The following is a 68,065-nucleotide window of genomic DNA, read 5'->3' on the forward strand; positions in this document are numbered from 1 at the left end:
ATTGCAGTTACAGTCATACTAGAAGTTTATAGAAATTTCTAATGTTCAGAGCACAAAACCCAGAACTGCTTGTGAACTTATAAACCTGGTGACAAACCAGAAAAATCTGCATAACTAACACTGTTAGAAGCAGTCATAGGAATCCTAGAGCAAGAGAAATGGAAATTGGATGTTATACTTCTCACTATCTTAAATGTACAAAATATGTAAGTTGCTCTAATATTAGCTGATTTAAATTTTTGCTACACCTTTTAAGACAGTGGTGATATATTTTGCATATTTGCAGTCAGGAAGTTGACACACAGGAAAAAATGACAAAAGCACCCATTCAGTGTCCAATGTAAGGAACCTAAGACCTCACATAGCGAGGTCAGCAAAGGCTCAGCATTTTGTAGCACGTTTTCCAAGTATGCTTTCCATTTATTTAAGCTGCAGTTGTCATTATTCAACATTTTAACAGTGAACTGGGAGAGGTGCCAGAAAAATAAGAGGAAAACACATGACAAGTATAAAAATTTAGTCAATGTAGTTTGCAGAACCTCCATTAAACGCTGTGTAGCACAAGTAGGACTTGACTCTGGTTAACTTAGACGTACTCAGTTGTATTATTTGAGAGAGTTCTTTCTTTTCTTGTAGTGTTCTGACACATTTGCTACATGTATGTACAAAAATGTGTGTATGTGTGTGTATGCAAACATACATCAATACATATGTGCCTGTGTTTGTGCCAAGTGAAAAGAAATAAAATATTAAAGAAATAGGACAATAGACACAATAGTTGATTTGGCTGCACAGCCCTGATTTAATTCAAAATTCAGTTTGCTCAGCAAAAAATGTGATCATGTCATTAAATCTGTTTCCTGCTGAATAATGGGGCCAAAGTAAAGCTGAATTTTGTATTTTGAATATGTGGATCAGTAATCTGGAAGTCTTTATTTTCACATAATTCTTTCCTTCATTGTTAAAAAGTAACTTTGCTATTATTGAGATATGATATTGCAGCTGATATCTTTGAAAGAGCTGTAAGGTTTCCCATCCTTACTCAGGAAACTACTGCTTTTCAGGGGCAGATCACCAGCAGGTAATCACCACTTACCTACTCAGTGCCAGAAGTAAGGGAACTTCCTGAAGTTTCATTTTGTACTGAAGTTCAAGGTGGCTTGGGGAAGGGTCCAGATCTAACCTCAAGTATTTGGATGACGCTTCCCTAGAAGTCCTCCAGATAATTTTCCCCTTTCCATTTCCTCAGGATACATCACCCAGTGCTGCAACCCTGGCACTACAATGCAGGGGCCTGTCCGATTTTCGGCTGTTTGGATGGCCTGGAAAGGCCCGGGGTGGCCTTGAGGCAGCCTGCGTTTCAAAGGACGAGAAGAGGCTTCAGTTCTTTTCTCGGTCTCAGTGTTTATTAATTGTTTATCTAAAAGATTTTCTCTCGGCCCGACAGAGGTCTGCTCAGCAGCCAGCCATGAGCACACTCCCCTGCCCTCCGGGCGGTCACCTATCTTTATACCCAAAGTTACGTGTACAATATTTATCATTTTTCCCCAATACCTTTCACCCTTATTGACCAGTGCACTTTTAGTAATGACCAATCCCAAAGTGCCACCATCACCACAGAAGATGGAGGAGAAGAAGAAGAAGAAGAAGAAGGACAGGACACGCCCCAATTCCTCCATCTTACTTCTCTAAACCCCCCTGTACAGAAATCCTAAACCCTGTGTTTCACTCTCTAATTAACTTATCCCTTCACCATTCACTCCGGTGAAATCCTCCTATCCTCATACAAGTGTCGTCTCCTGTGTAGGATCAAAGTCCAGCCACCAGACACTTCTGGCAACATTCCAGGACTCCCGAGCCCCCCAAGGGTGGTCTCGGTGACTCGGCACCTCAGTCCTGAGGTGCTGAGATCCCACAGGGGCCCATCACATTGACCTCTGGTCCTGTTGTCTTGATATGGGGCACCATTGCCTTAAAGAGGCTCAATCACCTCAGCCTGGGGCACCATTCACTCTGCCTGGGTCCCCCTCCAGTCGGTCCCCCTCCAGTCCTTATGGGCTGCCAGCACATCAAACAGGAATGCCATTATCCCAACCCAAGGCACTACCATCACAATCTGGGGCACCATCAACTTGATATGGGACACTGTTATCCCAACATGGGAAATTGTCACCTCAGCATGGAGCTTCATTGCCTTAATCTGGGGCACTATAACTTCAACCTGTGATTCTGTCTCCTCACCCTGGAACCTCATGATCAAAATCTAGGGGCAATCACCTCAACTAAGGGCATTATTTCTTCATCTTGGGGACCCACTGCATCTCAGTCTGGAGACCACGACTTAAATTAGGAGCACCATCACCTTGGGGGCCCATTGCTTCCACTCAGCATACCATTGTCTCAACCCAGAACCCCACTGCCTCAGCCTGAGGCACAATCACCTGAGCAAACAGATCCATCACCCCAGTCCAGAGCAACTTCGCTGCAACCTGGGGATCATCACCCCAACTTGAGGCACAGTCACCTCATCTTGGGGCCTCATGGACTTAGTAAGAGTCCCAGCTCTCTGCCTCATTCCCACGGAACAAATAAGGGCAGGAGGGGACTGATGTCTGTATCAGAAATATCTGATACAGACATCCTGGCCAGCAGGACTAGGAAAGGAATTCTTCCCCTGTGCTTGGCACTGGTAAGGCCACTACCTGAGAACTGTGTCCAGTTCTGGACCTCTCAATTCAGGTAGGACATGAACCACCACCAGGGGCAAGTTCAGAGAAGGGAAAATGAAGCTGGTGAAAGGTCTGGAGCACTGGTTTTAAGAGGAAGAGCTGAGGCAGCTGGGGTTGTTTAGCCTGGAAAAGAGGAGGTTCCAGAGAGACCTTATGTCTCCCTAGAACTCCCTGAAAGGCGGCTGTACCCAGGTGGGGATCGGCCTCTTCCCCCAGGCAGCCAGTGAGGACACAGTCTTAAACTGCACCAGGGAACTCTTAGGTTGGACATGAGGAGGAATTTCTTCACATAAAGGGTGATCAGACACTGGAATAGGCTGGTCAGGGAGGTGGTAGACCCACGGACCCTGGAGGTGTTTCAGGAAAGACTCGACGTGTCACTTAGTGCAGTGGTGGTCTGGTTGACACGGTGGTGCTCGGGCAGAGGTTGGAGGTTCACAGATCCCCTTCATTCTCCCGGTTTCTGTGATTCTGTGGAGAGCCCGCGCCTGAGGGGCCCCTCCCCCAGGAGGTCCCGGCGCCCGGCTCCTTCCCGCCCCGCTGAGGCGCCGCCTCTCCCCGCCCCGCGGCGCGCGGGCCCGGCCGGCGCTGCGCAGGAGCGGGGCGGCAGCGAGGGAGCGGCCTGGGCGCTGCGCAGCTCCCGCCTCCCCGGCTCGCTCCTCGCTCTCTCTTCCCGTGCCTGTGAGTATCTGCCCGGCTGCCTGCGCGGTTACCACAACAAAGCCGGGAGCAAGAGGCCAAGGGAGACACGGCAGCGGCCGCTGCTGCTGCTTCCTCCCGGGGGTGCCGGCCGGGTGGTGGGGCCTGCGGTGCCTCCTCGCCACGGAAGGTGCCGGGAGGGCGGTTGGGGGCGGTTGGGCACGACGGGCATGTTCCTTCCCCGTCTGCGGTAATTTTTTTCCCCAGACAAGGTGGGAGACATGTTTTGTTCGTGTGTACATATGCATTATTTTTAACCATTCTATAATTTTAAAAATAATTTTGTTTTAATTAGCTGTCTTGCTGCTCGCGCCCCTGCCCGAGCGAGGCGCACGTAGGTGTCCCCCGAGCGCGTCGTGCGCGCTGCCTGTGCGGGGCTGGGCTGGCGTTGAGCTGCCGGAGTTTGGCCGTGCCGCCCTCAGACGCGCGCCCCGCCCCACCGGTGCCGTGCCTGCCCGCTGTGCTCCTCGGGGAGATCGGAAAAGAGGTGGGAGACTCCGTTCTGACACACCGGGTGCCCTCGTTGTCGCCTCAGTTGTCGGCTTTGGGAGAGAGTTACGGTGTCTGTGCGCTGCCCTTCAAGTTACCGGACTTTGGGAGACGCGTTGCAGTGATGCCCAGATAGAGTTCAGAGGGGTGTTTTGGTTGGGCTTAATTGGTGGGAATTAAGTCATTTGGAATGATTATTGCAAACAGCTTGCCTCGAGCGTGTTAATCATCGCCAGAGCCACGTTTCCACATTTTCCTCAGAGCTCACGTGTAGCTCCCCCTGCCCAGCACAGCGCTGTGTTCTGCAGTAATGGCTCCCAAAGTGGGGCTGGCGTTTGGAAAGGTAACTAGCCACCAAATCTCTTGGCCCCTCTGGATTAGGTTGGAAATCACAAATAAGGTAGTTCTCAAACCTGGGCTTCTGCAGCAGAGCGGAGTACTGAATTAATCTGAAAGAGTCAGTGAGATGCTACCACAAAATGCAATATATGTTGTCTTTGTCAAACATTGGACATTTCTGGGGTTTTCATGGCATTTTAAAATGTAGTTCAGCAAGGCATATGGCACAACTTAATTTATAACATATGATCTTTAGCATATAATATTTATGCCTGGTGGAAGTTTTTCCTTTCCAAACAGTTTTTTGAAAACTGGTTTAATTATAGTATGCAAAAACCTGCACTTTTATAGTCTTACTATATAATAGAAATAAAAAAAAATCTAGTATTTGCATTTGGACGTGTACATATTTTTAAATTGCGTGGTTGAAATTTCTATGCAGCATTCATAAAAACACCAGGACAAAAATGTGGGATGGAATGAATGTAATAGCAATAGCAGTGCTAGATTTCTTTTGTATCCCTGCTTTTGTCTGTAGTGAGGTGCTCAATATAGTGAATAGAATGCATTGTACACACATTTTTGCTTCTTTGAAAAAGTAGTTAATCTCTCTTCTTTTGGATAGAAAGTAATTGCTGGAATTGTCAGTTGAGAGAGAACAAAGTTCTACAAAGTTAAATTGTTCAGTGGAGTTAATTGAAGACTAAAATGAAGTTGTTGCTAAAAAACAAGTAAGCTTAAGAATGGGTTTGTGAAATAATTGGCATTTAAAAATATAGATGTCAGAGCTTTGGACTCTGCTTCTGGAATGCTTCAAGTTCTTCCAACACTTCTTCCTGCTTTTTTTGTTTTTTTTCTGTAGTGCATATGTTGTTGTTCTGGTTTTCTAAACCTAGATAACACTCTAATGGTTTAGGATAGCAACCAGAGAAAAGGACAAGTAATTTGGGGACATTCTATTCCTTTTTTTGGAACTTAAAGCTGTTATGACCTACTGGGACTTTTGTTCTGGTTTTGTGCTTGCCTGCTTTTAGAATGGCATTCAGAAGGTCCTGTGTTTGTTCATAAGACTTACATGGGCTCAGAGGGCCATCAGGACTGCTAAGCCCACTGAGACTTGGAATGCAGTTGGCTGATTGGAAGGCTCAACCCAGGAACACCTACAAGTGCAAGTTTTGTAGGATGGGTGGCATGTGGTCATCTGTGGCATAGGTGACAGGATCATCTACAAGCTTTTTAATATCTGCCTTTCAGATGACTCAATGTTACACCTGAAGCTTAGATGTAAGAATCCAAAAGCCAGGTGAATCCTAGGTGAGCCTAGGTGCTGCCTAAAGTCATGGGAGATAGTCAGACTGTTACCTTACTGCTTCCACCAGAGCTGTTTCTTACAGCTGTTTCATTCTTTGCTTCCTGATGTTATGTTTGACCAAGACATGGTCTAAAACATGATCTGTATTCCTTGGCTGAGTTATTTTCCATGCAACAATTTCAACTGATGTTTAAGCCACAATTCAGTAATGAGTATTTCTGATTCTTGAGGTGTTTCATTGTAATAATAAACACTGGAATTCCAGGAAACCCATATTATGTTGAATTTAATAGAGCCCTCTGTTTCAACATCTTACCTGCTTTTCCATTCTTGATATTTTCTCATCTGAAGAAAGGAGCAAGTCACAAAAATATAATGCAAGAGATTATCTCAAGAGGCTTTTACCTCATTTGCCTCTTACATGCATTCTGAGGAAACAGAAGTATATTTAGACCCTTCCCAAGTGATATTTTTTGAAGCTGCTCTTTCTATACTGATTTAGTGACTGAATTTCTATGTTTTCTCCTGCTTATCTGTACCAGGCAGTGCTTGTTCCTCTTATATAGGAATATATTCACTGAAAATTAAAAATTGCATCTTATTTTCAGTGGTTGTTGAGAATGTAATTGTTACATCTATAAAACTGGAAATGTGTGTTTTAAACTGTGATAATAAGCACATCTTGTGATGGAGTGCCTAAGGAAGGAAATTCTTCCAGAAACTCAGGTTTGTTTGATGTGTGTTGAAGCACATCTATGCAAACAGTTAAAGGAAATGCTAATGACACTCCTGTTTGTCTAGTCAGGTCACTTAGCACACTAAATTAATAATGTTAGAAGCATAAAAAGCATTTGTAGTTTAATGGGCATTTCTGTTGTGGGACACAGTTCTCATGTTGTTCCACTTGGTAGAGATGGCCTGGCATTCAGAAATATGCAGTGGTTTATCTGCTGTGGTTTACCTCCATCAGTAGTTTGTGGTATACTCGATTCCTTTATGGTCCTGCCATCTGTTTCAGGACTGGCAAATGTAACTCCAGCCCTTACGTGGCAGGTATGCTGAAGCTTTGCTTTAATAGGAGCAGTTGTTTTCCTTTTTCTTGCATGCAGTTTTGAACTGCTGTGCCAGACTCGTCCCCTTCAGTTGTGGATATCCTGGTTGAGTACGTGTTGCCCCCAAATTTAAATCTTGATATCAGACAGAAATACTCTTCATAGATATGTACCAGTATAGAAGGAGTGGGAAAACAAAGCTGGACCCTTACTTTGCTCTTCACCATTGATACCTGGCAGTAGAGTCTGTCCTTTTCTGGGCTTTTTGTACCTGTTCTCTATTATCAATTATCTCTATTATCTATATATTATGGGTCGCTTTTGGGAAAGATCAATACCAATGACCAGTTTTCCCCAGCAGCTTGCTGCCTTCTGGTCTTTGAGGTAGCTGGAGTTGGGACTCTTGTAGGTGGTGAGAAATTGTATGGCAGCAGCCCCAAGAGACTTCAGTGTGGGTGGTGTCACTTGTGCTTGTAGAAGTGGAAGACCTTCTAGAAGCTATTGCTACTTTTATCAACCAACATATGATTTGTTGTCTTTATTTTTGATTGTAATTGTAAGCTACTTCTTTTCTGCCTGGGTTTAGAGGGTGTGCAAGTAATTTTCTTGGGATTCTCCGCAATGAGTGAGTAACCATGGTCTGTTTGGACAGACCTGGTGGCCATCATCACTCTCATCATTTAACTTGAGTGTTCTCTGACCCAGCCTTTCTGCTCAAGAGGTGAAAAGGTGACCTTTGCTGAAGAGCAAATATTTAATGTGTTTCTATGAGCGAAGTCCTGGAGCTACAGATACACACCTCTCCACATTATTGCAGCTTCTCACAGTAGGGGAATGGCTTATTTCTGGCTCAAGAGGAAATATTTTTTATTTCCCCCCCCCCCCCCCGCCATTTATGCCTGTTCTCTCTCCTCCTTGCCTTGTACATTAACTTGAAAGGATTTGCCCAGCAGCTATCTGGGGCTCCTTCGTGGTCATGTGCTTGTGTGCTTTCATTTGCTCTAACCATGGTGGCAATTGACTGTGGAAGATTTAGTGGATAACTTCAATGTTTAAATGTGTTTAAAATACCTCAAATCTTTCACTGGGTACTTAATGCACTTTGTAAGTGTTAATTTCTGACATTGAAAAATGTTTTCAAAAGGCAGGATATGTTGAAACACAAACCCACATCTAAGTCTGTATCCTCAATTCATGACTTTTCATGTACCATCCCACCTTTGTAGAAGAGACTTCAAATTGCAGTCATGCCTAATGGGCTGCTCTTAGGCATTGCCTACAAATATATTTCAGGTAGTGCTGTAGTTGGCAGGTTTGCAGCTGGAGGGGGAAAACACTCAATATGCTTTATGTGATTAGGATCTTGGTTTTTTTTTTGAGATGGAGGAGGATGTCAAAATGCTGCTTGTTCTTTGGGTAGTGCAGAGCACTGACCTGTGCAGGAGCTGTGTGGTCTTTGTTCTCACTGGGGAGGGTGTGGATGTGCTCTCGGTAGGCAGTCAGACTCAGTGTGTCAGTATCTGGTGGGAAAGTGTGAGTCTCTAAAGCCCTGAAAGTCAGACTGCACATTCACCTTGGCTGCTTAGCCACTGCTTTCTGATCTTAAATGGGTCAAGCTTGAAGGGATTAAAAAGTGATATAAGCTAGTTCTTCCTAAACTAGGAAGAGCTGCAGTCAGGAAGAGACAAAGACAAAAGGGTGCGCTTGGCTGTGGTAATGAGTGATTGTTACTGTTGCAAGGGAAATGGGTGAGAGGTAGAGAATTACATGGGGAGAAGAAATATTACAGTAAAAAAAATCTGGCAAATATTTAATGGCCAGGCTGCTCTTTGGAGTTGATCATGCTTTTGTTGGAGGGTTTCATGGCAGAAAGCCACAAAAAGCATGTGCTTTTTTTGTAAATAAACACAGCGGTCAGTAAAATTAGCAGTTAATGGTAAGTATTTGACTGTAATGGCAGCTTTTTTGGGATTCCAGAGTATCACTTTTTGACTCTGTGTTTTAAAAACAGGCAACATAGCAGAACTCTGTATTTCTCACTGAAGTAAAATTACACTCTGTGTTATATATAAATGTGAAATTGTAAACAGAACCAATTTATTGATTTAAGTAGCTTTATCAGCAAAGTTACCTCTTCTGTATTGCATCACCTTGGCAAATTCCAGCTCTGTTGCAGACACTCTCGATGCAGGAGTGAAATAGGATCTAAGAATACCATCTCTTTGTTTATTTCATCTTGTTTGTTTTTATTTCAAATTAAGCAATTAAATTAATTAAAAAATTAATTAATCTTAAGTTTGTGAATGATTGACAGTGAGCGACATGTCATGTTGGTTTTCCATTAAGATGAAGGCTAAAGTTGTGAGGGACTTGTACCAGAGGAGTGGAATATGCATTTGTCAGTGGAATGACTGCTGCTCCTTGGGCAGGGCCAGACTGCTGAACGATCTCTCCTGCCCTGGTGGTTGCTGTCTGCAAAGCAGTTGTGTCTCAGCCTTCCTAGGAAACAGCCCACTGGCAGGTGGGCTGCTCCTGAGTCATGTGGAGTGGGAAGATGTGCGCTCCCTGGCTGGCATTAATAGAAAGGAATGTACAAGCTGGTTGCTATCTTTTATCACCTTTTGCCAGCTCTACACTGCCCTTTTGTCTTGAGTTAAATCCCATCCTCATGTCAGAGACTGTGTTCAAAAGAGTCATCTGAGAAGTGGTGTGACTAGGCATTATAGCTGATGAGATACTGTGTGTTCAGTCTCCTTTGCAGGCATAGCATTACATGAACTAAAAATACATGGATGTGGTTGCATCTCAGCAAAATGTTGTATTTTAGGCTATACTAAAGTTTTCAGCTATATTAAGTTATCCTAGTTTGTCTGCACCCACCTGCAAACCTTTTTGCCTTGGCCCCTTATGCCCTTATGTATACAACAGTACCAACATTATCTCAAATTTGTGTTTGAGACACGTGAAGTACACCACATGCCTGCTTTTACCAATCAGTCATAATATTTCTAGTTATGAGCTGGAGAGATGCTAGTTCCTTAAGTAATAGAAGCCTTTCTATTTTATTTTTAAACTCTGCTTCCTAATTTTCTTCATAGACTTGGTTAATTTTCTTCATAGAATACTTGCTAAATAAATATTTGTGGCCTATACTTAACATGTTGTGTTCCCTTCTGGTTTAGATTACATGAGGTAGAAAATTAAATTTAAATAATGTGTTACTCTTCTGATGTTTTTTTATTTTTCTATTGTGCATATTTTTATATATTAGCATGTATTATCCTTTTAGGAAGCTGCTTGAGAAAAACTTTCAGGAATTCACACGGTAGTTGCACATTGCAGACTATACAAGCTGCCTGAAGCCAGGTGTCACAAGAAGTGACACCAAGGATGGAACCAATAGCCCAGCTGTAGTGCATCTGCACCAGTGCACACAGGATGGGTAAAAGCCAGGAGGAGCCAGAAGCTGTGGGAAAACCATGACGTGGTTGCCATCAGGAAACGTGGTGGGCTGATTGTCACGGCTGCAGTGGTGCAATGGATGCTTGTAAGCTCCTCAGGAGGGACATGCAGGGAAGGAGAGGTGCTGGGGTGACCCTCTGCGTTAGGGGGTGTGCCAGCTGTGTAGAGCTCGAGGACAGTGATGGTGTGGCTGAGGGCCTGTGAGTGAGACCCAGGGCCAGTAAGGCAGTCGGTGCCAGGGGTGTCGGTAATGGAGCACCCTGCCAGGAGGGAGAGGCAGATGAAGTGTTCTGTAAGCAGCAGGATGGTGTTTCATGGTGGCTTGTCACAGACATTTTTTCATAGAAATCCTTTCTTTCACATTTGTCCATCTTCTGGGAAGCAGAGCCCCAGAAGAAGAATGTAAACAATTGTTATCAGCTGCTGTGAAATGTAGCAGGTGCCCCTGTGATTGGCTCATCTTCCATGTGTACCATTAAAGGCCAATCACAGGAGCAGCTCAGGGACAGATTCCCTGCACACAGAACTTTGTTATTCATTCCTTCTATTCTATTCTTAGCTGAGCAGCTCTCTGCAACTTCTCTTCTTTTTCTTTTTAGTATAGTTATAATGTATTATATATCATATATCAATAAATCAAGCCTTCTGATCAAGAAACAAGATTCTCGTCCTTCTCTCACCACAGTGACCGTCTAAGGTCGCTGTAATAGTGGCTAGTGCCTGTTTTTGTGTGAGACTTTAACTTGCTGGGTATCTGCATTCCCAGAAGTGTTTTATTCCTTTTTGTTGCTCTTTGAAGAGTAAGGTGCTTTAGAGAGTTATCTTTGTGGTCCTGAAAATTGATCTCTGCTTCTGTTGCCTAATAGTGTTTTCAGTTTTATGCAACATCTAACTATAATAAGTCTCTTTTCAGTTCTTTGGCTTTGTGATTCTTAAAACCATAGGAGATTGCAGACTTTTTGGTTTTATGTTGTGATTTGAGGAGCATATTTTCAATTCCTCTAAACCAGTATTATTTGAGAAGTGGCAAAATATCTGTGTGACCTTTAAAAACTCTGTATTTTGAGGTCATTTTAGCTAGAACCTTTCCTGGAAATTCCTTTTTTCCACCTTTGTTTGCCATGGCAACAAACTATATGTGGTTTAAGGGAGACCATCCATCCTGTAAAATATTCTGGTTCTCTGGCCTTGCATGGTTGCTTCCACTGTCTTCATGCTTGATTTCTTGGGTCTAAAGAATGTTACATATTTATTGATTGTAGCTTACTAAATTATTTCAACAGTGAAATCTGTTGTAAAGAGTAGGAGAAAAGTGCCTCTGGCTCGATGGGACTGGTGGTCTTTGATACTGTCTGATTCTGTTTTGTTGTGGGGTGTTGAGATTTTTTTATTTTAACTCTATATGTATACTACTAATGAGTGGAAACTTTTGTATCCTCCTGCCACTGCCATGTGCATAAGATCACACACCATAAAATTCTGTAAGAAGTAGGACATAACAGGAGCAGATTTGTAGAACACAATGGTTAACACTGAGGTCCTGATGTCTGCAATATTATGTATTTGGACTAGCCATGATCTGGTCCCATGGCCTGAATGGTAACTTCTGTTTTAAAAGCACTGGTTTCATGCCTGGATCACACTTTTAAAAGTCTAGGTTCATTTGGAAGAATTAAGTTTCCCTACTGTACTGTGGAGTGTGAGTTACAGCAAAGCAAGCTCCTTGTCCAAACTAAAACATGAACACTGACACACCCACAATCTGTCAATTTAACCTTGGAGCCATGGATCTTTCAATGTAAATTGAAATTTCTCCTAATTTTAAGTACTGAACGTCTGCAGTGTGTATGGCTGTGTCAGCCAAGATGGTGACATACTAACAAGGTTTATAATATAAAATTCCAACTAATGATAGCTCATTAAGTGGCTCCAGCTTCAAATGGCTCTACCTTAAAGGGAAAAAATAGGACATGTTAATTGCTTGTTTGTAATAGTTAAGGTTTTTTAGCCACTAAGGGTGTTTGACAAATTTGCTTAGAAGTAATAGTTTGGAAATTGTGATGGGTTGGCTAAAGTAAAGCTGTCTGGTCTAACATATAAGCTGTGTGCAATAAGGTGGCACTAAATTTTTTCACTGAGCTCACTATGAAATTGTCTTTAGCAACTTCATGAAATAAATTGCAGAATTATAGATTACTAGAGCTAAAAGAGTGAAGAGCAAATCTCTTATACTAAAAGTGTATTTGGGTCTGTTTTTGCACAAATAATTGGAAATGTTTTCTGATGCTTGCAGGTGACACTTCATATTTTGTTATGGACCGTTTTGAAGACATATCAGATGGTGAAGTGGATCATGCCTTCTTTGACAGCGACTTTGAGGAAGAGAAAAAGAAAGCTGAAGAAAATGGTGAACATGTAGAGAAAGGAAGTACAAAGGCAGCTCTTGCAGACACTGATTTGGTTTCTAATTCAAAGGATGAAAAGTGCTGTGAGGAGGAAAGTGAAGAAAAGCAGATAGATTTACAAAGGGATCAGTCCCCAGAAAATAGCAAAGGTCCTAGTGAAGAAGCTCCCTCTTTGACAGTTTCTCCAGTTGCAGAGAATGCAGGTACATCTGGAGCAACGCCTGCAGCAAATAGAGGAGCAGAGGAGATTGTTCCTGCTGGAATTCCTAAAATAGTTAAAGAAGGTGAAGAAGATTATTATACAGATGAAGAAGACAGTAGTGATGACGGCAAAAAACAGGTTAGACCAAAGTCAGCTAAGCAACCAAACACAAAAAAGGCTAGCAAAAAATATGGTATCAGCTCCTCCTCCTCTTCCTCCTCCTCCTCGTCCTCGTCATCATCATCCTCAAGCTCAGATACAGATGGTTCTGACACAGATTCTGATAGCTGTTTATCAGATTTATCTCATTCTTCCCCAAAAAGGAATGCTTGTAGAAATGCTCTTCTGTCTCCAAAACAAAAATTCAAGTCAGCAATGAAATTAGCAGAAGGAAAACCAAAGCTTGGTGATGACCTGGAGGAGTCTGAAGACACAGTGACTGACGTAACACCTCTGTCAACTCCAGACATCAGTCCTATCCAGTCCTTTGAATTTGTAGCATCAAATGATAAGAAACTAAAAGTAAAGAGACAGGAAAATGTGAACCAAGAATTATATGGTAATTTGGAGAGTTTAAGTACTACACTAAATGTGCAAAACCTATGGGGCTGGGAAATTCAATCTTATATCTGTATTTTTTTCATTAGATTCCGAGTTTGATCGCAGATATAGTCGAAAAGTATTGCATGATGCCATGGACCTGAATCAGCTTCTGAAAGGTGATTTTTAAATTTTCTTTTTACAAAATACAGCATCTGCCACTTGTTGAGAACAGCTGGGTTCTAATACAGAGAGAGAGTGGGATTCTCATACACCATGTGTATTTTTAAAACTGATTGCTGTTTAAGTGGTGTTGATCTAATTCTTGGAATTCTTCTCTGTGTAGTAGTACTGATTCTGCAGTAGAGAAAAGAACCATGCATTGGTTTGCATATACCTGGAAGTAAGATACACAGGGTGAATCTAAAAAAGATCTGATATATTAATAAATTGGGCAATGAAACTGCATATGGATCTTAAGGTGTACTGGACTATGGCACAATTTAATATCTAAATTAAAGCATCAACCTTTCTGTTGAAAGGCTGGATTATCAACCTCCAAGACTGAAAGACAATAAAAATTTCATTGCATTATAAATGATATTCGTATACTTAAACTTCTAGTACCTTTTTGATAATTAAACAGGAGTATTTGAAGTTCTTTTCTGAGCTAGGTGTCTGACTTCTAAAATACCATAGGGTGAGTAAAGGTGTTTTAAAAAGAAAAATAGCAGATAATCTTTACTAAAACTCGAGTGGTTGCTTCTGACTAATAGACTTTAAAAATCTTAATAATGAAGCCTAAGAAAATTTGCAATCTCTTTGCCTGCACTCATTGCAAACCTTTATTATATGGGTTAAGAATGCTATGGATGATCTCAGGTGCACATTTTAAGGTCTACATGGTGCTTTTGCATTTGTTTTCATGCCCCAGAGTTTTCAGTACTAAAATCTGTGGAATAAAAAAGGCTTGAATCAAGAAATCTGATGATCTCAAGTGAGGAAGGCCTCTTGCAGTTTAAGTCTGGTACATTCCAAGCCAGGTTTGCTGTGTTGAAGTAAGCCTGGCACGACTAAAACTGCATGTGTTGTGTTTCTTCACTTTGCACCTTGCCTGACTGAGCTTCAAATGAAGAAGGATTTAGAATGTATTGTACACGTAGTTTAACTTGCCTATAAGTTAGAACTGAGGATTTTGCTTGTATGGAAATTCTTCTGATGATAAGAAAAGCAACACTAGCAATCAAGAAAGGTAGAGCTTTTTCTCATCCCTGACAGTCCTTGTGCTTCATTCTTTCATACTAGAAACAATTCTAACCAGTTGTCAAAACATAACGTCAGAAGAATTGTTCCTGGGCAATTGAAATTATGATGTCCTATGTCCTTATTTGTTCCCCATTAGCAAGAAGCTATTTAATAACCAGTGACTACCAATGGATTCATCTCATCCCTGAAACAAATGGATATTATTGCTCAGAGTAGGTATTCTCAGAGATGGATCTCTGTTGGGGAGAGTAACAGAGTTTTCAGTTTTTTATCAAAACTGAAAACCAGTTCTAAATAGCAATAATAAAGATAGAGTAATGAGGAGTAGAACTCATATGGTCTAGCAGCTAATGTTCCTGATTAATGTGTATATTACTCCCAAGTGCCTCTCTAAATCAGCAAGCACAACATAGCTTAATTAGTTTGGGCATTTTGAAGTTTAAATGGGGCAGAATTATTAATGGTGGAAGGTAACTAGTCTGGGAAAATAGGAGCTAATCTTATTCTGAGTTATTGCTTGCAGATTTTTTTGTACACATTAGGGGAGAAAAAAGTGCAAATAATTTTCTCCCGCCCACCAGTCTCCATTAAATGTTCATCAGAACTGCATAGGCATAAATGTTGCTTCAAGTGAGAACACTGCAAGCCCAGACCTGAGTGCATGAAAAAAACTTAAATAATCCTTATTTGGTTTTAAAGCATAATATTCTTCCAGTACTTTATACTGATGAAGCATTTTATTTAATTTTTTTTCAAATATTTTTGTAATATAGCTGGACACAAGCATTTACAGCAGTTATACAAGTTTAATTTCCCAAAGTGCCCAGACACTTGGAAAAATTTCCATGTGATCTGTTACTATGCTGTTTCTATGGGGCACGCAGTAATTAATTTTGTATGATTATTCACATCACCAGTGCATACATTTGGGAGCACTGGAATCTCTTATTAAAAAAAGAATTGCAAGAACAAAAATTTTGTTTCTTTGAACAAATTTCTTTATGCAAGAAAGAAATTTGTTCAAAGAACAAGTTTTGGACTAGCACAAGAGTCTGGTTATTAGAGGCAGCAAGGTGGTTTGTGTATCTTAAAGCAGAATTAATTTGAAGTGTTTAGAAACTGTTGCAGTTAAATTTAAAAGTAATTGAAAAAGTTTTTGCTTTAGATGTCCTTTACCTACTTGTTTTTGTATTGAAAATTATTCATTTGTAAGCATTTAAAAAATTATATTAGACAAATATTTATCATGTCTTTACAACTCCTAAAACTATGCTTGTTCTTGATAAAAGCCAAATTTTCTATTACGCATTTCTTAATAAGGTGAAATCTCACAACACAATTCTAGTTGGAAATCTCATCGTTTCCCTGCTCTTTATTGCACTTTGATTGGTTTTAGGTGGGTAGTGCTGATAGCAGGTGTGATTATAAATTTTCAGGTAGAAATACAGTTTTTCTGTTGTTTCATGATGTTATATAGATCTTTGTATGCAATTGTTTTGTGATTCCATGATGTTTCCATTTTGCTATAAACCTTACAGATATTTCAGAAAAGTAATAACTGAAAGCAATATTCTAAACCTATACTAGTAAAAAATGTCAGAGCTATTTCCTGTGCTGTACTCTTGAGTAATCTGAACACAAAAAGGGAATTAAGTATGACAATGCAAAGAAATAGATTGTAAAAGATTGGTTTTGAAGGCAATTTTTTAAATCACCATGTTAGAAAGCTGGGAATAAAATAAATTTGAAAATTTTCTGATGCTAATTTGCCTGATCCTATGTCTTGATTATTATGCAGATAAAGAGATGGGTTAAGTATATGAGTGTGAACTAAGCACTCATCTATCTCAACCCATTATGCTACAGATTTGCTCTGTCTCTAGACAGATCTCATGATTTCTGTAGTCCAGAACAGAGTTGTCTGCTAAAATTGCTCTGTATCTCTTTATCTAAATTTGCTTGGTATCAATACAGTGAGATAGCACGAGGTATATACAGTGCTAAAGAATTTAGTACTTTGTGTTATCTTCTCTGTAAAATGGGGTTGATACCTGCTTATTTTACAGAAGTGTCTGTGAGAATTAGTCTGTAAATCCATGGTGTTAGCTATTATTAACTTGAGGAGGCGGTGTGCTGGGGTAAGTAGGGCAGTTTGCCAGACTGAAGTTCTATCCTTGAAGCTCTCACTGACCTCTGTGCTGATAAATCTTTTTGCCTCTTCTATGCCTTAGATTTTTAAAATAGAGGTTCCTCTGTGAAAAGCTCTATAATATAAATGTCGTGATTATAAAAGTAAAAAGCTCTGTGTTTCTGAATAAAATCTATTGTAGAAAATTAAATAGCAGCTTCAACCCAACATGAAGCAATCACTTCAACTTTTTTTTTTCATGTAATTTGTCACTCAGGAAATAGAACAAGTTTTGATAACTGAAACTTTATTCTCTTTATGGATATGTTATCTGTGTGCTCATTCATGCTGAACTAGTGTATTTGTAGAAAAGCTGCTAAGCAGTATCTAAATTTCAAGGAGACTCTGCAATATACACACACCCAAACTGTAGAGTTGAACTAAGCATATATAGCTGCTCTATGGAATTCTCTTTAGTGTGTATGTTCAGAGTTTGAACTAATTCTCTATATGTGTGTGTATTCATATGCTTGGTTTTCACAAGAAACTCATTTTGAGGTAGAAGAGCAATTGCTAGCTTGTTCTTATGTTTAGAGTTTCAGAAGAGATTGAAAATCTGTGAGATTATGGAGAGATACAGGCATCCCCAACATTCATGAGAAACTTGGTAATTATGGAGGGGAAAAGTCCAACACCTCTAAGATATCTTTCTCATGATATCAAGAAATAAATAGCAGCCCTATTTAAGCATGTTTAAATAGGGAAAATTGTACCTGAAAAGGACATTGTCCATTTCTTTAAAAAACCCCACCAAATCTTTAATTCTCCAAAATCCCTTTCAAAGAGCTCTGTGGCCTGCAATAATGGATGTTATAGGAAGTATTTGTTTAGAGATACCACAGGGAAATAGTTTCACTCTTAAACTATTAGATATTGATGAAGAACTGTGATTTATTTAATCCTTTTGCACATGTGGTAGTGTAGCAATATAAAATAAAATATCAGTCAAGTGTAAACATTGAAGCAGTTTATATTGGGATTGCAAAAGATACACTGAAACATGCATGATTTTCATTTTAGCCTTAATACTGTTAGGATGGCTGTATCATCCTGTCCTAATGCATTTGACTTGCTAATTATATTTTATATAAGGTTTGGCCTTTTTCATTCTGCAAGGTTATTTCAATGCTTAGAAGTTGAAAGCAATAAACAGCTTGTTTATGTCTTAAAAAAAAGTCAGGTATCTCTCCATGGAAACCAGCTTTCATAGAAATCCTGTGAATACCAGGGAATTTTCTTTTCCTGCTTACCAGCAAATGAGAAGTAGGCTCTACACTGTGCAAGTCGTTATGCAAATGTTGCTGCTTATTTATCATTGATCATAAATTATATTTAAGGTCTGACTGACAATGAAAGTAACTAGTGGTTTAGTTAAGTTACTAATTACCCACTGATAGAATACATATATGAGCGGTAAATCATATTTAATTGTTCCAAGACTTACAAACTCTTTAGAAGCTTAAATCATAACCTTAAAACTGTAGTGTTATCTCATGTTGTCAGTGGCCACTGCTAAAATAGTCAGACTATTCAAACACTTAGGCTTTGTGATTAAAGAGTAGTGTGGGTGAACGATGAATAAATCATTGAAATAACTATGAAACTCAAACACCTGAGTATATAACATGAACTGTGCTCTCAGTATTTAATAGCATTTGGAATCTTACCTTTTTTTTTTGCTTATTGATAGTGAATTGTCTCTGGTTTTGTGGGTGTGTGCTGACCTCACTTCGACACCTACTGTCTTTGCCATGAAAGCAATGTTGCCAATGAGTGGTAGTATGCATTCAGTGCATAATGGACATACATTCCTGCTGTGGACTACCTCATTTTCTGTCATAGCAAGTGTGTGGAGAATAGGAATATGATGCTGTATAAATGGTGATTTGCAGAGGCAGGTTGGACAGATTTTCAGTTTGGTGATTGGAAGCAGTGGTAACTATTACTGCTGATTTGAAATTCAGGGGTCAGAAGTGTTTTTCTGAACCATGGAAAGAATCACCCCTGCTTCAGGGAGACCTACAGAAGTTTTTCCCTGCTGCTTTCTATATTGCTTCTGTGACTTATTTGAACATCATTTAAGGAGTCGTGATTTCTTCTGCCTATTTGGTTAGGAATATGCATGCTGTAGTATTAGTGGTGCTCTTTCACAAAAATGACACAATATACATTGTGTTGGCTTGTTTTTCTACTAAACTTTAGACTCTCCTGCGACATAGTTCCTTTGCAGATCAGTGTTGCATTTGTGTGGCTTAAAAAAGATTTATGGGTAGGGTCCAGTAAGTTATGGTTTGCTTTGCTGTGGTGTTTGCTGATTAAATTCTTCCTAAGCATAGATCTTAACCAAGTAAAACATAACTCCAGTTAATTAACAGTTTGAAGAAGAACAAACCAGGTACTTTTACTGTGTTACCTGATCCAATGCTTTGGTGTATTGCAGCAGTGTTACAGCAAAAAGCTAGTTGTGAAGTTTCAAATGGGTTCTTGGGTCATATCGAAGGATAATAATAAAAAGATCATTTAAGGAACTGGAGAGTTTTAGATTGGTATTTTCATTCCATCCCCTTGAAAAAACACCTGCTGCTGTATGTGTTGCACTTGGGTCTGAACTTCTGATGCAAAATTAATGAGTCTTCTGTAATTTAGCCATCTGTCAATAGATCATTTACTGGGTTTTGGCAGTTGTCTGCTAAGGCTTCACTGAGTAACTTCACAACAGAACCTTTGGGGTGTTCTTAATTCTTTCTCTGTATTAATATATTTCTCTTGAGTTGTGATAAATTCAATATTATGACTGTTCGCAAGCTCTCAACCTCAAAAGTTGCCAGAAAGCTGTTGGCAGTAGTAAAGCCAGTTTCTACATTAAGAATAAATAAATAATAATGAGGCTAAGAATGAACAACATATGGAAGAAAGTGGGGTGGAGTCTCTTCTTCCTGACACAGGTGGGAAAGGCTGTCTTTGTGGTGAGGTGATAAAAGGTGTGAATGAAGCACTCTAGAAGTGATATATATTCAAAGGAAAAAGGCTAAGAAAAGGAAGAAGGAAGAAGAGATGAATGAAAAAAGAAAAAGTCTGTGTTGAGGGGGGGATGTGGCTGAAGAAGCTGGAAGATGAGAGTAAAGTTAGTTACATTTTGTCCTTGTGTATATAAGTAGTATCCAGTAGAGCAATGCATGGATATGTACATAGATATGTATTCACTCTAGTTGCCTGAGAGCTGCTGATAAAATAGGGGGTATTTAATGCTACAGAAGTTACATACCACTATCCCCAGGAGATCTGAGTGACAAAGTAAAGCAGTGCTTCTTGAGCCCTGTGCGTAGCAATTGCTCCAGGGTTCCTTGAATCATTGTTTCTAGTAGCATTTACTGACCAGCTTTGGGGTAAAGGGAAAGGCCTTTGTTCCATGTCATTGCTCTGGTTTTATTTTTTCATCACACCTGACAGCAGTTTACCAGAAAAGTGAACAAGTCAGAAAATAGGTAGTAAGTAATTACCTTGAAGCATTTTTAATCTCTTTACTGGCTACAGCTCATAGTTACACCAAAAGGATATAAAGTCTCTGCCAAAGTATAACCTGCTATCTAATAGTGAATTAAAAGTCACTGACCAGTGAAGGCATGAAACACATATTTGTACCTGAAAAAGTATTTATCCAGAATGCAATTGCTTTAAATTGATTTTGACTAGTTGGCACCTTCCACAGAGGCAAAATAATTGTTGGAAATTTGTGCTGACAGTCATTCAGAGATTTAAATGTCTCCTGTAATAGACTTCGTCATCAATAGCATTGATGCCACAAGACTAGGTCAAAACTTGAGTTTAACAACTGTTCTTTGTCTCAACTCTATTTCCACTTTTGCATATGACATGCAGTCCTCTTTAACCCATGAGGTGCTACAGATATAAGGCAAAAGCTCCATAATAATACAATTATCAATTATCAATTATGTGACATGATATCTTCTTCAGATAGTTGTTCAGTTTACTGTCATCTGGCTGTGTCCTGCAATGCTGATTTTGCCTGTTCCAATAAAGGCATCCTGTAATATTTTCTACTGAGATGTATGCTGCAGCTTGATGTGAATTGTGCAGCTCTAGTTATTTTCTTTGCATTTCTCTTTGTCCCTTGTAGGCTTATCCAGATGAGTCTCATTCCAGGTTTGTCTCCTCCAATGGTGTTGATGGCTGTACTAGTTTTACCTTGAGAATAACTTACTAAACTGTAGAGATGTTTCTCAAGACATTTATATTGTATTAACCTGTTGGTTGGCACACTTGATCTGCACTAGTTTACATTGGTTTTGAGGTGATTTGCATCTTCTCTTGACAAGCAAAAGCAGAATTTGCTGCTGTGGGCAACCTCACAGTTAGAACTGCCTAGGGACAGTTCTTGTCTGTATTGGCTAGTATGCTGATACTGCAACTTTACTAATTTCTGGATGAATGTTGAAATTCATTAAATGTTTGGGTTTTTCATTTTGAATACTGTTCTTAAATTTCTCAAAGAAAGTAGCAACATTTACTTGCATCAATTCTGAAATAAAATCAGTTGAGATACTGCAAGAAAGATTTCATTTCATTTTGAAGTGAGAAAATGCTCTTCATTCTTTGAGTTTTCTTCACTGTTAGGCTGCCTCAGACATCTCTTGCAAACAGATTGCTGATGCAGAAGTATTTGCTGAGGAAATATTACTGCCTGCCTGGGTTTGTTTTTTTTTCTTTCTGCTTTGAATGCTTTTTTTGCCTGTGTGGGACTTCTAGGGGTAAGAATGAGGGATGTCTTCTGAAGGCGCTGTGATATAGGAGGAGTGTGGGGGCATGGCACAAGTAAGGCTTTTTTTGTCTGTGTCTCAGCTCCAAGAATCTGTCTAATCTAACCAGGTGCTGCCATTCCTGTAGCACAGCTAATGCAGTGGTTTGATGGGGTAATACCATGACAGCAAAACTCTCACCCAGCAGTTGCCAGAAGACCTGCTGCAGAGCTTTAGAAAGCAAAGGCTTAGAAACAGGTCAACAGCAAAGCTCCAGTGGAACTGCAATAAATATAGCTGGCTCTGGCTGAGAGTGAACTTCTCCAGTTATCTTGCAATTGTGCTCATCAAGTTGCTGTGTATTTTTAAGTGTGCATTCTTTGTCTTGATACCTTATTGTCATTATTTGATTGTTGTTTGCTTACTGTTTTAAATTTCCATGGCCCAGTAATTTTTCTTTGTTATATGTGTTCATTAATTTCTCTCCATCCATTCAATTTACTTTTCATCATTCTCTTTGCATTTCCTCCACCGACACGATGTAGCATTGCTTTAGGAGTTAAGTTGCAACAAAATCACTTCAGGAAGTGCACTTTGTGCCTCTGTGTCAGGCTTACCCAGTGTAAGTTTTCTGTCTCAAACATTGTATCTATTCTGCCTCTTAACTGAGATGGATGCCTTAGATAAACTCGGGAGCAAAGTTTAAATTTTTTTTTATGGCAAACATCTAAATACTAATTTATGTTTTAATTCTTGGTTCTGGTTTATGTTTACTCCTGGGTTCCTGAAGCTGTGTTTTCTAATCTCCTTGTTTATTTCACCTTTTGCTATTTTAAAGCTTTCTTACAGTTGGATAAAAAAGAACAAAAACTAACCATCGATCTGCCATCTAAAGGAGTAAGGAAAAATTTCTCTTTCACAAATGAAGAAGTAAGACAGATTGATCGGGAAAACCAGAGGTTGCTGAAGGAGCTGTCCAGACAGTCTGCAAGGCCAAGGAGGAGCAGCACGCTGAAGAAGGTGTCTGTACCACCAGCCAGATTGTACCACAGTGCCCTCAACAGGCAAAAAGAGCAGCAGAGGATTGAAAGAGAAAACCTGGTGAGTTTTCAGTTTGGATGTGGATCAGTAAATTGAGAGGGACTATCTCTTGTCATATGAGCTGTTGCTAAATATTTAGAAGATTGATGAGGCAACACATGGACATTTACTGCAATAAGTCTTCAATAAATTTCCATTACTGTGGTGTTGGAATAATTGTTCCTATGGGTGAGTTTCTTGGATTTTTGGGAGAGAGGTGGGAGTAATGATGGGGTTTTTTCAGATGGAAGTAGATTTCAGTTTATATGCATTTGCTCTACTTTGGTATTGTTTAATTTAAGAGGAATGACTGTTATTGTTAACACACTCAAAACACTGGACAGCAGTCTGACTGTTCATTCTGCTTCATTCTGACTGCTAGTTTCTCAAAACAGGCTTGCATAAAATAAAATAATCAATATGATAGCATCAAACTCATTATATTTGAAACACAGAGGATACAAAGTCAATGTCAGTTCTGGTTTTTGACTCATAGCTATCTCTGTCTTTGAATATTTGTTGCACTCTGATTGCCACAATGCAATGGCAATTACAATAGCTTCTTTACTGGAAAACAAAAATTCAGACACATTTGTAGGGATATTGCCAGAGTTCTCAAATAATAGAAGTAAAACTGGTTTGAGTAAGATACCTTTAGTAATTGAATTGTAATACATACATGTAATAGCATTTTATTATCTCTTACATATTTTTCAGTGTGTTTGAAAAAACCATACAATTATAGTTTAAATAATTAGAAAATGTATACTGGAAGTAATATATTACTTTTTAGCTTCTGTGTAAGTATAGGTTACAATTTCCTTTTCTGTACACAGAGAGATACAGATTCAACATGGAGAAAGTCTGATTAGTGTATTTGGGAAAATCTGTTAGGCTTTCATTCTTCCAGCTTTCAGACATCTGGATTGTTCAAACTTTGCAAATTAGGAAACTTTCTTCTCAGCTCCACTAGACTGCAGTTCACATTATACTTTAAAGTCTGAAAGAATTTAGCACAAGATTTTGTTATAGATGTGTGATACTTGTCATTGGCTGGGAAAGAAATGTGTTTAGGTCAGTAGGAGGGTGTTGATGGTGTTAATTTCAAATGTTGAAAAAGGGCCTTGCCTCTACCCCATGAGCCTTGTTAATATGTTCTTAGGTGTTGGGGAGGAAGTGCTGTGCCACAGTGCCTCAGGATATCAGTTATATGCTGTACTGCATAACAATTGATGATTGCAGTAAATGAATGTATAGGATATTTTAAAATACACTTCTTTTTACTCAAAGCCACAACCCCTTTCTCTTATGATATATTGCAATGTTGGTTCAAGACTGTCATGGCTTTGCAACTTTTGAATCAAAAATGCAGTAGACATAAACACATAGTCATTTCACATACTGCTGCTTTAGTACACATTAGAAATGAATGGTGGTTGCATGAAGTCTAAGAAATAGTATTGTTCATTTACTTACTCATTTATAGTTTAGTTGTTGTTGTTAGCAATGTGAGTGGACATGTTTGATATGAGAATTAATGTTAGGACATTGTGTTAGTTTAGACTATAAAAGCATTTGGTTTATTCTTTTCCCCAAACTCAGGATGATATATTCTGTTCTTCTTTTTGGATCAGTGATTCATCAGTGTAGTTCTTCCATTTTGTTTAACTTTGCTATCATTTTTAAAATATTTTTATTATGTTTGAAGCGTATGTACCCCTAGAGCATCACAGTTTTAACATAATGATTTTTGTAGCACTACCTTTTGAGATTAGAGGTGTCACATACTTCCCTCTGAAACTGTAAATGAAAGAGCAGCCCTACCCTGCTCATGGACGTTGGTTTTTTGTCTTTATATTGATAAAAGTATGTTTTTTATGAACCTGTTTTCTTTGGGTCAGCAGCTTTCCTCACCTTCATAAATTTAAAGAGGTGGAATTGGTGGAATTCTGTGGAACTTTCCTATCAATCTTTCTTCTCTTCTTGGGAATCTTTTTTTTTTTTTATACAAGACCTGAGGGTACTGCATAGAGGATATGGTGTTTGATACACCTTTGTAAAATGTTTTTTGGAGAAGGATACAGAGTTTTGTAAATAATTCAATAATAGAAATCTACAACAGTAGTCTCTGCAGGGGATAAAAGAATTTTGATGCAGAGATTATTTTTTGTTGGTGTTGGCTCAGCTTTCATAATTTTTTGTCATGAGGTTAACAACTTGGCTATGGAAAATGTTCATTTGTTTCACCAGAACATTCTTGGAGTAATGCCTGTACTTACAGTTATCAGAAAGATTGATTTCTATTGCAGGCATTTAGTATCAGAAATGATGCAGGAAAGTAAGTAAAATTTTAGGAAATTAGAGAGGAATCTGAGTGCTTTTGTGCTCCCTAGCTTTGGGAAGGGGTGCCAAGAGGTACAGGAAATATATCTTGTTCTCACAGACTGTGTTAGAAAGAGCAATGACAGATTAGCAAGATGCATTGCTCTGATGAAAAGTAGTTTTAAAGTACTGATTAGAAATTTATGGGAAAAGCACAATTAGCAAAACAGATGACTGCTAAAATTAATGCCAGAATTTTGTAATTGCTGCTTTTGACTGTGCTTTCTTAAATGGAACCTACTTTTGGTTGCTTTTCAGAGCTAGCAAGATCAGAGTGTGTCTCTTGCCAATAGAGGATGCTGTTGATTCAGAAAACATTCTACTCTTGTGTTTGAAAATAATTTCAGTCCCTCTTCAGTGGAAAGGATCTTAAGTGTGACTGATGCATTACTTGGTTCCCATGTCTGCATGTATGTGTGTCTATTTGTATTGATACAGTAATAATTTTCACCACTGTAAATAAGATACTGAACTTAATAGACTATATGCCATTGAAACTTTTAATGGTTTATTGTTGGTTTTTTATTGGTTTATTATTAATGTAATTCTTGGCATATACAGGGAAGTGTTTGGGGTCCTTGAAATACTGTTTTGCAGTAATCACATCATTCTTCAGTAATTTCATCAGAACTTAGGAGACATTCATATCCCTGTGTTTTCTGGTGGGTTTTTCATCATTTTCATTAATTCTGGCTAGGATTTAGCTGTTAGAGGATGTCAGTGAGCTAAGCTGCTATGTTCAGCCAAATTCCTAGGGAACAGTGACCTTTTGAGTTCACCTAGGAATTTCGCTGGAAGACCTCAGCAGCTCTGGTAGGGGCAGTTCTCAAACCTTAGATCAGGAGGGATAAGGGTGTTCCTTTTTTGTGGATATTTGGTCTTTCCATGCATTCCTGTACCTCATGCTGTTGTTGCTCACTGCACATAAGACTCCATGTTCCTCATTCCCTTATGTCTTATTCCCACAAATTGCACCCTCAGTCCTAATAGATCCAGCTCTGATTCCAGTTCCAGTATAATGGCCCTTCCACACAAATTTAAACAAAAATCACTTATTGTGTTTCTCTGCAAGGGTTTTCATCAGCTTTCACTTACTTGGTTCCCTGAGTCCTCTGTGCTGCAGATTTATTATTGCATCTGGCCACCACTTGTTGCAGTCAGTGGCCTCTACCAGCACAAGGATTCTTCAGGGAGACTTTCCCTTCTCGTGCAGTCAGAGCTGGCTTTGTCCTGCTGGAAATTCTGAATCTCCTTTAGAAACGCATTTATTGTGCTGCCAGAAAGGAATGTGTATTTATTTGTCTCCATTTGATTTCATGGTACAGATGTGCTGTCATAGTTGGGTGGGGGAGTAAAGGGGCAAGGGAGGGACAGCACTTTTGGCCATCCCCCTACCTGGCTGACACCATGGACAAAGAATATTCCTTTGATCCTGTGCTGCACCGTGCCTGCCCTGCCAACTGTGTTGTGCTGCAACAAGGGAAATAACTTCTCAGCATGGAAAGAAGTAGGAGAAGGGCCACTGGTTCATCAGGGTTGCACATGAGCACATTGTATTTTCCTCCCTAGAAGTATTCCATACTGTTTTTTCTCTGCCTTCCCTTTTTCCTGTCCCCAGGGACTGTCCCCAGAGGTAGAGAGCATCACCAGGCCTTGGACACTGCACACTTACATGGTTGTGTTCAGTCTCACTGATCTCCGTCAGGAGGAGAAAGCTGTGCCAAATGCAGTTGTGAAAGACAGTGTAGTCTCATGTGTGGTCTTAGGAACTCAGAAATTATCATGTTGTATTGATGACTCCTCAGAAACTCAAGCACACAGAATCTTGTATGATATTTTCACTTACGGAGTTCAAAGGTGGTGTATGCCAAGCCTTTAAAAGACAAAATGTTGGTCGTTCCTGAGATGAAAAAATGCAATGCCAAAAGGTTTCCATGGCCTTGTCACAACAGGAAGCTGTCAGGCTGTGGGATTGGCACACAGATGTGCATGGCTAAAATATGCTGGAGTACAGTACAAATATAGTGTAATTCTGTGATGATAGTATTTAGGCTATAGGCTCTTTGTGGTCAGATTTTTATGGTCTTCAGATTCCTGACCCAGACTAGCACTGCTATGGTAATTATAATAAAGACTGACTAATTGACATGTTCAAGGAAAATTTTGAACACTTTGCAAAGTGCTTAATTTTGTGGGATTGTCTTTTCTGTACTCTTAACCTACTTGCCTTGTGGTGTTGCCAGCCACACATAAACTTGATAGCTGTTCAGTTAAAAAGACTTTTCTGTAAATTGAGCACCTTAAAGAGTTGTCTGACTGTTAAGAGTTTGTCAGGCTAGAGCTAGTTAATGCAACTGGCAATTAAAGAAGATTACAAATACTTTTATTGATAAGAACAGAAAGCTGTCCTTGAATGCAGTTATCTGTTTCCCCCTAGACTCTGCAAAGGGACAGTGTGATCACTAACATCAGTGACATTAGAGGAGGTGTAATATAAATAAATTTGAACAGCTGTCAAGGCACACTGGTCAGCTGATTAGGATTCACAGGAGGTGAAACTGAAGCCTTCATACTTTTAAAAGCAAAGTAAACCAAGGAAAAGTAAAATTTTTAACCTTCTCTCTGAACTCAGTTTGAGTGTTACATTTTCAGTGGGTTTTTTCCTTCCTTTTTCAAAATAGCTGCAGAAGAGTCTGTACTACTTATGCTTGGAGTTTTTTTCTTTTTCTGACAGAGCTTTAGAATTACCTTCAGTGCTCTCCTAATGTGCCCAAAATTGAATTAGCAGATTTTCTTTTGGCTCACTATATAGCAGCAGTTTTTTGGTTATGTCGGGTTTCTTTGTTCTCAAATTGTTGGCATTTCTGACATTTCCATCACTGACAATATGTATTTTAGTATCTTTATAGATGCTAATCTATGTCCAGATGCCTAGATTTATAAAGGATTATCCTGTTCCTAGAAGGTAGTCATGCCAGGAACACCTTCTGTGACTTGACTGTTTGTAATATTCTACTTTTACTGTAAAGTCAGTATTAAAGTAAAAGAAGATGGGGGAAATATAAGCCAGGGAAGTCTTTTGACAAGATGAGAGGTCATCAATGATACAATCATACAATGATACTATATATGTTTTGAGCTTGAATCAAGAGCTCTGAGCACCTACAATGTAATTTAGAGCAACTAATAACATTCCTGCTGTTAGTGTCTGTTCCTCTTATTTTTTTAATTCCTTAAAATTTAATTGAGAACATATATTTGGTTCTAAACACCTGATTTATGTTCTGTAATCTGATTCTTTGATTGTTGAGATCAATGATGAAATTTCTATTTACTTCAGTGATGCAGGATTAGGGCTCCGGAGATTTGGTACTTTAGGAGAACAAGGAAAGCATCAGCTTTCTTCAGTTTGTTTCTCAAAAGGAGAACAAAAAGAATGAGTAGATTTGTATATATGGCTGAAAAACAACATTTGCTCAAGGTACTCCTCAGATCAGGACCTCAAGCTTGTAGGGTTGGTAGTAAAACCATAAGAATCAGACGAGTTCTGGGTTACAGATTCAGTAGGTCAGGGCTGCCGTTTCACTGTGCTGGTACATTCATTTCTGCCTGCAGCAGGCTGTTTTCCAAATGGCAAAATTCACAGCTGAGAATAGCATGGACGTTAACCTGCCCTTGGTACAATCCACAGCAGAAGGCTGGGAACCACAGGAGCTCTTTTCTCATTCTCTAGAAAAGCTTTCCTTCAGACACTGCTGCACCACAGAATCTGTAGCTGCTTTTTCTGTGGCTTGGTTTTTTTTTTTTTTCCCTTCATTAATGGCGACTCAATACTTTTCAAAATACAGGCATAAAAGCAAAAGCAGACAATTTTATTTAAATTAGAATTAAATAGGCATATATATATATATGTCTATATAAAAGCCAGTGTATTCAGAATCAAGCTTGAAATTACTGCAGTGTTAAGGTATGCAAATTCTGAGGCTGTTACAATTGAGTGCAGACTTGAAACGTGCTCATCTCTCACAGGAAAGTCACTTCTACAGTTTACCTGATCTATTTGTGATGGAACTGAATGTATTGAGAGCTTCCATTTTTAATACTGAAGGTAAAATAAGTGATCTCTGCAAGTCTAAACATTTATAGTTGTATGAGGAGATGTGGATGAAGTTGTGAGAAAAATGTTGGCTGTAACTTTTAGAAACAAGTCTACCATTTCATGTTCTGTAACTGGCTTTAGTGAAGAGCTATTTCTAGCTGAAGTCCTTCCTTTGACTTTTGCTTACTTAGGTACTCCTGCTTACCATGAACTGGCTGGCACTTGATGCAAGCACTTGTGACATGTTACATCTGAGCCAAAGTCACTTGTCCTTTCTCTCTTGTGCACTCTGTGCAGGTTTCCAGTGCCCATGCATAAACTACCAAGAGTTTGTAGATTCCTATTATAGTTAGACAATGACAACTGACATCCTCTGAATACTCTACTATTTCCTAAATCACTTCTTGTAAATTTATTTCTTACTAAAAAGAAAAAAAATCAGTACATGACTAAGTGTGCAGTTTAATGGTGATAGTTTCTTGACCATACAAGTATATATCTAGACAATGCATCTTATAAAGAGAGTTATCTTTGGTACTTTGGAGACTTTGTGTAAGCACAGTTTGCATTCTCTTGTTGATAGGATGCATGTCACAACCTGGACCAGCAAAGGTTGTGTCATTGCCTAATGTTTGCAAGACATCAAATGAATTGAAATTAGTTAAAAGAGAAAATTAGTAGATCTATGTGAGGCAACTACTAAAAGTGCAATCTATTAAAATGTGAAGTTGTTAATTGGAAGTTGCAGGTAGCTGGGTGTTTCCCAATTTGTCCTCTTATCAGCTCCTTTTTTTAGATTATTGAAATGTCTTAAACCATAAGTTCTGTTTCAAGTAGAAATAATTATGCAGAATAGGAAATTGTGTCTTTAAAATACTGTGTAAGTAGTTACTCCAATACATCGCTTGCCCCATGATTTCCAGGGCTAATTTCAACAAGAGGAAATGATGTCTGTATCAATTATTTCAAATAGAATCTCTTAAAATTAGATTATGGATAAAATGAAGTCCTGTAGATGTTTGTGCTTTGCTTTTAAAATTAGTTTCACCGAACTGGGGTCAGTAATCCTGTCTGGGCTTCCTATAGAGCAATATAAAATGGTCTGTTTGCAAAGCAAAGATTTAAAAAAAACCCCAGGCTTCTCATTCTTCTAGAAATGTAGATGGGAGGAGTAACCAAAGGCAGGATTACAAGAGTGGAGCCCATTTCTTCACTACCTTTGGTGATAGTCACCAAATAAACATATTGCTTCATATCACCATAGAGCACAGAGAACTGTGAGGTACTAAAGATGTACTCAGAGTAGGACTGATGATGTGCAAGGGATACTTACAGTTTGTGTCATAACACTGAGAAAAGAACTGAATCTGAACCTATGCTGGTCACCAGTGGAGGAGATCCTGTTGTGTACTGCTAAAAATTTTGGGGCTTTTTGCAGTTCAAAGAAGAAGTCAATTTGTGACTGTTTTACAGCACCTTGTTCATTTTTTCTCTTTCTTGATGACATTTTTCTTCAATATGAAGGCTTTCCTGAAAAGACTGGAAGCAGTGAAACCAACAGCTGGTATGAAGCGCTCTGAGCAGCTGAGGGACTATCACCGCCAGATGAGCTACCTGACTTCTTCACCTTCTCTAAGAAGGGCTACATCTCCTTTCGGCCACCTTAGTCCTCCAAGTAAGTACTTTGAAGTTGCAGATGATTGCATTTCTTTGCAAGATCTTTTTATAATTCAGAATTGTGAAGCACTTACTTGTTAAGAATAGCAAATATGTTCTTTGTCATCTTTAGATTGATTGTTTATCAAATGGAAGTCATCAAAATTATTTTTCTAGTCACCAAAAGCAATTACTATATGCATTGCTTTGTTGCCATCCTAAATTTCTAATAAATGGTCTTGTCAGTACTCTTTTCCAAGAAGAAAGAAATCCTAGTAGTAAAGTATTTCTCATTTTGCCAGTACCCTTTATCTAAAGAAAAAGGAGGGAAAAAGAAACCCAAACAAAAACCCCAAAATAACATCAATGAATGTTCAAATTCTCATTCAGAAAATTTAGATCTGCTGATAGTAGCCTTGTTTTTCTCAGAAACTCAGTGTGTAAGATGGGAAGTAGACAACGTATCTCAGTAGAACCATGTGCTTCAGGTTTAAGAACCAAAGGCTTGAATTTTTTTCCTGATCATGTGTAAAAAAACTCATCATCAACTCTTTTGCAGTTGTATTCAATTTACTGTGATTTGATTTGGTTTATTCTGAGAGCTAGGGTAATGAGTGTTGCAGAACTAACATAGCATGAAGTTTTCTGTTGTGTTGAGCATAAGCATTCTCCCTGTGTGTGTTTGTGTGTTAACAGGAGGAACTTCAAGATCATCCACTGTACAAAGTGCACTGAGCCAGAGGAACGAAAAACCCATATCTGATTCAGCCAGTGGGGCATTACAGAGACCTAAGTCTACTAATGTTTGTGCTGCCTGGTTATAAGTGTGTTCTTTGCCTTGTATACTGAGATGATACTCGAACTTCTATTTTTAGTGCTTTTGTAAAATCTATGTGCAAAACTATTTTCTGCATTGTTCAGTGATTAAAATGCATTGCATTCCAAGTAATTGCTTATAAAATGGTCTTAAAGTTGTATAAAACGCTTCTGTCAGTGTTTTCCATGACAGGAAGAAGTTATGAAAGAGAAGGAGGTATTTAAATGGACACATTAAATAGAAATGTAACTGTTAGACTCAGCTCATAAGTGGAATTTGTATCCATAACATGGAAGGACAGAATTGCTGCACTAGAAGTGCAAAACGTAAATAAAATTTTTAAAATATTAATAATACTTTAAAATAATGCATTACACTTCTAAGCATTTGCTTAATTCCTGGATTGTCCTTGGTTTACATCCTGGCTTTATGTAACAGCCTTCTGAATTTTGTGGGTCATGTTCTTGTGAAGGAAAGAATCTTTAACAGCAGTGCGAAGAGATGAAAAGCAGATTAGGTATTCCTCCATAGTGAGCTAGAATACTGAGGTGCAGAAGACAATGTCTTGCCACTGTTAAATGTTCAGCACCTGGAGTGTTTGGTATGCAGGGCTGCGTCTCTTCCAGATCAAAAGGATTTTGGAAGTTGTACTGGACTCTGGAAGATGTACTGGGATCTTTATGTAGGAAAGAAACATCTGATGTTATCTGAACAACAGTAAGGACTGAAGTAAAAAGCAGTTTCAGATTTAGTGTAAACAAGTAAGTTCTGGTTCCTTCTCAAACTAGAGAATACTGTTAAGTAAGGGAAATAGTTCACAGCCCTGCTTTGCAGATGTGTGCTCTTCTCAGTGCAGAGATGTAAACTTGAGCTGCAGGAAACATCTTGAACATTGATTTTGAGTGACTTCCTACCAGGATTTAGGGGGAAAAAAGACAATAGAAAACAAAGTGTTGTTACTTTTCTTGACCTGTTTTAAATGTCATGTTCTTATCTAATATTTGTAGTAATGTCAGATAAGCTCCAATAGCAACATCCATTTACGAGAGGAGTAAAATTTAATGGTAGTGGTAATCACATTAGTAGGTGGTGTGGTTTATTTCTATACATAAAGGCAGACTTTCAGTGAGCTTGTTTTGTACGACTGTAGCCTTATAAAGAGTACAAATTGTGATGCCACTATCTGTGGATATTGCTGAAACTTTGCTTGCTTCCCCAGCTTCTTCCCAGGAAGGAAATCTCTGTATTATGGATAACGAAAAAAAGCTGTATTTGGTAATGCTGGGTCTTTGACATGAAAAGTGCATTATTCTTTGCTAGTGCTTGCATGAGGGCTTAGGCTTTCAGGTATTCTGCATTGTAACACACTTTTTACTCGGTCCTTGTGATAGTCTGGCAGAGCTTCTTCACTTGGTGACCTGCAGATCAAATTTAGCTGTTTGACAATACTTGGAACTTTTAACTTTAAGCAGCATTGTGGCAAACAGACTTGTATTGCAATTACTATTCATGGTTAAGAACTGTTAACAATTTCTTTGTATAGTGCTGCTGTATTTATTTCTATTATTGTGCTAATGAAAATTATTCTCTATTTAAAGATTTTTGTCCTTCAATGTGAATATCAGAGAAACAGTTTAAATACTTCTGAATGTTCATATTATAAATTTTTCTGTGAAGAAACTCACACAATGGATTACTTTTAATTGCTTCATCTTATTTAACTTTGGTATGAAAGTGTCAATTTTGTATGTCATTTGTAAATCATAAGAAATAAAATATTTAACATGAATTGCCATTGCAGTGGCTTCTTGTTGATGTTTATAATTGGTATTTAAGTGTAAAGAAGGCTGAATAGCTTGGTAAATAGGAAAAACATAGAAAAATGCAGGTTTTCCATTGTTCAAGTGTTAGATGTAAGGGAATAATGGTTTTGTCATTGTCTTTAATTTGCCTGTGAGCAGCTCTTGCAAAGGTACAAAAGAAGTATTATCAATTTACTGTGACAATGGGAGTTCAAGTAGAAATTGCAGACTAGCTACAAAGTCTTCTAATTTCCAACCTCTCTGAGCTGATAGCTGCATTTTAGGTTACAATTTCAGTAACTGTTGTGCTGAGTGCCACTGACTCAGGGCAGAGCTGCTTTCAGAAGAATGATTGATTCATTTCTTGACAGTTCTGAATTCTGACCACAGGTATCTTTATGAAGAATACTGCCTGCAATCTCCCACACTGTGCATTGGCTTTTAAGCAGAAACTAGCCATTTGCCTGTGTTTCCCATGTGCTTTATTTCATGTACTTTCTTCTTAGCCAGTGGCATTTTCCTGCATTGATACTCCTTACTCTCTTTTTAAATAGTCCTTAGCCTCTCTATTTTATTTTGCCTTTTTCTCTGGAATGTAACTTCTTTAATTTACTTATTTGAAGTTTCTTTGCTTCCTCCTAATTATCTTGTTCAGATATACATTTCCCCCAAGTTTTTGTACATCTGCTTAGTACAGTGTCTCTTTCTAGCCAACTGAGATCTTCCCTAGCACATCCAAATGCCACTTGCAGCCTTATCAGTGAGCTAAATGAGAACTGGATAGCTGGATTGTGTTAGCAAGCTTCTTATAAGGAGCCATGAGGAAAGTGCAGAGGAAAAAGAAGAGAGGGAACAGAAACTGGCAGAGTTTTTAAGGAAAACTAATGTGCTTTGAAAACCAGCAGAAATATCTTCTTCATAAACTTATGGTTTGATAGATTGCAACCCTGCTTATTAACCATGGGAAAGAAAAGAGACCAGATATATATAAAAGCAAGTATTTAAAGAGAGCAACCATGAAAAAGAGAGATGAAACTATGAGGCCAGGTTTTGTCCTGGGACAAAAAAAAAAAAAAATTCTGTATTTGGTTAATTTAAAAACAGTCTGCCATTTTTTGGACCTGTATTTCCAAATGCTTCCTTTTTTCAAGTGGATATTGCTTCCAGACTGGTACCTGTCTTCAAGGAGAACAGAGCTGCTGCTCTGAATCTATGGCAGACAACCAGAGCTTCTCATGCCAAGTGACAGTGAGCTAGGACTTACCTGCATCTGAAAAATGTTTCAAAGATGGGAAAAGGATGACTGTAAGCCATACATGTGAAGGAGAAAAAGATGAACGTGAGATAAAAGTTTATTTGATTATTATTTGCTTAGTCTTACCCTGTTGCCCAGAGAAATTGTGGCCACCCAAATGATGGAAGTGTCCAAGGCCAGGAACTGAGCCTAGCAGACTGTGTCCCTGCCTATGGCAAAGGTGTTGGATCTAGAGGGACTCTAAGGTCTCTTCCAACACAAACTATGCTCTGATTCTGTGGTTTTTGTCCTAGCTGGACACATAGCAAATGCTTGTCTATATGTAGTCTAACTGAACAACTGCAATGGCCACACCTCACTTTCCCTCCTCTGCCCAATCAGACAGCCTGTTCTTCCATGCATTCACAACCCTGCAGCATCTAAAGTTTAAAAAGTGTATTAAGCATGTTCTCATCTCACTGGTAATTAATAGTGCAACGTGTTCATAATGGTTCAATGTGTAGTTATTAAAATAACTCTCGAGTATTCAATCCTAAAGTAATTTTTCAAGTAAATTAGCAATAATGGCTTCACTATTCAATGAGATGCTTCAAAGTGAAAGGTAATATAAACAAATTATACAAGCAGCTAAAACTAGGTGGAAGCTTATCTCTAAGATCTCTGGACACTTAAACTGAAGCCACTTGGTTTTGCAATTGTAGAATGATCAATAACCTCAATAACTTCACCTACCCAAAGTTCTGTTGAAACAACTTTCAAGAGACAGCCACTAACAGTGTTCTGATTAGCACATTACCTTGGAGAACATGCTTGTAATGTGTTCAGTGTACTGAAAACAACAGGAAAAAATTCATTAATATAATTTATTTCATTTCAGTTTTAGTTCAATTGAACATCAGAGCAGACAACTTTTTCCTTTGTGACAATACAGGGAATTTCTGGAACACTGTATTTCCATGTTTTACAAAGTATGTCTGAAAAATCAGATTACAGTTTCAAGCATATTACTGTATAGTTTGTCAGGGAAGAGGCTACAGTTAAGAACTCAGCCTAGTGCTTTAATATAGTTTATGATTTCAGACATACTTTTCACTTAATAATATATTAAAAATAGAGCTTTAGAAGAAAACATGATTTTAAGTCATGTCATCACAGTGTTGGGTAGCTAGAGACATTGATTAGTATAATAAATATTTATGACAATCTATTAAGAATTCACAATATTAGATTAGGTATAGATCACTTAGATTTTGTCTTTAGACAAAATCTATTACCTGCAATTTGAAGTATAATATATACACAAGTTCCGATACAAATGGTGGAGGAATTCTCATAGAAAATGTAACTGTGATGTTGTGAACAATTTTTAAATTAATGTGTCCTTATCTCTGCCACATACATTACTCAAATTTTATTCTGTTTCCCTAGGAAATATTTTGTTGTCCATTACATCACAAGTTCGTATTTTTAAAAAAGTTGATTGAGAACAATTGAACTACTGCATTATGATGTTGTGTCTTAGACATACTTCTTGATTTCATCATAAAGTACTAATACAAAAGCTCCGCCCATGCCTCTCAACACATTCGACCAGGCACCCTTGAAGAACGCTTTGGATCCTTCGTCTTTAGCTATCTTCCTCCAGCAATCAATTGTGCCCTTATACATAATATCAGCTGTGGAAACAAACAAAGGTTACAAGGCTTGAAGTTAGACAGCAAGTATGTTTCAACTGTTGTATCTCTAAAACAACAGGGAATATGCAAAGTACAGCAAGGATTTAAACTTTAGTAATCAATTAAGGAAAATTAATTCTCCATAGGAAACCAAGTAATTTCTCAGTCCTTGAGATCAACATGATAGAAATAACTAACCATCAATGTGTTCCCCATAGTTTTTTTAAAGACTCCAATGAGAAGGTTATTAATTTTCTATAAGGCAAAAAAATACCCAGTATCTCTTATCTTATCCTGATGAAGAGAAACTTTCTGCAGCCAGAACAAGAGGAGCACTTATTCTTACCTCCCTTTCGGCCAGACTGCATCATCATCCTACGTCGCACAGTATCAAAAGGATAAGAAACCAGCCCTGCCACTGCAGTGACACTCTGGGCAATCATCCAGCTCACTATGATGTGCACATTCTTTGGATCAGGCAACATACCTGTCATCAAGAACAAATGAACAGAATCAGTACAGAGGGAAAGGGCTGTGGAAGAAATAATCACCCACCAACGCCAGAGTCAATCCAAACCCAAGGCATTTCAGAGCAGCAAGAAAAAGGGAGGCAGGAAAGCATGTCAGAAACACCTGTGCACACATTTCTAGCACCGCACTCAACTGGTGCCGAGCCAAGCCCTGCTTGTCCTTGTATTGCCAAGTGCTCTAGAATGCCTTTACTGAAAGGGTCTTCCCTTGCAGTCACTCCTCCATGCACTTCTTACCCTTGGCCGTATCGTATACCCCAAAATAGGCTGCTCTGTAGATGATGATGCCCTGGACAGACACGCTAAATCCTTGGTACAAGCCCTTCAGGCCATCAGACTTAAAGATCTTGACAATGCAGTCGCCCAGGCCGGAGAACTCCCTCTCAGTGGCTCCTTTGCCCACATCAGCCGCCAGCCGGGTCCTGGCAAAATCCAGCGGGTAGACGAAGCAGAGGGAGGTGGCTCCCGCGGCACCCCCGGACGCAAGGTTTCCCGCGAAGTAGCGCCAGAACTGCTTGTGCTTGTCCACTCCGCCCAGGAAGATCTGCTTGTACTTGTCCTTGAAGGCGAAGTTAAGGGCCTGGGTGGGGAAGTATCGGATGACATTGGCCAAGTTGCCTCTCCAGAAGGAGGCGATGCCCTGCTCCTTGGGGATGCGGACTATGCAGTCCACGATGCCCTTGTACTGCTTATCGGCCGTGATCTGTTTGCTGGCATGCTGGACCTGCGGGGAGGAAGGAGGAGGACGGCACGGTGAGAGACGGGCACCGCAGGGTGACCCCGCACGCTGAAGGGCACGGACGGGGCCGGCCCTGCCCCGGCACCGCCAGGCGGTGCTGAATGTCCCGGGCAGCTCCCGCGTAACCGGAGCCGGCCGAGCTCCTTCCCATATTTAGTCACGCCGGGCAGCGCCCGCCGAGCCGGCACCACCTGTGGCGCGGCACCGCCGCCCCCCGTCGCCCCCTCACCTGCAGCAGCAACTTCACTCTCTCGATGGGGGCGACAGCCGTCTTGGAGACGGCGGCGGCGATCCCGCCGGCCAGAAAGTCCTTGACGAAGCTGAGCGCTTGGTCACCCATGCCGCGAGCCGGTCCGACAGCCCCGCCCGGAGAGAGGCAACGAGCGGACACTTCCCCACCCCGCCGGACAAATGTCCCCGCCGCCCGCGCCGCCCCGCTTATAACCCGCGGCCTCTCGCGATAGGAGGAGGCGCCCCCCCGGGCGGCGGCCATTGGCTGCGGCCCGCCGGGCCCGCCCCGCCATGCTCCCCCGAGCGGCGGCTGCGAGGGACGCGGGGCCCGGGACGTTTAAAGGGCAAATTAAAGTTATCTGGTGCCTGCTGGGGAACGCGGTGTCAGAGCATGTGCCCGCTGTATTTATAGCTCCCGGGAGGCACCGGAGGAGAGATGGGGAGCTGGCAGGAGCGCTTCAGGCCGTGTTAACCGGTCCATGCAGGCGAGAGGCAGCGCTGAGGGCTGAAAGCCTGCCCAGAGCGGTCTGGGAGTGCTTTAAGCCTTGCCCTCATGAGCCTGGATTCCCTCAGAGAGGGGCGCCATGGGTTCGTGCCCAACAGCAGAGCTGCCCGGGGATGCACTGCCCGCCTGGAAGGCGGTGCTGTGTTCACAGGCATCAGCGAGCAGGACTGGGCTGCGCCTCTCTCGAGTCACGGCCAGAGAGCCGCTTCGTGCTGTACGCACTGTGTGGAACTCGCCGGCAGCGAGGTCTGTAAATACCCCGGCATGCTCCGGGCCTCGGCCGTCCCGAGGAGGAGACCGCGTGCCTTTGTGCATTACACCCTCTTCTCACCCCTGCAAGGTCAGACCCCCGCAAGACCCACGGGCAATCCCCTTTTCTGAGACGAAGGGAGGAGACTGGAAAGCACAGGCCTGGGCAGGCTGAAGTTGCTTGACTGGCACCAAGAGTGAAAGAAGATAAAGGCTGTAGTGAAGATCTGCCTTTATGCAGCATCTGGTTCTTAGAAAAATGTCTGGGTCTCAACTGAAGATGAAATGACTCCCCCATTAGTTTCTCATCCTTATCTGTTTCTCATCTGTTCTTTCTGGCTGACCCCCATAAGAAAACAGGAGCTTATGATTAATTGTTGAATAACTTAATTGTATGTAAAAGGCAATGCAGGAAGGTATAGATGCATACCAAGGAGTTTGCCCTACAGAGCTAATCAAACAGAAAAATATTATACCAAGGAACTCCTAAGAGTTTTTTTTTAATTTGGTAATATAGTATCAGTAATGAAGATAGAATTCATCTTAATGTAGATGCTAAAACCTTGGCTGTTCCACAAAAAGACATTCTTTACAGGGCAGTGCATCTCTTCTCACCAGTGTGTTTGTTAGCATGAGTCAATGGGATGGTACATTTGATCCCCTGTCTCTCTTGCCCTCTGGTGCTCTTAGGTCTGCTGTCTCTTCTCACGAGCCTCAAGTGTGAGAAGTGGATGCCAGCTGTGATTTCCAGAAGCACCCTTTGTACCTTGGCCCCCTGAGAAAATGGAGCCTTTCCCCAGATTCTAAGAAAGGGGAAGAGAGCTCCCCCGCCCCCAAAAGAGATATTCTCCCAGGCAAAGACCAAAAGCAGGTGCATAGGGGAAGCATAGAGGGTCCCTAGAATTAGGCTGAGTGGAAGGGAGTTTTATTTAATATATGTGGCTGCCTGCTACCTTTGACCTTTCCTTTTTTTCCCTCATACTTCACTCACCATGTCTGGTGTCTCCTCTTTTCACAGGAAAGCAAACACCCCTTTAACATTTCGAGGCTTCTGCTGCTGGTCGTGCACAGACCCCTGAGACAGCGATGCCCACAGCTGCTGCCTGACTGCCCAGACTGATAAGGTCTCCCCAGGGTGTGCACTCAGGTGTCACAGGGTATGGTGAGTGGGAGATGGGAGTGGTGGTGGGATGCTGCTAGGGAGGAAAGGCAGTGGGGGGTCTGAAGTAAGCCTGGAGTGGGGGTCTAGCCTGAAAGGATTGTTTGCCAGTCCCTTCCCCACCATCTTTGATTTAGATTGGTGGGGGGTTGTAATTGTTTTTTAGGTTATTTAAATTGTTGGGGCTTTTAAAATGACATTTTAATATAGTCTTTATCATAAAAATTCTAGTTAGTTTTTGAAGTTATTGTTAGGTATCATCATCCCATCCACAGAGATCGTTTCATCTGATGTTTCTGTAGCAGTAGTATTGTTTACCCATAACTGCCAGTATTTAAAGAAAGGACTGCATAACTAGTGAGTTGCTGCTTTTTCTGCTTCTGCTCTCCCTTCTCTGAGCCCACATATCTATTTCCAGGAGAGATTTTGCTTCCAAACAGTTTTGACAAAAGCAGGGCTGGCCCAGGACATGTGTTGGCTACTTTGAGAGTTATTCTTAATTAGTTTGCTTTTTGCTCCAAATGCCTGATTTGGGTCTTTCCTGTGTTTGATGATGAGGGGCAGTTTGCTACTCAGTGTAGAAGTTCAAACATATCCTGTAAGGAATTTACTGCTAACTCTACCTTGAGCATAAGCATTTCCAGAACTAACTGGAAATGTCATTTAAAAAAGCTAAAGAACCTTTGGTTTTCATACAGTTAGTTGGTGTTTATTATTCAATATTCTGATACTTTCCTAGAGAAATGGTTAAAACAGTTCTGAAAATGTAATCTCTCTGAATTATTGAAAGCAATCTTTCAAGCTTCATCTTCCTTAGATCTTTTGCAGCTTTGGATGGATTATTTTTTTCTAGGCTGAGTTTGTGGGTGCTCTGCGTTGCTGGCATAGCATAAAGACTGGATTTTGTTCTTAACAATTTTGAGCTAAAAATAACCTAGATCTACATTTTTGAGAGAGATTAGTGACTGACTGCATTGTGCTTTGGTGTGTGAATAGCCAGCTTGAAACACTGCTTTTCCAAAGTAGAGATCAACTTTTCCAAAGTAGTGCATACCCTTGTTTACTTACAAATGCAAGACACTGGAAACCTTAGCACTGAGGCTAGGCCAGACACAAAATCAAAAAGCTTTTCATCGAAAGTCAGCAGTCCGAGCCTGATGGCAGACACAAGGGGGAGCACAAGGAGTCACTCAGAACATCCTGACCCCCAGCCTAGACAGAGGTGAATAGACAGTGTATTGGGAAGATGCCAAGAAGAGATATGTTGGGTTTTTTCAGGAACGATTTGTGGAGCTGTGGTAAGTTCTCATTTTTAAGATTGATGCATATTTGAAGTCAGAAAGAGAAGAATAAGAGAGCCAGAAGAGAGCTAATTGAGGATAAGAGTTGAAGAGAAATAATGAGGTTGGTGATGACAAAGATGATCAAGAAGGACAAAGTAGTGTGAGCTTTGAGTTTGTTTTGGGCAGGTGTTAGTGAGGGTTATTTTAGCTGGGTGTTACCTGTCTGAGGAGCTTATACTGAGCTGGAGAGAGGGAAGATTGGACAGTAAGTGTAAGCAGCACATTGAGAAGTGTTAGTGCTGGAAACAGCAATAAGAGTCAACATAAGGTGTGTTTGTTTATTAGAGCATGTCTGTAGTGTGAGGATGAGGAGTTGGAGGAGGGTCAACATCTTGGAAGGAAACTGAGGAAGTGGATAAAAATTAATATGAAATAGACCAGGAGTTCTGTTGTAATGGGACAAGCATGGGACATAGAAGTAGGAGGGAAAAATTACCCAACCTGTGACACAAGGAATAAACTTGTAGGAAGTGAGCATATTAATATTTCCTTTGGCAAGGATTTGTGCAGAAGATATTCAGGAAGAGAGCACTTGAAAAGTGCTTAATTTAACTTGGAAAAGTAGGAAGAAAATTTATAAGGATGGCACAGTCTTTACTCTGAATTAATTTCACTTCTCTATAGGACTGTACAGTAAACACTTGGTATGCTGTAGACGCAATAACAGTCTTGCTAAGATTCAGAATTCCAGAGGATTTTCCTGATAGGTCTCAACATACCTTGATAACAAAAATCATCTTTAATGTCACAGTTGTGCATTACAGTGAATAATTAATGGATTATACATGCTGTCATAACCATTTACAGTACTCTAGAATATCTATTAATTGTTTGATTATTAATGCAGTCATGACATAAACATAATAGTACACATTACAGATTTTGGTAAACTCATAAAATACAGGTATTGTGGACAGTTTGCAAGCCATGTATATAAGCAAATTAATTACTTGTTAGACTCCATAATAGTTAATTTACTATTTACTTGCTCTTCTTTGGTAAATATATTTTGATATAAAGCATAACTCATTATCCTCAGACTGCATTTTGGAAGAAAAGACAAAGAAAAGTGAAGGACTTTCTCAAGGTCATTTTGTCAGTGTGTCCTAGAGCAAGGCATGAATAGAGTTTTCCAAGTTTTGCCAGATCTCTTTTGCACATGTCATTATATTAAAAGTCAGGATTGTATTTGTTCCAGTAATACCATTAAAACTTATTCAAAATAAGCATAAAGCAAAATTTGAAAGCATCCTTTGCAGCTGAAAACAATGTTGTACTTTTGCTTTTGGTGTAGATCTCTGCAGAAAATAATTTCTTTAGTAATTTCCAAACATATTTCATTACATGATGGAATGTATATCCCTTCTTGGAATCCGTGACTTTCAGGTTTTGTGCTTCCAGGAAAAAAATGCATGCTGAAAGGATCTCTGATGTTTGTATATTCATTATTCTTTTTAAATTATAGTTTAAACTGATTTTGCATGGAAGAAATGACATCTGGAGAATGTTGTGTTCTGCGCAAAAACTGTGACCTTCGGGGCAAGGTTTGCATCTCAAGAGAAGTGTATACTTCCAGGGTCTTAATTGTTATGTTTGATGGATACTTGAAGCTTCATTTTCCTACTTGCTTGCTTGAAATATTCTGTTTGCTATCATTTTTTTTTTGAGATAGAAGTTGTGCTAAGAGATAATTAGCATTGTGCTTTGCTTTTCTACACGTTCCAGTTCATTGCCAGGGATATGCTTGTCATGGTGTTCACCAGATCTCTGGGAAGGTGTGACAGCTGCCAACAGTATCAGCAACGCCTGGGCAGCTGTGTGATCACAGCAAAGCCAAGCTATGGCTGAAGCCCTCTGTATTTTCCATAAGACACAATTTTCTCTTGCTGCTACTGAGTAACACATCTTAGCAGTAACATTTCAAATGTGTTTTATGTCCTGATCAGGAAATCAGGTTCTTCACCAAGTTCTCCTGGTTACCTGGTGGGGTTTTTTAAAATGTTTGTTTCCACACTGGAGAAATGCTGGGTGGTGTGAATGCAGAATTCAGATGCACCTGCTCAAGTTCCATGACCTAGAAATAGGTCTGGTTTGTTTTCTGAGCTTGGCAAAACAAAGCCATTAAAATGTGAAAGTATAAATATAGACTTTTCTGACCTGAAGTTTACAACATGCCCTTCTTCAGGAAAATCTTCTGGGTTGGAAGAATGTCTGGTGTGACACCCAGCCCTCTTTGCGTAGCGCAACATTCTTTACATCACTGGTGCAATCCCCTGTGTGATGACTCTTGTGTTCAGCTTTCCATAGCTCTAGTGACTCTTGCATAGTTTACAACTGCCTGCCTCTTCTTAGAGTTGTAGGGACTTGGTCTTTCTTCTTAGGTCCACATAAACCAGTAATTAGCATTTTCAATCATTCATACAACATTGGTGCAAGTCAGAGTATATGGGGAAATCTCAGGTAGCATTTTAAGTAGAGTTTTATTTTCTATTTTGTTCAAGTTTATTCTTCTAAATATTGTCTTAGTATAAATCTTAATGGGATAATGAAAGTCTTTGCTCTATTCAATTCAAGTTGGTCTTAGCTCTTTTAAATACATCTTTTTATCATCCTTCATGTTGCAGTTTTTTTGGAGTATCTAAAATTATTTAAGTTGATCTTATGTTTGTTTGTTAATCTTCTGTTTTCTATTTTCTAAGTTGTTTCTGTGTGTGATTTTACTGTTCTAGGTATTTTTAAAAGCATTGTTTCAGGCAGACAGATTTGAATTGTTAAATTATTTAAGTGATTTACTTGTTTTCCATCTGCTATTTCTGAAATACATCTGGTTATAATACAATAATTTTCTTTTTAATAAAAGTGTAAATATTGTTAGCCTTGCTCAATTGTTGCCTCTTTGTTTTCAGATATTTTGTAGAGTTTCTCATGCTGTGATTTTACTCTAGATTAGTCTTTCTTCTGTGAAAAAGTTCATAATAGTTCATAATTTTCTTGCTCACAGTAATTTTATTTTTGTATGTTGTAGGAAAAACTGAAATGATTTCTGACAATAGAATGTATTTAATGGAATCACAGCTTTTCACACAATCTGATAACTGCACTGCAATAGCAAAACAAGGTAATAATTTTATAATACAGAAACAACTTCATGCATTAAATGTAGATGTAATTTTTACACATACTTGCAATAGCTATTAGCACAATAGTTTTAATAGAATTTCAAGCTTATTTTCAAGTAAGTGAGAAATAAATTGTATTACCCAGTGAATGAATCATCAAGTTTTTCTCACCCTACCCTGGCTGAATAGACCACTATTACATTGCTGTTATAATTCAAATTGTATTGATTACAATGCCAGAAATGTATTTTCAATAAATTGGAATATTAATCTTTCTATATTTTGCAAGAAAATGGCAAATTAAGGTCAGTTCCATGCCACACATTATTAAAATGCATGAAGAAAAAAAAGGTGTGCTGAAAAGCCAGAATCACAGCAAGTGGGATGCTGATATTGAAGACGACAACTGCCCTGCTAAAGAGTGAGAAAACTGAGTGAGAAAGTCTTTAGGTGCCAGAGTTTCTGGGTTTTGTGGCATAAAAACTCATGTCCTTTCATGGGATATTTCAGTGCTTCAGAACTCACTGTGGAAAAAAATCTACTTTGAGTCCCAGGTCCAAAAATTCCTTTGAATTTGAATTTTTCCACTTGAGCAGATATACAGGATATGAAAGGGAACAAATTATGGGGACAAAAGCAGAAGTCAGTAAACAATTAGATTATGTGGTATATTATCTCAGCTTGATTAAAAAAAAAACATCTGTATTTCATTCATTCCTGGAGGATGACTGCCAGTTTCTGATTCACTGGGAATTCAGTTTAATACTTTCTTATAAATCTGAAGAAATAAATGAAGATACTGTATTAACATACATTCTTAAATGTTGCTGTATTATTTCAAATTGGTATATATGTATGTACAGTTATAAGTAGGTATGAATTAATATATGCTGTGAAATTGGCTTGCAGTTCAACACTGTAAAAGGAATTGTCCTATTGCTCCATTTAATTTCTTTTCCTTTGTAGTGATATACAGTAATGGAAGAAGTTGAGATTGAGCTATTTTCTATTTTCCAGACAGCTATAAAGGGATAGAAGACAGGGGGTGTTCTGAGTATATATAGTGAGGAAAACTGAGAAGTTAGGAACAATGGTGCAGACATGAAACAGTCTTGAAATAGCCACGGATAAATTATCTGGACCTTATCAGTTACTTCGAGGATCACAGGGATGGGGGGTCCCCCAGAAGATGTGTGAGTCTGCTGCATGTTTGTGATTTGCCTTTCAGATGTTACAGGTTGTAGGTTGGCACCCTTTGTTTCTGCATAGAGCTAGACCAGTGACTCGGGTCAGAAGAAACAGTTGAGGTAAAATAGATCTTTATGCAATTTAAAATACCTGTCTGGCTTCTATACATTTTCATCAGTGCCATGCTTCATTTTTTGAGGTGTTCTTGAAGTTGCAGGCTTTCTTGTTCACTGCTATAATCCACAGACAGAAAGAGCTAACACAAAATGAGTGAAAAATCGTGAGACAGTAGTGTTGCAGGAACTCAGCAGCTTATTCTGTACTTTTGTACCTCCTGCTCTGCCCCTCACCTCTGCAAAATACGATTAAAAAACCCAAAGCACCGTAAGCAGAGCACTTCTGCTGCCCTTATTCCTCCACTTCTGAAACATCCTCAGTTTGAGAGGAGAAGAAAGCCCATTGATGTAGTTTTGGGAAAGCTATCCTGAAGCCGTGCACTTTCTCCTACTGGGCACAGCTCAGCAGGGGAGGCTGTTCTCAGTTCTGAGCAGCAGGGATGTGGATGGGAGGAGGTTGATTACAGCAAGGGATGAGAAGCATGCATTTACATAGTCTCCTTTTCCCTGCCACCTCTCCACTCTCCAGCAAGCACGGGTTTATTTTAGCATTGGCATTCTGAAGCAGGATTAATTTTCCCCTGAATAGGTCAGGCTGGAGCAGAGCCAGGAAACATGGCCTTTCATAGCTGGGGTGACTCAGGAAGGCAGAGATACCTACTAAGTAGACAGGGCCTATAACTGCTGGGCCAATGCCCAGTGCAGGAGAAGTATCCTGGAATAACCTTTCTGATAAACAGCAGAAAAGTCCGTATGGAGCCTTTTTCCAGGGCTGATGCCAGGCTGAACCAGGCTGTGGTGCTGCCCTCTGCTGTTTGCAATCGGGGAGAAAAGTGAGTCAGTGCTGAAACCCCGCAAATCCGAAACAATGTGTAGCTAGGAAAGCCGTAGCCGGTGAACAAGCGCTCGCATTGCAGGCAGTGCTTCAGTCGGCTGAAATGTGCCCTTGTATCTTCACTGGCAGTTCCGTTCCGAGTAACAGAACATGGCTAATTGTTTTCTTACCAGTTTTATTTCTGGTAGGGCCCTTATGTCCCTGCAAAGCACCTTGTGACAGAAATCATGCTTTTTGACATGCTTGTTTGTGTTTCAGTGTGCAGGGGAGATGCAGAATAAGAAACTTCTATCAGTAATTCAGATATTAAAAACTTTGCTATACTTATTATTATGTAGAATTATTAAATTCCCTACTTACACATATTTGATACAAAGTTGTAGAAAGCTACAGCCATCTGGTCTAAATATGTGACACCTGGAGGTGTCTAGGACCTTTTTACCATAGCTAATCCATCAGGCAGCATGGAAGCAAAATGGAAGTAATGAAATATGTTATCAGAACTAGAGGAAATTGCCATTAAGGGGTATTTCCTGGCCCTGATGCAATACACTCCTGATAGACTTGGAGCCTATGTAGCCCTGAACACTTGCACATTGCAGATGTCCCAGCAGCTGTAAGAGCTGTTTTTAGGGTTCTGCTCTGGAACATAACAGCTGGGATGATTGCATGGCCCTAATGAAGTAAATGAGCTTGTGGTGTATGATTCCAGAAACTCACTACTTTGCTTCACAAAGGAGGTGTTAACGTTAAGTTTTGATCCCATCTTAATGCTTGTATCTTTAAATGTGATATGCATGTTTCACCTCTTGATACTGATTTTAAAACACCTTCAATTTCTTTGTTACAAATATCCCATCCCGACTTTGTGGGATTTTGACTTAGCTATCAATGTGCCTGTGGCTCCCTTTCAAAGGAAAGAAACTTTTCATTTTACGACTAATAAAAAAATCTATAAAACTGAAAAAAATGCAGAACTGATCAGAACCTTGTGACTCAGCTAGTGTTGTACAGTGATAAATAAAAGCAACTGTAGTCATTTATCCTGTCGGCAGCTCAATAAATTGTTATACAATGTGCAGAGGCTTGTGATGACCTGTTTATGCAGGCAGTTAATGAATAATAAAATAAATAAAAGCTTCTTTCAAAATAGGTGAGTTAATTAATGATTTTTAGAGGTGTGATTTCACTTTGGGAAGTGGCTGTAACAGTAGAGTGGTGAGGCTGTTTATTGGCATTCCCTGCCTTCAGCAGTGAATACTTTTAATTCTGTTAGAGCAAACATTTTCTAACATTCAAGCCTGCAACCTCAAACTGAACTTTAAAGGTGAGGACTTTTCTGCTGTGTTGTAAACCATATTGAGGCCATACCTCTGGGCCTGTCTGGGGGAAGACAGAGAACCAGTATAACCAGGATGTTTAACCTTCCACTTGGTTTACTCTTCATTTTTGCAATCATTTGGCTTCATTTCCCAGGCTCCCAACAGCAGAAGAGCAAGACTCTACCATTGTTTGCCTGAGATGCTGATTTGTGCAAGCAGTATTCAGAGCTCAGCCAAGTTGGCAGCAGGACCTTGTTGAGTAGAAGTGATCATGTTGCTTTCTACAGAGCCCAGGTGTTTGATTGGTTGGTGTTTGATTCCATCACATTAGCATTTACAGCAGAAAACAATTCTAATGGAAGATAAAAAACAGATCAGTTTTACTTGTAGTCTCGGAACTTGAGGATATGGCTTGAAAAAAGTGGGAACAGGTAAAATCTGATTGTGTCTTTTCTTTCATAGATTTCACAAGGAAATGGGAGATGAGACAATCAGTCCACCACCTGGTGTGACTGCAATTGAAGCAAAGTTGGCGAATTTGGTTCGGCCTGATTTTATTTCACTCTTGTCCACATTTATTTCATTTAATTTGTAACCCCTTTGTGGGTGTAAACTGCTGAAGTTGCAGAAGTTCAAGAAGTCTGTGAAATTTGAAACACAGAAAAATTACCTGTGATAGAAGAGAGGGATCCACAATTTGATGCTACTATATGAGCGCCTTCTGAGATGTGTCAAGAAATCAAGCATTAAATTTGTGTGTCCTTCATTTTGTAGTTAGTGAGTTGACATGTCGATAAAAGCTCTGTGAATATCTGCACTGGAGCAGGTGAATTCCAGCCTGCACCAGTCCTGCAGTGAAAGATTTGCTGAGAATTTGTGGGCTCCATTGCTTGGAAAGTGGCAGCATCGCTAAGTTCATTTCAGGAAGGGACATTTGCAGAGACTTGCAAAGACCATCATCCTTCTTTTATTAGGTGGCTTTTATGGTTCCCAGGTATTTGGATACCAGGGTGGATTGTTCTTTTTTTTTGTTTGTTTCTTGTTACTTTCAGTGGCTGCGCAGAGCCTCTTCCAGCAGAGTGCTCACAGTCCCTTACAGAGGCAGACTAACCACAAGCAGTGACAAATGGAGAAATCCTCAGTCTTTACTCAGGCTTTTTTTTTTTTTTAATGCTTCTCACCTTGTGTATTTCTCAGTGCTTTGTTCTGGAGGAGTACTGGCCACAGAGGATCAGTTCAGAAATAATTTTGTCATTTTATATATGTCAGCAAAGTGTCCTAAATAATTCCCTACTGTACTCAGTTGGTTGTTTGAGATGTCTGATATGTTGTTTATATAATGCAGTATTTTTGTAAACTCCATTAAGTCCTGTGCTGTTTCTGAACAGTGTAGGCTGAACTTGTATGCCAGGAGAGGGAAGGGAGAAAATTTTCACTTACCATGTAGGGTGGGTAACTTTCTTGAAATGGAATTGGACTCTTTCTCCAAGTGGAAGGTGGACTCTGGTTAAAGTAGTTAAATCTTCTCACTAACCTAGACCTCATTTGTTTTCAATGTGTATGAATGTATGCTTTCTTAGTATTGTTTTGTCCTTTTTAGATTTTTTCAGGAATAACTGACAAAAAGAGAAAGGTGAATCATGAGCAGAAATTTCAGAAAGCACTTGAACACTGCTGAGAATGATTTTCTTTATCCAAAACCATCTCTCTGTGGGGACATAGAATTTTAACTTCCTAGGAGTGTTTCCTTCAGCACCCTTTTTCATAGTGCCTACAGCTCAATGCATTCAGGCCATTTATGTTTCTGTATAAGGGAAACTATGTTAAGTAACTGGATTATTTAAGGGGCAGGGAAATAATGTTTTTTCAGTCAATTTTTCATTTTCAAGCCATAGATGAACAATCCTCTGCTATCTTGCCACCCTCAGTGTGCCCAACATACTGACAACCTGAAGACTAAAAGCCTGAAAATATTTCATTATTCTTAGTTCAGTCATGCTGGAGATTCTTGTCCTTTGTTCAGGATGATGCCATAGCTGTAACTTCAAATATCCTGTATGTTTAAGGGGAATATTGCATTACCATGTTTTATTTGTGCTTCATTCTGAGTTCAGAGAGCAGTTTCTGCCATCTGTCTCTAAGAGGGAGCTCTCAACACTGCAGGAATGAGTTTGACAGCTCCTCATTATGCTTGGATTGCAGTCTGTCTGAACGTGTGGAGACATCAGCTTCATGGTGGTTATTAGTCACCAGTTGATATTGCTTCAGCACAAATTTTCTTCTTTTTCAGCTGACTTTCCCATCAGTTGCATTTTTTTCAGATATGGAAGGTGTTATTGCTGCCAGTGTTTTCACAGCAACAGATAGCTTTACATCACGATCCTCTTAATCCTTTCAGCTGGAAGTCCAGCTGCACCCATCTTCCTGTTTTTGTAGCCTGGTATGCCTGCAGATGGCTCACACTGAGTGTCTGAGATTCTTTAGGCATGTCACCCATTTCACTAGTGGACACTTCTGGGTGTTGTCCTGAGCAGAGTGGAGTCACTTTGAGTTGAAAGTAACAGATGATTGGAAGAGGTGCACTTCCTGCTACCACAGATATAACTGAAGTCTCTTCAAGACTGCGGGATGTGAAGCTGTCCTGTCAAACAGCTTAGAAACTGGTGTTCACAGAGAGCTTTCTTCTGGGTTCACCTCTGGAAATAGATTTCTTTTTTTTTGCAATGCTTATTCCAGGCTGGGAACAGGAGGCTCTGCTGCACCTCCTACAGTCCACTTTCAACAAGGAAATAACAGCTGTCTTGGTTGTCATCAGTAGCTATAATTCTTCATTGCTTCCTTCTACCTCACTTTTCCTTTGGGTATATTTGAAGACCTGCTTGCCTTGCAGGTGCCTTTTCAGTACGCTGGTGCATTATCAGTAGAGCAGGCAGTGGACTGTCTGAAATGTCTGTCTGGTGTCTGCTGTGATAACCTGCTGGGATGGATGTGATGGGTTAGCCCTGACATCTAAATATCCACACAGCCCCTCAGTCATTCCCAGGCAGAACAGGGGAGAGAACAGGAAGAGCAAAAGCTATAAAACACTTGGGTTCAAGCAAGGATTTTATTAAGTGAAAGAAAAAATGCAAAGGGATGCAAAACTGGTCATTCACCACCTTCCACAAGCTGTCTCTGAGCAGCAACTACAATTACTGTACCTTGGGAGAAAGCCCTACACCCAATTTTTAACACTGAGCATGACATGGTGTGGAATAATCCTTTGGCCCATTTGAGTCAGCTGTTCTGGCACTGTTCCCTCCCATTTTCTTGAGAGAACAAGATATAATAGCTTTAAATTGAAAAAGGGCAGGTTTACATTAGATATTGGGAAGAAATTCATTTCTATGAGGGTGGTGAGGCACTGGCAGAGGTTGCCCAGAGAAATTGTGGATTCCCCCATCCCTGGGACTGTTCAAGGCCAAGTTGGAAGGGCTTTAAGCAATCTAGAATTGAGGCAGGTGTCCCTGCCCATGCCAGGGAGGTTGGAACTGGAGGATCTTTAAGCCTCTTCCAACCCAAACTATTCTATGATTCTTGTGCCTGCCCTCCCCAGCCTGTTCACTGGAGGGGGTCAGCGTGAGAAAGAGAGAAACAGTGCAGGCACTGTTTAGCAATGGCCAAAATACTGGTGTGTTATCAACAACACTGCTTTACTCACAAATCCAAAACACATATGGGCTTTCATGAAGTTAACTCAATTCCAGCCAGACATGGTAGAACACAGCTTCTTTACACTAATGCATTGTAGATCAGGAGAGTTTCGTGGATGGCATAAGGATCCTGATGACCCAATGACAGCTCAACTCTTTCTCCCTTCCTATCATGTGTTCCCCATCTCCTCTCACATCTGCACTAGCAATTGTGCACTCTTACAAAAACTGGGTTTTCAGCACGTCCTCAATAGTGAGTCAAAGCTGTTTCGTAGGCAGGGAGCTGGGAAAAGTGACAGAAGTGACCTTTCTGAATAGATGTGTCAGTTTGTGACATAGCTGTGTGGCTGTTATACAGTGGTTGTACTTCTTCATTCTTATGTCCTAACTAATCTCCCCTACCTCTAAATGCCTGCTCTCACTATGAGGTCTGGAGCTCCTACTTCAGCTTCAGAGCATTCAGCTAGAGAAAACTCTATATGCAAAAAAGGATCCAATGACTTGGTTCTCTGAAGCTGTGATGCATGGATCTCTCATTAGCAGTTAACTAGAAAAAGAAACATAACATTTAATGTATGGTATAGAACTAGAGATAAAATTCACTCATACATTATGTATGCCAGTGAGAGACAGAGAAGATTAATGTTTAACTTCATGTGGTTTTATTTAGGGGATCTCTACACAGAACATTAAAATAGATATGGAGTATTACCACGTTTTTTAACTTTTTTTTTCTTTAAATCTGGAATATGTGCAACATGTGTGGGAGGGTTTCCATATAAAGTCCCTCTGCTGAAAAGGCAGAGTGGTATTTTTGGAATGTCCTGGCCACTAGATGGCAGGGTGCCCTTTGGATAAAGGAAGCACTAGGCTCTGTTGGACACTAATTTGCTCTCAGTGTCCAAACCTCTTATTGAGATTATCAAGAGTTTTGCTGAAGTGAGGAGTGCCTACAGCTCTGGAGAGATCTCCAGTTATGTTATGGCCCTTTGACACTACTAACGTGCATTTTTAAATTTTCCCCAGTAAAACAGAGACCTAATTGAATTCCACCAAGCTTGACACAAGAAAATAATTAAGAAAAACTGTGATTTAACCACAATTAAACCATATGTTAGTAAATGCGTTGGAGAAGTCTCTGCCCCTTGTGCACGTGCTGTTTTTACTGTGCCAAGTTCTGAAGTACCCAATCCTTGAAGTGAATTAAAAAGAGGAGACTAGCCAAGTTGTGACCTTGGAATCTGGCTTTAAATAGTTCAGACTGACAGTTTGCTGCAGGTGGAGGATCCAGTTAGCATTTAGAAAAGTTAAGGACTTTAATTTTCACTCTTTCACACCAATTTCATTTTGGATTAGATCTTCACCTAATAAATTCAACTGAATGAAACTTGTGTAATGGTGCTAAGAAACCATAGGCATATTTATGTTTAAAGTAGAATTATTACAGTATTCAGAACATTAAGATGAAGAATTTGTGCACATTTACTATCCCAACTATAATTCTGTATCTGGGGAAGTTGTGTGTAACACCCCTCTTTTCTGAACCTTGCTAAATTGAAATGACCACACTAAGAGCAGGTCCATGTCACCAAGTCTGTGAGCTAGTGAGGGGTGAAGATAAAAGATTCACCAAACTGGGTGCTTTGTCATGGTTTTTGTGGCATTACTCTTCTTTACTAACACATCTAGAAAACTTGTAGGGAAATTTTCAAAATTTTGAATTTTTATCTTTTTAGTAGATAAATAGCTAATTTTTAAATTAGTGGACTCATTTAATAAGTATAATGACAAGTTAACATTGACTTTATCAGGATATATGATCCTTTTAACAAAGGTCCTCAAAACTAAGTGGACTATTCAACAAAAATGACAGCATTTTCAAGTTTATATTTTGTGGTGTTTGAAATGGATTGATCTTTCTTTTTCTGGAATACTTTTTTGTACTTTATTTTTTTTTAAAGTGAAAAATTAGTTAAATTAGTTAAATTATAAAAGGAATGTGGTTGACAAAATGAAAAGTATAAGTTCAAGGAAACAAATATTTTGTGAAAAGCTGTTTCAGACAGGACACTTGTGCAAAGTCCTTCAACTTGTGCAAAATATATTTTCAGGTGGTGTATGGTGTGACATATTGTGCAGTTTTTAATCACAGTTTCAGAAGTTACTTACTTATAGTACTTGCCACTGGCTAAGCTTTGTTACAAATGACACTTAATCCTATTGAATCATGACTTGGATCCTTTAGCTATAATGAAATACAGTAAATTTTTTGGCCAAGTTTTGCCCACATTCAGTTTGGGAACAATCTACATTTGTTTTCACAGGAAAAAAGGTATTCCTAGTCTATTACACAATAGTATCTCTCTTTTGAGGCTGCCTGCATTGCACACATACTATTCCTACACTACTAGGCTTTCACTTAGCCTTTTTATCTGGCTTATCTGCACACAAGGGCAGATTCAGAGCAAGGTGACCTAACTGGTGGACTTCTAATCACATCTGAACTGGAGCTGAACATGTGTTTTTCCAGGGTATCAGACATGAGGTATCTCTTGTGCACCAGTAGGAGATGCTATATTTTTAGCATCCTTGTGGGCATGCAGGAGCAGCTGCAGTATGCAGATTCCAGCTGTGAGGAGAGCAGGCTGTGCTGGCAAAGCTGCAGCTGGTACACTGCTTCTTGCTGAGAGGTGCCTGGTGGAATTGCCCAGGCAGCCTCAGTCAAAATGAATGGAGAAGCAACTGCTTTATTCCATATAATGTAAGATTTCTGGCTTGCTATCGCAAAAATTCCTCCAAGTTATTTTTAAAGCCCTTTTTGAGAGAAAACATCCTGTGTGGGTAAAAAGCTCTTCTTCTTTTAAATATAAGGCCTTTTTTGTTTGTTTTGGTTTGGTTTTTAAATAATAAAAACTCTCTTTTGCCACCTGCACTGTCTGAATGGCTTCCTTTTGCTGTGTCTACATTTCACTTCAGAAGTCTGCTGTAACATTTCCATGTGTTTGAACTTCAGAGCTGGCAACTTATGTACCCCCCAGGTACCAAACACTGCAGTTCTTGGATCTGCAATCTGCTTCTGAAGGAAGACTGTTTCAGTGAGAAATAATCTTTTATTTTGTCTAGTAGCCTGTTTCTCAGCCTGCATTTTTCACCCATGCTTTATAGTCCTGACTAGTGTCCCTTCTTTATGACACCGTCTCTGAGCTTAGCACCCAAAGAAAGAGAACTCTGATAATGCTTGATCAGATGTTCTGGCAAAATCTCCATGAGGCCTCTCAAGATATTTTTCCACTTTTTACCTGCTGTTGAAGCAATGATAAGGAGATGCAAAGGCCTTGGACTTTCCATAACTGATAAGAAATGCTTGCAGCAGCAGCAGATCCTTACAATGCTGTTATGGGTGTCTGTTTTACTATGGAAGGGTATTTAGTAGTCTAGCATAGTTACTTTTTTCCCTTTCAATTTTCTCCCTGTTGTTTCTACTACTAACTCAGCAGCAAGGGAGATGCTGCTGTGGCACATTTAGTATCAATAGGTGGTGACAGCTTGCAGCCTTTTAACCACTGCTTATCTTAAGCCTCCTCTAAGTGTGAGTTTTACAGGAACACAAAAAACATATGGTATCATTGAAATAGCTTTGCCTGACAGGAAGACACATGGAGCTGGGATCTGGGGGATTCCTTTGGTAAGGGTAGAAAGGTGTTGTATTAAGGGGTGGTTTAAGAGGCATGGCATGAGAGTTCATGACACCTGGTTTTATTTCCTACCATTGTGTGACACTGGACAATGCATCCCTTGGCCCTTCTATGGCATGCAGATGCCAGTAACTACAAAATCCATCAGTTTGTGAAGGGCACAGGTGTTGGGGATGACAGAAATCATCCAGGCATGCTGAGAAACCTGGTTAATGCATATAAGGAGTAGAAGAATCCAAGATACAGGAGGGCAAGACACACGACACACTGGCCAATACAACAAAATACTCATGCCACATGCTGCATTGCTAGCTCTTAATAATAGCCAATTTGGCATGGTATGGACTTGCTTACAGTTTCTTACAATGTATATGGGGATTATAACAGGGAGGCTATTTTCTCTCTGCTTCTTGCTTTTTACATTAGCGACACGAGAGCCTTTTCCTTGAGGTGTTATTGACAGGGTGGATAAGAGAGGTGCAGTGATAGTGAGACTCTAGGGATCTTGGCTTGCCAGTGATCCAGAGCCTGAAACATCGTGGTCTGTGTTACCCCCTTGCCAAACTGTCCCCTCCCATCAGCACCCTGGTGCTGTTGTGTGCTTACTGACCTCTTTGGCTTTTATAGGGAAACAACAGGGAGACAGGCACTCCTAGTGCTACCTTTCCTTTTCACACTGTCCTCATGGAACAAATTTTTGTTGCTTTGATTGTATTTAAATAACAAGAGACTTTAGGGCCAAATTTTGGAAGACATTTAACTAACTCACTCAAGTAAGGAGAACAGGCTCTGAATAGCCTGTGACATGATCCAACAACCCTGGCAGATTGTTACCTGCTGGCTGGGTCTGAATGGGAGGATAAAACATGGCTGTAGGAGCACCATGTTGTCTGGAGCAGTAGGTTAAGCCCTGCCTTGCTGCTGAAGTGTGCATCATCCTGGCTGATGCTTTGATGGAGAGAATGTGATTAAATGGGAGAACATTTGTGTTGTACTGCTGCTTGCCTAAGTGGCTGAAGGATCTGGCTTTTGAATTAAACATGCTCTGAAACAGCATTCCAGTATGTAAATATAAATGCCAAGAATGGAGACGCCTGCTTAATGTTAAATGTAGGAGATTAGTTGGAAAAATGTCCTACAAGAAAGATGTTGTTGCAATATCAGGAACTAATCATGACTTGGAGTTGAATTGCAGTAGCTGGTTATTAGAAGCATTACAAACCAGAGGGGCAACAGTATATAAGCAAAGAATTAATAACAAACTGGTTAATTTTCCTTTCCCTGCCTCTAAATCTGCATGTCAGTTTTCCCAGCCACTGTTTTACGCTGAGATTGCAGTGGTTCAGCTTTCCAAGCCTGGTTTTTATATATTAGGTGTCTCCCCTTCAAGAAAGTTGCCTGATAGGTGAAGACTAGTGAGTTACATTTGGTGTTTTCCTTGATATTTATGAGAGGATTGAAGTGCCAAATAGAAATCTAATACCACAGATATGGGCTCACCAATACTTTCAGTGTTTATGTCATGAGAGGTGGAAAAAGGAAGGTTTTCTGGAGGGAAGTGGAACTGGTGATTTATGCCAATACAATATAATTCCAGGTTTTTTTAAGTCCATTGTTAAAATTGCTTTTCATAAATGTTTAAGTACTTGCCCAAATCGTTGCTGATTTCTTAAAAATTGACAGATGAGAGAGATTGCTTCTGGTTCCTTTGTGACACTGACTTGTTAATGTTGCTTTCACAGGTGAATACCAGGTGAGCCCTCAGAAAATGCACAAGAGGTGCTGACAGAGGCCATGTTTTTTGTAAGCAAATGCAACATGTAGTTAATTCATGCTCTGCCTGCCAGCAGGAACCAGGGTTCCTGTGCATGTGCTTGCACATGGGAACTGTAGAGTTGTGCACCCCACAATTGCTGTGGTTTCTCATCAACTGCAAGTATCTCTGCTATGCCCTTGTTCCTGGGACAGATCTGAGGTCACACTGCTGGAATAAACCCTTAGCTTATCTTTCTGGATATATCATGCCCTGTTTGAAAATTCCTCCCACTTACTTCTTTTTACAATCAGATCACTATAAATGCCTCATTCTTGCTTCACATGCCCATCAGAAATTTAGACTACTTATCCCTCTGACATGGTCTGCAATCTTATTTGCCTTGCCATCTCTGCTCCTGTAGCATGCTAGTCTTGACACCTATTAAGTTCTTCACCTCTGCTTTCTGTGCTTCTTCTCAATTGCTTTCTTGTAGAGAACATGTTTTTGCGTCTGCTCTTTTCCAATAATGACCTTTTAAAAACATGCTGTTGCATAGGTACCCAGTAGTAGTGTCTTTATAGATAATAAAAAGACACTTCAGTAACTGTCTGAAACAGTTGCTGAATTTGCCAATGTACTTTAACTTACTCTGCCTCCTGGATACAAGATATGAGAGATAAGAACAACTATTTGGGGATATTGCCGATATTAAACATAGGATAAAATGGGAATAACAATTTCTTAGTTTGCATGTGCAAATGTAGGTATTGGTACAATAAACCACATGTGACTTTTTGCAGGTGTTCCCTTTGCCAGGGTTCTGGGCTTCTTGCCAAAGCATTTTCTCTCAACTTCGCTGTTAACCAGTCCCTTGTGTTTTGCATCAGCTTCTGTCTAAATAGGCTTAACCCTCCAGTTAATAGATATCTTTTTCTCAAGCCCTGCCTATTGCACCTGCTTTTGAAAATGTGCCCCGGAGAACCCAGTGATTCATCTGTTGTGTGCTGTTGTTGTTTGATTAAATCATTGCTTAGTTTCAGGTGGCTGCATTTGAGTGCTGGAACACTTGATTCTCCTGTTTACTGCTTTTGTACATCATGGAAGTGTTTGTAAAGCTTGAGGGGAAGTTCAGAATGAGAGGTATAATATCAGTGTTTGGGATAACAAATGGTATAGGCCATACACTCTCTTCATTCAATGCTTTTTCAGTTTCCACACCAGTGAGCACGATGGATGTAATGTAGTCACAGCATGTTTCCAGAAATCCCGAGATCAGTAATGTAAAATAGGTCTTTGGAATTTTAATAATGGAGAAAATGTCAGTATGCAAAGTTGGTGCAGCCTTGTTCCTCCCTTCCCCCAGCTTCACTAGCTTAGGCCAGCCTATGTATTTTCTGACCTGCAGACACAATATATGGCAGGGAGAGAAAACCCTCAAGGACCGTACATTGATTCCTCTCCTATATCAGTAGGATTGACCACCCTAAAAAAAACGTAAATATATACAGATATGCTTCAGAACACACCTTCAGGATCCGCTTCTGTCTCCTGGATGCATTTGGGAAGCTTGGGGACCTTCCACACTGAAATTTCTTCTGGCATCTTGTAAGAAGGAATGCAGCACCGAGAAATCACTGAGTTCTTTCCAGGCTGCTGTTTTCCCCAGCCACTTTCAGAGATGGGTTGTATGTCAGTAGCAATGCTTCAGTTATAACTATTTGAAGGCTGATGAACAGCAAAGTGTTGAAGAGAACATGATTCTGGCCCACCCTCCTTAGAGAAATTATTTATTTAATTAGCTTTTTAAATGAATGTACAGTGTCAAGTACTCATAAAATCTATTGCACAGTGTCAAGTGCATGACGGGTTTCAGAGATCAGCTGTCCTGCTTGAGTATTACAGATCACAGTTGCAGGCTAATGCTAGGAATGAGAAATTATTTACAGGAAAGAGGAAGTTAACTTCTGCATGTGAGTATAAATTTATCCATATTGGCAGTTTACAGTGCATTAACTTTCTTGAGCATTAAACATAGATAAAACTCTTTTTTTGTGGTCTCCTAATCTGGCTGGAGATGGAGAGCAGTTTTTTCGTCTTATGAAAGCAGTCTGATCAGAAGCCCTTGGTGTGATGGGTTCAGGGGCCTGATTCACTGCAGAGAGACCTATCTCTCTAGTTCAGGCTACCAGCTAGTAATGAATTAGCATTATTATTTCCTTAAGTGAAATTAAATGAGCAGCTACTCAGAGCTACACTGAACCTCTTAGGTTAATAAGAACTATTCTCAGTCACATATCGTGGTCATATTGGGTCCAACACCAAGAGAATTCCTACTCATTTACATGTTAAGGCACTTTGTTGTTGGGTTTTTTTCATTTGGTTACCAGAAGTGAAGATTTTTCTCTCATTTTGCATAAGAATCTCTTTTGCTCACAAAAAAACGAAATTTAAAAATTACAATTTCTGTGGTTTTTTTCACAGACTTATATTGAAACTTATATAAGTGGACATGTCTTTTTCTGTGGAGAGGAAAAACTAGTATAAGCCAGAGCCTGGAGATAACTGAATCTAATGACTGAGTCAAAGATTGTTTCTTGTCTGCTTCTATTCTTTACAAAAATTGTTGTTGTGAGGCAAATGACATTGTGAGAGAAATAGGGTCTCCCTTTGGAATTTTGTAGTCTTACTCTAAGAGAGGACAAATTGGGTAATAAACATTAAAACAAACTTCAAATCTTATGAGCCTACGTTCCTCTCCTTATTCCCATCTTTTAGACCACAGCAATTCTTTGTCTTTAAATCCAGAACACTGTTCAAAGAGCTTCATTTTGCTTTTTGAACAGTTTGTGGCTTTGTTGCTTCCCTTCCCTTTTGAAGGCACTAATGATGAATATGAAAAGGCATTTTCTTGAAATGTTACAGTAAGTTCTTTTTCTTCAGTGGATCTCATGTACTACTTTATGTAGAACCTTTTTAGCTTTCTTTGTGACTATGGTTAGCCACAGAGAAGTGTGTATAGAGAGAAGTAATACAGTGACTAAACAATCTATCTGCTCTAGTTTCAGAGCTAGAAGTGGGCCAATTTACCTAACTTTTTGGTTTTCAACATAGATTCCTACTGTTTATGCTTTGTATACAACCTAAACTCCTTTCTGTTATGACACCCCTTGATGCAAGTGATGAAGGGAAGGATTAGGAGATAGCAACAATCTGAGATTTTGTTTAACTGATCATGTAAGCAAATAGATTTTGCCCATTGATCACACGTGCAAATAGCTAGTCTTCAAATGGCCTGTGCAATGGTGTAACCCTGAAATAGCTATGGATTCTTGGAAAATTGTTCTCACTGACATTCCCTGACCAGGTTAGGTTTTATGTTCTTCAACAGGTAAAAAATGCTGCAGGTGTGCATTATTTCTGTGTGAGTTTATATGTGTTGGCTGAACTAAAGCTTCTCTAATTGCATGTATCTAAATAATAAGTGAGTCTGCAGATAGTGGAGTTGAAAGCTAGTAAAATAAGATGCTGTCAGCTGAGGGCAAATCCAAAAGCAGTTGTATCTGCCCTCCTCAGCAGACTTCCTCAGAAATAAAGAAAGCAGAGTAAAGTATCCTACAGAATGAGCTGTTCTCCATGTGCCAATCCTCTGAATCAGAAATCCCCAAGAGGAGTTAAGGACAAATTACACTCTCACAGGAAGATTTCCTGCATTATGTAAAATGGGAAAGCATGAAGATGAAACTAAAACAACAAATAAATACTTTATTTTCTATACATTTCAATTGCCTTGTCAAAAAGAAAATATAACCCTCCAAAAGTCAGCTGAGTTTATCAGCTTTGCAAAATGATGAATGAGTGCCTTGTTCTTTATTATTGCTGAAGTCATTCCTGTTTATGCCAGTATTTTGAGGATTATGTTTTGATTGTTCTGAAGAGGTGAAAACACTTTCTTGCTGATGAATAAACACTGCCACTTTTAAATATTTGTATGTAAAATGTCTTTAAAGCCATTATGAAATGCTTTCCAAAGGAATAAGAAGCTGTTTCCCAAAAAGACAGTTTTTCTCTACATTTTCTTTCATGCTAAACAGTCCAAATGAAAAGCTTTTCAGAGTTAACTAGTTAAAGCAATACCAGTGTTTTAGTGTAATGAATAACTTCTTATAGAAGACAATTGCACACAGTTCAATATGCTAGTATTTCTATTTCTGTGTCCCACCAATGCCGGGATTCTAGGGTAGAATTTCTTTCTTTGAGAAAGCTGAAGCGATCAAAACCCTGATTAACCTCTGATATTCACGTGGTGCTCTTGATCTTGAGGGCCCAAGCAGTAACAAAGAGTTAATGGCAGCCATATGCTCAGGATATTGTGGGTACTGTTGACCCAAATGTGAACTCCGCAAGCAAGTGCTGCTAACTCCTGTTTGTTTCAGGTTTGGTGTGGAGATTACTGATGAAGAGTTTGAGCTGCTACTTGACAGAATCTCCCTTGATGAAGATGGAAATGTCAAATACCCCCAGTTCATGCTCAGGTTTGATTCCTGGTATGCAGCATATGCATTTTATTTTTCATTTGTGAGTAGAATTATTTTTAATCAAAAAGGCTCACATAACATTTCCTGACTAAATCTCATTTTTTAACTATGCTCCTTTATGATATATTTCTTGCACAGAGTGTGCTGTTTACATTTAAAATTAGCTGATGTTGTGGATGTATGCTGTTTGTAATTTAGTTCCTCTTTACATGCTATTTACATATTTTAGAAGAAAGACTTCAAAGTTATATAACAAACCTTTGTGTTTTCTGAAGGCTGGGAAATATGTCAGACTTCTAAATAAAAGCTAGTTATTTCCAGAAAATGGTAATAAATGTACTCAGTATATCTTTGAGAACTTGAAGCATTTACAGACCCTATATATAGTCTGAAATACTTCTGAGATGCTGATATTGGTTAATAGAAGCTCTACGCCCCCTCCAAGGCCTAACTGTGAACTAGTTTAATTAAAATTAAAAGTACTGGACCAGATAAAAATATTCTATCGTTACCCAAAAATTAAAACTCTATCCCCAAAGCTGTCATGCCAATAACAGGACAGAAGCCAGTATAATTTCTGGGGTGTATGAAAGACTTGTGAAATCTGGGACTGGAGAAAGCCATTATCCCCATGAAATACAGAGAAAAAATTCCAGCACTTTCTCACACATTTGTATGTGCACATAGGGGTTAGACTGCTCAGTTATCTGTCTTGAGTTATTTAGCAGATAAGGTTGTATCTAGTTTGCACACACACAAGGGTAGTTAGAAGTCTGAGTACACTGTACAGAAACCATGTGGGGTACCTTCCTGAATTTCAGGTGGCAGCCAGCTAAGTACTGCATGGCTGATGAGATTGCATCTTCCTTCCCATTCCATTCAGTCATCTTCACTCTTTCTTTTCCTCTGTCCTTGTCTTCCTGCTTCAGGAAGCTTTGGGGCTGAATTCATCTGTCCACACATTTGCACATGAGGCAGTTGGATATGACTTTGGATTAATGAGATATGAGTGGCCTTCTGAATCTGCCTTCTCCAAGGCGGTCTCCAAACGTGTTCCAAATAACCCTGAGTTTGGGCAGGCTCTTGTTCCTCACTTACCTTTATGCCAACGCCTCCACTCCATTTCTTTACTTTAGTATAGCCCTCTGACTATTGTGGGTTCAGCAGTGCATGATTTTCTGGGGTATGTCTTAGCTCCAGGAGTGTTCTCTGATTGTCCTATGGTAAGGGTGTAAAGAGGAGTGACACAGGATAAAGGCCATCTGGCAAAGCTCATGAACCTTTGAGAAATCGAAAGAATAAGAAATAAAACACACAGAGATGCACAACACTGGACCCTACCTCCTTCCCCTTGCTGTGCACTCAGCTGTGCTCTATCTTAATTGCAGGAAAAAAGAGATTAATCAGTTAGATCAGAATAAGAGAGGAGTGGGTTTTAGGAACTACGGTTATGGCCTGGCTTTTGTCACAATAGAAAGAATAGAACCTGATCATTCAGTGGTGAAATGCTTTCTTTATAGCACCTTTTTTTTGACTGAAGTCAACCTTCAGAATTCACTAAATCTTGCAATTTCAAAGACCATTATCAAGTTTACACCTGTTGTGTAGAAGTAGTTAATGTTTATCCAGGAATCTTTTGACCTCTAGTGGCATAATTCTGTACTTGGACGTGATCCAAACAAATAATTATACAGCACTATATATGTCAACTAATTTTTCCCAGGTTAAGTGGGAAAATGTCCATAGGCTTCATAGCATAGCATAGGTAGCAGCCCTTCATTTGTCTTATCATGAGAACCAGAGGCCAGATGCTTCTCTTGGATTGCTTGTATATTAATATGGAGTAATTTTGTTTAGTGCTTAACTAGAATGTAACTGGAAAAGCAATGTAGGACTGAGATTTAATTTTCACTTTCATCAGCCACTCCCCCGTCTTTCCTCCCATAAAACCAAATCTTGCTTGCAGGCACTGTCCCAGATTCCCAGCTGTATGAAATGGGTTGGCCCCAGCCAGCAGCCAAATTCTCATCCAACCACTCACTCAGTGGGATGCCAGGAGAAAGTAGGAGGAATAGGAAAGAGAAAGGTCGTGGGTTGAACTAAACACAGGGAGATCAGTTACAGTTTCATAGGAAAAATAACTCTCTCCCATACCTTTCCCAGGATCAACTTCACTCCTCCAGTGCAGACGCCTCTCTTTGTAACCACCTCCAGTTACACTCAGTTCCTTCAGCAAGGAAGCCACTGGAGCAGTGTGCAGTGGGGAGCAGGCTGTGATTAGGATGTAGTGTTTTCTCTCTGCTGTTTCTTCCATCTTGCTGTTTTCTTCCATTGGCTTCCATTGCCTGCTGTCCCCTTCAGGGTGGGCAGGGGCCTGTTCTACCAGCAGGGTAGGAATGTGTCTGCAGTAGCTGAGTAGATTTATGTCCTTTAAGCTCTGTTGCTTAATGGGCTGAGAGGACCTGACCAGAGACAGCCACCACGTGCTCCTGCAGAGTTATTCTTGTGAGCCTGCCTGCCTACACATGGAGAGGGGGCTCCTTCTCAACTGAGTTTTGGCATCTAGTTTACCTGGAGAGAAATCGAGCAGCCTCCATTGAGATAAGTTGAAGCCACATCTAAATCACAGAGTTTGCAGGAGTTTCAGCATGCCCTGGAGTCACAGTTCCAGTTTCTCCATGTGATATGTGAGCCTGGAATATATTGTGGTTCCTTTCTGGTCTTCCTGCTGACAGCACAGTGTGCAGGAAGGAGATGCATTGATAGACTATTGACATATGATGTAACCTCAGTACACAGCCAAGCCAGGAGTCTGGACCTGCACCTAAGTGTCTGAATTTAGACATAATTTCAGAGTGTTTTTAACTTTCCAGGACCTTTCTCACCCATCTTCTCTTAGGAAAGGAAAAATCTTGCTTCTTCTTTTTTTTTCGTTCCCCTTCATCTATAAGTAATGTCTACAGAAACAGAAGTTAAAAGAAGCATTTAGGAAATCTATGATCTGTCATTAGAATGGCATTGAAGTTTCATTTCCTTAATTTACATTTTAATTGGAACTTCATTGAGCTATAAATTAAATGCATTCTATGTCTTCAAATATGATGTTACTTTGGTTGGAAAGGAGTATTCTTGCAGGTCTAAACCTGGCTGAAACTGGCACTGCATTGGCTTGTGATGGTTTTCTCTTTTTCACAGTCATCTGTCTCCCTCATGCATTATCCAGCCAGGTAGGACTGAGACAGATCATAAACGTACAGGAGACTCAGCCTCATGTGTTCATTCCCAGTCCCATAAACACTAACCTGAGGATAACATAATGTCCTGGTTTCAGCTGGGATGGAGTTAATTTGTTTCCTAGTAGCTGGTGTGCTGCTGTGTTTTAGATTCAGAATGAGAATGATGTTCATAACACACTGAAGTTTGGTTGTTGCCAGGCAGTGCTTACCTCAAGTCAGGGACTTTACAGTTTCCCTGATGCCTTTCAGGCTTACTTAAAAACAGAGGCCAGACAAAGGGAATAAAAAGCAGGTATATTTACTGAAGGGTCTTTAGGTACATTTCAGGCAGACAAAGCCTCCCCAGGGACTTCATCCAAAATGGACAATGAGTCACGAGTTTTCACACTTTTATAAGTTTGGTCCATTTGCATATTTGGATTAATCTTCCAATTACAGCTTTAGGCAATGAAGTCATTTTACCCCAAGTTTGCTCCTCGCCTCAACTCACTTTTGTTTACACTTCTTGGAGCCTGAGACAGTAAGGTGTCCTTGATACCCAGACCTAGAGAGGAATTGTTTTGTCTGACCAAAATGTGAAGACAGTAGCTAGCACTGTATATCCAGTTTAAAGCTATATACTAAAGAATTACAGGATTACAAATATATGAAAAATGTACAAGTCAAAATCCTAAGGCATCACCCAGGCTCTGCCAGTGATGAAGTGCACAAGGAGCAGTGAGTGAACATGGCCAGGACAGCTGACCTGATCTGGCCAGAGGGATATTCCATGCCATGGAATGTCATGCTCAGGAGATAAACTGGGGGGAAGTTGGCAGAGAGCTTCTGGTCGCTAGTCAGGGGCAGGCTGGGCATGGGTCAGCAAGTAGGGTTTATTCCTCTCCCTCTTTTTTTGTTGTATCCCTTTTCACTGCAATGATATTTTATTGTTATTAAATTAGTTTTGTTTTATTTCAGTTATTAAACTGTTCTTATCTCAACTCTCATGTTTTTCTTTCTTTTTCTCCTCCACCTCCTAATGTGGTGTGGGATGGTGTGGTGCTTACTTGCTGTCTGGGCTTAAACTGGGATACTTAAAGAACTGCATTGACTAGAAGTAGGTGATAGTTTGTGAGCCTGAGGGAATATAAACAATAAGAATAATATGGGAATTTTTGTCCTCCATCAAAGAGAAACTATAGCATAGCAGGAATGGTAAAATCTAACTGGTTATTCTGTAATGGCATTTCATATTAGCAAGGATGGTAAGACGATGAATAAAGAAAAAAGTTATTAAGAATCTGGCACAGGGATATTAGCCATAAGTGAGACAAGGTCTCTAGGAAGAGTTAGAATTCTCTACATTATTTTTGAGACAATAGAACAGATGTACGTGCTCAAAGCTGTTCTGTTATCTCTGGTTTTATCAGCTGACCTAATAAGAGATGTCCACAGACCATATCATGGTTACCTTCATGCTGTAGTATGTGTGCATCTGGTATTAATCATGGATACTTCAGATTTTAATTAGCCATGTTATAGGGGCATTTATTGCTCATTCCCTTTCCAAAAGGGAAACTACCCAGAAAGGGTAGTACATCAGTACATCAGTTCCTCAGAAGCTTGGCTCCTACTGCACATCTACGAATTTCTGACTATTGTGGTAGCACACTGTTTGCATACACTAAATAGAAAGGGGATGTTATGGCAGAATTAAGTCACTGGTTACAATGTTTCTGCCTGCAGCCTCTTTCCTCTCACAGTATATTCACAGAAGGAAAAGTTTAGACCAGTTCAGTTTTCTTGAATTATTTTTAATGATGATACTTTTCATCCTTTGCCTCTTACAGTGGAATTTTGTTGTCACTCTTGCCTTGTGAGCAACACAACTGGAACTGACTCTTTCAGTATTTGAAAGAATGCTATGCTGTGCTTATTCCCTGTACAGTACATGTAGGAATAAATTATATATGCCAATTGTGTAGGATGGGGTTTGAGAAGTGTTCAATAGATACCCTAATGTCAGTGAAATCTGTAGTTAAACCCTCTCCCAAACTTCATCTTTTCAAATTGAGCACTACATAAGAAATGTTTTTGAAAATCCTAAGTGACTTGCCTTGGCAATTTTATGTATTGCTGTTCTGTAAGAAGAGGAAATTAGAGTGCTAAAATACTGTGTGAGCCATTGTCCCAGCTGACAGCTTCATTAAGGATCACTGACACCAAGTCACTTGGGTGAAAAGTGACAGCCATATGACTCTGCAGAAAAGTTATTTTGCCTTGCACACAACCTTTTTACAAGCTGCATCTTTTTGGTGATGCTGATTGGGAAGTATGGTGTCACCTACAGAAAAGTGAGCTGGGCATGTTTCAAACCTACAAAGGTGTAATAGTCTGTACTGCAGAGCAAATACATTTTAGCTATGCCCATTTAGTTTGCTGTACCATTTATAGAGTTACACTGATAGCTGCGACCTGGGCTTGATTTCAGAGACAGTTTGTGACAACAGACAGGAGTGACTGGGATGAAAGGTGAATGTCACCTTTCAGTGCTGCATCTGATAAGAAGCTAAGACAAGAGGTCAGCTACAAATTAAAACATCTTTCCAAACCCTTATGTTCCCTTCAATCTCCATCCTTTAAAAATAACTTTTCTTTTCCCTGTTGTCTTCTCAAATCCAAACTGTATGTAGGAGGTGCCTCCCATCCTTTAAAAATAACCTTCTTTCCCCTGTAGTCTCCTCAAATCCAAACTGCATGAGTGTTCTATTCTCTCACACACAGATTTTTCATTCCTGCCCAGCTGTCAGACATAGCCTCCTAACACAGTACCCAGTGGGTTTCTGTGCCCTGCTGCACTCCTTGCTGGATCTGTAGGTCACCCAGCCTCAATACAGCCTCATTTTGTTTCTTAATTTTTTAGCTTTAGGGCCTTTATTCACAATAATTTGCTGCCAGCAGTCTTGGAAAATAAATACTATAGTCACAATGTTAAATTGGAAACAAAAGTTGGAGAAGGAAAAGGAATATTTTAAGAGCTACTTTTTCAGATGTTATTTGAATCTTGTGAAGCTTTCATAGAACAGAAAAGGTCTGGCAGAAAGCCAGATAGTAAGGAGGCTCTCCTATTCACAGGAGAGATTAGCTAGAAGGAATAGGAGAGAAAAATGACAGGTGATGTGAAGAACAGAGAGGTAGGTAGAAAGACTAGGTCAGAGCAATGCTGTGTTACTGTCCAAGAATAGTTTTTACTAGAACTTTAAGGCTGAGGCATTTGGGAATGAACCTGTAGCTCTTTATTGCCATCAGTTTGAACAGCAGCTCACTCACCAGTTAGTAGTTCAGGCATGCCTTATCCAGGTCCATCCCTAAATGGCACAAAGCTTTTCATTAGTGTGAGAAGTACAGTCAACCAGTTTCTGCTTGCCTGGGCTGTATTTGTCAGGAGATGGAGATATGTCTCTTAGGGATGGTTCTAAATATACCACATGGGGTCTGAAGGCCAATTTCCTACACATGGCAGAGAGGTGTGAACGTCCTGGTGGGCTATCAGATCTTGCAGTCTTGCTGCTCTGCAGTTAAATAACTGTATTACTGAGATGTAGAGGGAAGAGCAGCCGCAGTGATCT

At 39.8% G+C, this 68,065-nt stretch overlaps 2 protein-coding genes across 5 annotated transcripts; one reads left to right on the plus strand and one right to left on the minus strand.

The window, feature by feature from the left end:
- Positions 1 to 3,281: 3,281 nt before the first annotated feature.
- On the plus strand, positions 3,282 to 33,262 carry CFAP97 (cilia and flagella associated protein 97). 4 transcript variants are annotated; one of them, XM_064710535.1, is made up of 7 exons: positions 3,282 to 3,410; positions 3,724 to 3,915; positions 12,376 to 13,248; positions 13,337 to 13,408; positions 22,279 to 22,541; positions 30,526 to 30,676; positions 31,354 to 33,262. In XM_064710535.1, exons 3-7 carry the CDS (start codon positions 12,396 to 12,398, stop codon positions 31,479 to 31,481), a joined length of 1,467 nt encoding a protein of 488 aa, XP_064566605.1. In that variant the 5' UTR covers positions 3,282 to 3,410; positions 3,724 to 3,915; positions 12,376 to 12,395; the 3' UTR covers positions 31,482 to 33,262. The 4 variants fall into 4 exon arrangements, with proteins under 4 accessions (XP_064566605.1, XP_064566603.1, XP_064566604.1 ...); XM_064710534.1 differs by lacking the exon at positions 3,282 to 3,410 and adding an exon at positions 3,500 to 3,640; XM_064710533.1 differs by lacking the exon at positions 3,724 to 3,915.
- A 2,118-nt stretch (positions 33,263 to 35,380) lies between these two features.
- On the minus strand, positions 35,381 to 37,895 carry SLC25A4 (solute carrier family 25 member 4). The gene is made up of 4 exons (XM_064710538.1): positions 37,706 to 37,895; positions 36,975 to 37,461; positions 36,554 to 36,694; positions 35,381 to 36,207 (listed from the first exon to the last, which is right to left on the minus strand). Exons 1-4 carry the CDS (start codon positions 37,814 to 37,816, stop codon positions 36,050 to 36,052), a joined length of 897 nt encoding a protein of 298 aa, XP_064566608.1. The 5' UTR covers positions 37,817 to 37,895; the 3' UTR covers positions 35,381 to 36,049.
- Between the last annotated feature and the right edge of the window lie 30,170 nt (positions 37,896 to 68,065).

This window comes from Zonotrichia leucophrys, chromosome 4 (genome assembly GCF_028769735.1).
Source record: "Zonotrichia leucophrys gambelii isolate GWCS_2022_RI chromosome 4, RI_Zleu_2.0, whole genome shotgun sequence".
NCBI classification, from domain to species: Eukaryota; Metazoa; Chordata; class Aves; order Passeriformes; family Passerellidae; genus Zonotrichia; species Zonotrichia leucophrys.

Coding starts and splice junctions, on each gene's coding strand:
- CFAP97 (XM_064710535.1), top strand. CDS start 12,396: ATGGACCGTTTTGAAGACATATCAGATGGTGAAGTGGATCATGCCTTC. Junction 13,409..22,278: donor CCTGAATCAGCTTCTGAAAG/GTGATTTTTAAA, acceptor GCTATTTTAAAG/CTTTCTTACAGTTGGATAAA. Junction 30,677..31,353: donor CGGCCACCTTAGTCCTCCAA/GTAAGTACTTTG, acceptor GTGTGTTAACAG/GAGGAACTTCAAGATCATCC.
- SLC25A4 (XM_064710538.1), bottom strand. CDS start 37,816: ATGGGTGACCAAGCGCTCAGCTTCGTCAAGGACTTTCTGGCCGGCGGG. Junction 36,695..36,974: donor GGTATACGATACGGCCAAGG/GTAAGAAGTGCA, acceptor TCTTGATGACAG/GTATGTTGCCTGATCCAAAG. Junction 36,208..36,553: donor GCAGTCTGGCCGAAAGGGAG/GTAAGAATAAGT, acceptor TTGTTTCCACAG/CTGATATTATGTATAAGGGC.